Source organism: Polypterus senegalus, chromosome 10, assembly GCF_016835505.1.
Source record: "Polypterus senegalus isolate Bchr_013 chromosome 10, ASM1683550v1, whole genome shotgun sequence".
Taxonomy (NCBI): domain Eukaryota; kingdom Metazoa; phylum Chordata; class Cladistia; order Polypteriformes; family Polypteridae; genus Polypterus; species Polypterus senegalus.
In genome coordinates, this window is record NC_053163.1 from 31,569,380 (window position 1) to 31,638,531 (window position 69,152).

Here is a 69,152-nt window from a genome sequence, read left to right on the forward strand (position 1 = left end):
AGAAACCATATGTTTGTATGGTTATTTTTTTATATATTTTAAGCCCTTATAAACTCTCCCACACTGTTTATAAATATTCCCCGCACAGTTATACAGCATAAACCCTTTGTTTTCTCTTAGATATTAGGTAAAATTCATTGAAATTATGTATGTAAACACACTGTTTATATACAGTAAAAGCTAAATATTATTTTAAAGATATCGAGTGTCTCCGATATCACATATGTTACAGCCATTACGATAGACAGGCCACCAGCAATAAATACGTACAATAAAAGAAAAATTGTATACAGTAAATGTGTGTACAGTGACACTAAACGTGCGTACATGCACTAAATACTGTAAGTAGAAAATTAATTATGGTTACTCACCAACAATGACACGATAACTTGTCTGATAACAATGAGTTTAATTTTACTGCACAACAAAGGAGCGCATTACAGCTCTACTAAAGGAGCCACTTCAGGCGATTGTGTAGCACCGCCGTTGTTCTTCTGGCAGTCTTCAATGCAAATCCCTAAAGCAGATTCCATCCAGACTACTGCCTTATTACATCCACTTACAACTCATTTTGCATCCTGGTTAAAAGGACACTGCGGCCGTAATTCTTATATTCCTTTCCTACTTTTTAAATAAAAAGAATCGTAGCCTCATTGATGCCGTAATGGCGTCCTACAGTGGTGTAGCTTTTCCCTTCCTTCAACAAATCCAAAACCTTTACCCTTTCAGCAATTGTTAACATCTCTCGTTGGCGCTTGGTAATGGCCCCTGAAGCAGTAGCAGGAGCAGATCGTTTTGGAGCCATAACGAAGGGCTTGAATATGCACAAAGATAAACACAAAAGTTAACTCTTTACACAGCGAAACACGTTGATGCTGAATGAGCGAGACGAGACTTCCTGGTTAACGCTGCGGAATCAAATTCGGCGCTCTGTCGCTGAGCCATTCAGCACACAGGAACTTAACTGCGTGCTCTTGATTGGTTAGATTCTCAGCCATCTGCCAATAGCATCCCTTTTTTAAAATCAACTGGGAAAACCAACTGAGGAAGCATGTACAGGAAGTTAAAAAAAACCCATTGTCCGCAGAACCCACGAAGCAGCGAAAAATCTGCGTTATAAATTTATTTATGCTTACATGTAAAATCCGCGAAAGAGTGAAAAGTCGTGAAAGTCGAAGCGCGATATAGCAAGGGATTACTGTATAGAAATATTATAACAAATAAGAGCATCAACAACAACTCCACTCTAACCGAGATAACATTGTAGCTTTTGGATTTTAATGTTTATCACAAATCTGTTAAGTAACTTAAGCACTTTTATCCTTACCCTAAGAGTACAGGGTTATGTACAGGTATAATATAAGACATAACCTAGATTAGAAATAATGATTATGTATGATTATATACACTATATGCTTTTATTCTAGTTGTAATTTATAATCTCTTTTTCCTTCCCTCTCTCTGCCTCTCCCTCCTGGTGTTAGTAGCAGATAATATTCAAGATAGTGGAATCTCTTTTTTGTCTTCAGGTGATGTTACCTCTCCTCATGGCAGATCTAGCCACATGAAGCAAGAGACCCTACCACAGGATAAAAACATTCAAAAATCAATATCTCAGATGAATATGTTAAATTGTTTGCAAGGCAGAGTTCAGCCTCTTGTGAAACTCAGCAGAATAGATGCCGATGAAAGCATGAAGAACATCCAAGGAAGCTGTTATTCCCGTACAGACTATGGGAAAAGATTCAGAGATAAAGAGATTCAGCAGGTACACAGTAAAGAACACAAAACAAAGTCGTTGTATGTTTGTTCCCTTTGTAATAAGACATTTGACTGGAAACATCACCTTAAAAATCACATGAGGACTCACTCTGGAGAAAAACCATTTTCTTGTGATTTGTGTGGGAAAATGTTTGCACAGGCTGCTAATCTTTACCATCATTTAACAACTCATACCACAGAAAGGCCACATACGTGTACTGTGTGTGGGAAACATTTCAAACAGAAGCATTATTTGGAGCAGCACAAGAAATGTCACACTGGAGAAAAACGGTTTGCTTGTAGTGATTGTGGGAAGAGATTCACACAAAAATATTACCTTGTACAGCATCAGAAAATTCATGCTGGAGATGCACCACATTGTGATATCTGTGGGAAGAATTTTTCCAATATTAAATACTTTGCACAACACCAGAGGATTCACACTGGTGAACAGCCATTTTTTTGTCAGGAATGTGGGAAAGGTTTCTCATTGAGGCAGTCTTTTCACAGACACCTGCAGTATCATTCTAATAAGGTATTTGTCTGTACAGAATGTGGCAAAAGTTTCACCCACAAAGACAGTCTTCAAAAACATCACCTAATACACACTGGCGAGAAGCCATTTTCTTGTAGTACATGTGGGAAATGTTTTGCTCAAAAAGTAAATCTTCGAAAACACGAAAGAGTTCATGCAAAAGAAGACTACAGTGGTGATATGGATTGAAATGCTCACAGTGAACCGAATCATCCATCCATTCATTACCGAACCCGCTATAACCCCAACTACAGGGTCACGGTGGGGGGGGTCTGCCAGAGCTATCCCAGCCAACATAGGACGCAAGGCAGGAAACAAAATTCGGGCAGGGCGCCAGCCCACCGCAGTGAACCGAATCATACGTGTCCAAAATTTGATTAAAGAATCAGACTTTTTAAGTCAATAAAATGTGGAGAAATGTGAGATTATTCACTGTTAAAAATAACCCTAAAACTACATTAGACCTGCTTGCACTCTCGGGATATTTATTGTGCCTCTTACATGGGGGAAAAAGCTGAAATGTAGGATATCCACATTATTGTATCATTAGACAACAAACAAAAAAATGAATCTTACAAAAAATTTTGCACTATGTCATCCTACTAATTTAGTTGTTACATTTGTAGTAGTTGGCAATGAAGCCTTTTTACTGAATTGTTGTCTTCACCTTAAGTAACTACTAATCCTTTTTATTTGATAGTTTGTCCACCCTTCCTTTTTTCAATGTGGAATTTATCGTGGCATAATCCGGTGCATGATGGGCACCAACACAGGCTGGTAGACTGGTTCTTTTATTATTAACTAGTTGAAATGTGTGCCAGTCAGACCAAAGTGTTCCTATGTTTGTGTTTTGTAATTTGGTTGGTTGAGTAACAAAACCAAAAAGAAGAAAATGTCTCAACTTTGTATAATTATTTTAAACCATATATTGATTTCTAACACTGGTAATTTTACTTTGTGTTAGTTATCATCTTATACTTACTAGCAGGCATCGTTGGAGAAAGGTGACCTGCTTTTAACTGCATAGACTTGCATATTTAGTCATAGTAATTTTGCTTCAATGCAATAGCAGCATCTAATAGCTAATACAAAATTTTAGTTCTGTTCCTGTAATGCCTATATTTTATTTTGTTATCAAACTCTAATTATATGTTTTAAGCCACTACCGATTTAAAAATAGGCAAGGGAAGAGGCTAATTGACTTGATACGGCACTAAGTTAAACTGAAAGGCACATAGGGTACGTTTGGGAACGTGAAAGATGAAAGGCAGGGTTATCTGTATCCTTTATGCTGTTTGTAAAGTTATTAATGGCTGTTGCCACAAAGTATTAATTTGCTCAGTTACTTTTTTTATCTAGTAATTCACATCAACAACTTATCACATAACATACATCCACACATGCCTGTTGAGAGAAAGAAACTTGGCAAACTTTTAAAGAAATCACATCCTCCCACCCTTCTCGTGCTTTTTCTATTATAGTTTCTCAAGGACGCACCCAGTCATAATTGAGGCACCAGACTATCTCGGGGCACACTGACATTCACTTATGCCATGCATGATTTAAACCAGCATGCCTTAGGTATGTGGGTCATAACCAGAATACCTAGAGAAAACTCCAGAAGCCAAGGAGGGAAAGCATAAACTGGGCAGGACACCTGCAGCTTTGAAGTATGAATTGCTTGTCCACTGTTCTTGATTTTCAGTTTTTGTAACTCGTTACATTGAGCTGCTGGTTTACTTAAAAGTGTAAAGTTTGTGTTCTTTTTGCCATACATTTAGCATTAGATATTGTCACCTAATTTTTGATCTCTATGTTTTAATATGTCCTCTTTTGAATGCCTTCAGTAAAACTATTGTTGAGCAGCTCAAACTAACAGCATACCAAAACAATCCAAAACAAAACATGGGGCGCATTGCCCTGGTTTTGTTAAATTCCCTTGTTAAAATAGAAAAGGCAAGTAATTAAAAGAGAATTAATTAGCAGTCATAGTTGTAAGAATAGATCCTGCTATCATCCATTCTACAGTACTGTTTACTCTCATGACAAACATGCAGTTATTTTTTAATTTAGCAAAGCTGTGACTAGTGTGTGTACTTGTTTACATTCATTAAAAGGGAGATGTTGTGAAATTGCTCACCATGGTGTTCCTGTTGTTGGACAGGCACACAACATGCAACAGCTTCATTCTTCTTAAAACTGTTTCTATGCCCTGCAGGTCTTGCTGCACATTTTGTTGCAAATAGTTTGCTGCTCGGGATGTTGGAAATCTGTTGGTCACACTGTGTCTTGTGAGGAGCAGTTTTCCCTGTGTTTCAGGCTCCTTTTCAATTTCTTTGTGATTTAGACTTCTCAGGCCTGCCTTATTTTTTTATTTTCTCTGCTTCTGGACTAGTTTGACTCAGAGGGATGGAAGTTCCTGTCAGACTAGGCAGTGAATGTGATTGATGAAATGTGTCCATGTTCACCCATCATCCAAAGCAAAGAAAATGGAATGGATGTAAGGAATCCCCACCCAGGCATTTGTATTTGTTCTGTTTTTCACTCCCAAGAATGTCTACATCTCAGCACATTAAAGCTTGAACTGGCAGAACTGTCATATTTCTCATTTACCGAAGTGCCAACTTGTAAGTTCTTCAAGTTAAATAATTTTGATTTATTTGACTTTTATTTATTTTTATTCCAGTTAAAAGCTTGTTCATTTCTTCTTTCTTTAAGTACCCCATAAAGGGTTTAAACCAAGCTTATAAAGCCCAATTTCATTTAGGACTTTTGTTTTTGTAATAAAAATGTAAAATTGAAGAACTTCTGTGTCATTTCAATAACCGTACAACATTGGTTTTAGATTAGTGACATTTAAGAAGATATTTCATTGTTGCTCTAAAACAGTTTGAATATGGTTGGAATGAAGGATCTTACTATTTGAAGTGATTGTAGCAAGTATTTTTGTAATACTTCATTTGATTACATCTCAGATAGAGATGTGCTTCTTTCTTGCTTTAATGTTTTAAATAAATCAATTTTGTATTTTAATGCTCATATGCATTTGTTATTTTCAACACTTAAAATGCGCCACTAGTCACATGCAAAACCATTATGGTCCATACAGCTGTGCAGCACATCAGGACATTACTTAATTAGAAAATCTGCTGTTGAAATCGCTGGCCTCCTTTATCCAGGACAAGGTTCTGGCACTTCTTTCACTATGGGATGTAATTGGTATTGGCCAAGCCAAGTGTGAGGAATATGCCTGCCCAGAGCGCCTACTCCAACTTACATGTACGGGACAAATATCAGCATCTCTTTCTAGCCACATGTGGACTCTTCCATAAGCACTATCTAATGCAAAGTCTTTGGGAGCCAAATCCCATCCCAGGCAAAAGAAGGTGCCAGCATTGGATCAGAATTCCTGCTTCCAACAAAGATATGCCTTTTTTCTCTTGTGCTAAAGGATCGATAACGAAAGGGAACAGAAGAAGAGACAAATCTAGGATCATAACTGGGAATTCTAAAACCCAAGACCCGAATCAATCGAAGTCAAAGAAATTGAGTCAAAAGATGAGTAACCAGTGAAGAATATTTTAAGAAGGAATTGGTAAGCAAATGTGGAAAACAAAACACCTTTTAACTTGTTAGATCAATGACATCAGATGTTGTGATCTCAGAGAATACACTTTGGCAACTAGGAACTACATCTTAGCAGTAGGATTCCCAAACTCACCACATTCATAATCACAAAAAATGTTGACAGAAATATTGAAAATACTTAATACTCAATACTTATTGAAATCCAAAATTGAAGTCAGAATTGTAATCCTGGCATAATTTATATTAGGTAATATAAATATAACTCCTGTCCTTACAACAATTAATAATGATCCATTTCTTAATACATTACAAGACTTGGCACACAAGATAAGTCTCGCCCTAGGCAGCCTAGCCCTAAACTTAACATGGGGATAAGGCTTTCAAATATCAAAAGTACAAAAATGTCCAGAAAGGAGGAGGGGAAAACTGTGAACCTCTGATACCAAGGACAACAAAAACTAAGTTCCTTTTTATTTACAGAAATAGGAATAAAAGGAAAAGGCAGGAAAAAGCAAGCAAATCCAAATCAGAAACTAATGGAGAGTGCCTTATAGTAAGTGCAGGAGTGAAAAGCCAGAGATGAATGGAAGTCAATAATCACAAAACACAATGCTGAAGCACCAATGTAACTGCAGCAGTGTCTTAAATACCAGATGGGGCCCTGCTCATTTGACTCAACATGAAGGAGACAGGGCAGATAACTGACAAAAATAAAACATTCAAATATTACATAATCGAAAAAATAAAAAGTAAATGAACAGCTTAACATCAAATAAATAAAACCCAGATAAAAAAACAGAACTAATACCACTTTAATCAAATCTATATTTAAAAAACAACAAAATGCTTACACAAGATTTATTTTACAAAATTTCAGAACTCAAAAAAGGAATATCATAAAGTGTGTCTAAAAGGATAACTAAAGGCAACCGATATCAATCCCAACATGCAGAATTTGTAGTCTAAAAACAAAGCTACTGTAAAATTTGTAATTTAAAAATCAACAGATTGCTAAGCACTCACAACTTGCAAAATTCAAAAATCTAAAGCACAGATGGATAGTTAAGCTTAGGGCTCTAACACAACAGTGACATAAGGGTGCCCGCCTCCTTGGGCTCAACATAGACAAAAGAAGGAAAATAAAGCAAAAGTAATTGACACAATAATAATAATAACTAGGGCCGTGGAACTTACTGTGGCAATGTGTGTGATTCATCTTGAAAGGTATAGCATGTTATTTTTCTTTAATCACATTGTTTAACAACCTTTGTTACCTAAGCCAATGGTTTCCAAACTTGAGGCTTTGGGACCAGTAGGGCTGACGTTATTAAACAAAACTCCGTTACAATTTCTAAGATTCTCTTTAAATCCCCTTGTCTTTCAGTAAACACATTGGCAACTGAAAATGTTCTTCAGTTGGTACTGAAAAGTAGTTACAGTGCATCTGGAAAGCATTCACAGCGCATCACCTTTTCCATATTTTGTTATGTTACAGGCTTATTCAAAAGTGGATTAAATTCATTTTTTTCCTCAGAATTCTACACACAACACCCCATAATGACAACGTGAAAAAAGTTTACTTGAGTGACTTGAGGCTGTAATTGTATTGAGCAAAGGCTGTGAATACTTATGTACATGTGCTTTCTCAATTTTTTATTTTTAACAAATTTGGAAAAACCTCAAGTAAACTTTTTTCACATTTTCATTATGGGGTGTTGTGTGTAGAATTCTGAGGAAAAAAAATGAATTTAATCCATTCTGGAATAAGGCTGTAACATAACAAAATGTGGAAATAGTGATGCGCTGTGAATACTTTCCGGATGCACTGTACACATCAATGTCTGTATACTTGAAAGCAGCAGTCCTCAGCCTGTGTGCCCCAGGTGGTACATGAGGAAACAAAAAAATGGGTAAAAAGTGGCACTTAAAAAAACACCCAGAGGTCAAAGTTGAGTCTTCATGCTCAGCCGTGTTCCAATTTCACCACTTTGTCTCATGAGCTCCTGTTCCAAGACTGCACTTATTTCTGTCCCACCCCTGTTCTCCTCTACTAAGTGCAATGCCTGTGCCAAATCAGAGTCTTCCAATGCACACATTGGCTCTGAGAGAACATTTGTCTCTCTCTTGAATGAGCCAATCCTTGCCAGGATGGAGACTGCTCAGGAACCGCACACCAAGACTGAAGGGTTTTTGTAAAGGAGAGCATTTTAACAGGTGAGTGCTGTCTTTCTTAGCCCCTCTCTCCTTTGCATGAGCAGGTGACACAGGATCTCTCGGTCTCAGGGCCGGTCCTTCAATATTTCAATGTTATTGTTCTAATTTTGGTGACCTTATTTTTGTGCCAATGTTTGATAACCTTAATCCTTCCTTTAAAATACATCCAGGAATAGGCTAAAGTTAGAAAGCGCTTAAAATTATTAAAACTGAAACCAGATGTGGACAGTAGTGGCCATATCTTGTATATAAACATCTACATGGGGAAGTGCGTCTGTCTGTCTGTCCTGGAAGTGAGAGGTGGAGTTGGGGTAAGGACTCCACCTCCGAGGATACACAAGTGAGGCCAGCACATCAGCAAAGTGAAACCTCAGAAGAAAGAGTCACTCACTTAGTGGCTAATACAGAAGCTAGGCGACCACATTGGCAAAACGAAACCTCCGAAGAAAGACAGTCGCTTAGCTGCTAATAAACAATTGAGGCCAGCACATCAGCAAAGCGAAACCTCCAAAGAAATAGTCACTTGCGTAGCCACTAATACAGAAGCGAGGTGAGTACATCAGCAAAACGGTATCCCTTTTACTTTTCCTCCCACCGCTAATACACAAACGATGCGAGCACGCTGGCAAAAGGAAACTTCCTAGGAGAGAGATGACCAGAGAAGTTCCTTTCAATTACCTGACATCTCTACATTTCAATTTTTTTTCTGACGAATTCAATAGTTTCTAGGACCCTGGGCTTTTTACAGCAAGGGCTTACATGACTAGTAATATATAAAGACACTCAACTTTTACAACTAATTTTGAGTTATTTGCCTCTTTGTTTTTTGACCTGTAGTTACAGTGGTGTGAAAAACTATTTGCCCCCTTCCTGATTTCTTATTCTTTTGCATGTTTGTCACACAAAATGTTTCTGATCATCAAACACATTTAACCATTAGTCAAATATAACACAAGTAAACACAAAATGCAGTTTTTAAATGATGGTTTTATTATTTAGGAGAAAAAATCCAAACCTACATGGCCCTGTGTGAAAAAGTAATTGCCCCCTGAACCTAATAACTGGTTGGGCCACCCTTAGCAGCAATAAATGCAATCAAGCGTTTGCGATAACTTGCAAAGATTCTTTTACAGCGCTCTGGAGGAATTTTGGCCCACTCATCTTTGCAGAATTGTTGTAATTCAGCTTTATTTGAGGGTTTTCTAGCATGAACCGCCTTTTTAAGGTCATGCCATAGCATCTCAATTGGATTCAGGTCAGGACTTTGACTAGGCCACTCCAAAGTCTTCATTTTGTTTTTCTTCAGCCATTCAGAGGTGGATTTGCTGGTGTGTTTTGGGTCATTGTCCTGTTGCAGCACCCAAGATCGCTTCAGCTTGAGTTGACGAACAGATGGCCGGACATTCTCCTTCAGGATTTTTTGGTAGACAGTAGATTTCATGGTTCCATCTATCACAGCAAGCCTTCCAGGTCCTGAAGCAGCAAAACAACCCCAGACCATCACACTACCACCTCCATATTTTACTGTTGGTATGATGTTCTTTTTCTGAAATGCTGTGTTCCTTTTATGCCAGATGTAACGGGACATTTGCCTTCCAAAAGTTCAACTTTTGTCTCATCAGTCCACAAGGTATTTTCCCAAAAGTCTTGGCAATCATTGAGATGTTTCTTAGCAAAATTGAGACGAGCCCTAATGTTCTTTTTGCTTAACAGTGGTTTGCGTCTTGTAAATCTGCCATGCAGGCCGTTTTTGCCCAGTCTCTTTCTTATGATGGAGTTGTGAACACTGACCTTAATTGAGGCAAGTGAAGCCTGCAGTTCTTTAGACGTTGTCCTGGGGTCTTTGTGACCTCTCGGATGAGTCGTCTCTGCGCTCTTGGGGTAATTTTGGTCGGCAGGCCACTCCTGGGAAGGTTCACCACTGTTCCATGTTTTTGCCATTTGTGGATAATGGCTCTCACTGTGGTTCGCTGGAGTCCCAAAGCTTTAGAAATGGCTTTATAACCTTTACCAGACTGATAGATCTCAATTACTTCTGTTCTCATTTGTTCCTGAATTTCTTTGGATCTTGGCATGATGTCTAGCTTTTGAGGTGCTTTTGGTCTACTTCTCTGTGTCAGGGAGCTCCTATTGAAGTGATTTCTTGATTGAAACAGGTGTGGCAGTAATTAGGCCTGGGAGTGGCTACGGAAATTGAACTCAGGTGTGATACACCACAGTTAGGTTATTTTTGAACAAGGGGGCAATTACTTTTTCATGCAGGGCCATGTAGGTTTGGATTTTTTTTCTCCCTAAATAATAAAAAACATCATTTAAAAACTGCATTTTGTGTTTACTTGTGTTATATTTGACTAATGGTTAAATGTGTTTGATGATCAGAAACATTTTGTGTGACAAACATGCAAAAGAGTAAGAAATCAGGAAGGGGGCAAATAGTTTTTCACACCACTGTATATGTAACATGAGTTATTTTTCTGCTTCTTTTGATCTGGATACTTTTTGTCAATTAAAAACATTAACATTTTAGGTGTTCTAATTTTATTGCCTATTAAACAATGCTTCTGTTCTTACATTAAAAATAATTAATTAAAAAAGTATTTGATGTACATAACAAAACTAAAAGACACACAATTACAAAAAAATCTCTCTGTGAGTACTTGTTAAAATCGCCAAATGCAACGCAAGAGGGAGCGATGGGAATTAAGAAATCTCACTTTCGGGTATGCCTAGTAAGAGTTCAGTAGTTATAACATAGAACTGATAGAAAATGGGGGTACTTCAAAATATAACAATCCCTGGATTTGCTACATTAAGAAAGAATATTGAAAACCCGCTGACCTGGAGATACCACGTGATACTTAATATTTTTATCACACATGTATCCATAGTCTGCTGTAGTCAAACATTTGCTTTGATGAACAGGTCTACTGTTATACAAAATCAGGCTGCGTGGCTACGGTTAGCAGTAACTGAGACCTAAGGTCATGCTCTGTTTCATCAAGTGGGGTATATATTTATTTTTTGTTTTTTGGTGTTTCCGAATCAAATGCTGCAACATTTTGGAGGGCCTTGATTTTAAAGTTTAGAGATTCCTGATCTAAGCTAATACATTTACGATGGCCAGGAAAGACACGATGTATGATGCTTGCTTTTATAATAAAACTCGCCAAGATGGTTCAAAAGACAAAATTATTGATACCTGCAAACTTAATGTGGGCAATATATATATATATATATATATATATATATATAAACTGCTCAAAAAAATTAAAGGTACACTTTGAAAACACATCAGATCTCAATGGGAGAAAGAAATCCTCCTGGATATCTATACTGATATAGACTGGGTAATGTGTTAGGAACGAAAGGATGCCACATCGTTTGATGGAAATGAAAATGATCAACCTACAGAGCCCTGAATTCAAAGACGCCCCAAAAATCAAAGTGAAAAATTATGTGGCAGGCTAGTCCATTTTGCCAAAATTTAATTGCAGCAACTCAAAATTGTACGCAGCACTTTGTATGGCCCCTGTGTTCTTGTATACATGCCTGACAACATCGGTGCATGCTTCTAATGAGATGACAGATGGTGTTGTGGGGATCTCCTCCCAGATCTGGACCAGGGCATCACTGAGCTCCTGGACAGTCTGAGGTGCAACCTGGTGGCATTGGATGGACCAAAACATAATGTCCCAGAGGTGTTCTATTGGATTTAGATCAGGAAAGTGTGGTGGCCAGTCAATGGTATCAATTCCTTCATCCTCCAGGAACTGCCTGCATACTCTCACCACATGAGGCCAGGAATTGTCGTGCACCAGGAGCCACTGTACCAGCATAGGGTCTGACAATGGGTCCAAGGATTTCATCCTGATACCTAATGGCAGCCAAGGTGCCTTTGTCAAGCCTGTAGCGGTCTGTGTGACCCTCCATGGATATGCCTCCCCAGACAATCATTAACCCACCACCAAACTGCTCATGCTGAATGATGTTACAGGCAGCATAATGTTCTCCATGGCTTCTCCAGACCCTTTCACTTCTGTCACGTGCTCAGGGTGAACCTGCTCTCATCTGTAAAAAGCACAGGGCACCAGTGGTGCATCTGCCAATTCTGGTATTCTATGGCGAATGCCAATCGAGCTGCATGCTGCTGGGCAGTGAGCTCAGGGCCCATTAGATGACATGGGGCCCTTGGGTCACCCTCATGAAGTCTTTCTGGTTGTTTGGTCAGAGACATTCACACCAGTGGCCTGCTGGAGGTCATTTTGTAGGGCTCTGGCAGTGCTCATCCTGTTCCTCCTTGCCCAAAGGAGCAGATACTGGTCCTGCTGATGGGTTATGGATCTTCTATGGCCCTCTCCAGTTCTCCTAGAGTAACTGCTTGTCTCCTAGAATCTCCTCCATGCCCTTGAGACTGTGCAGGGAGACACAGCAAACCTTCTGGCAATGACACGTATTGATGTGCCATCCTGGAGAAGTTGGACTACCTGTGCAACCTCTGTAGGGTCCAGGTAGGTATCACCTCGTGCTACCAGTAGTGATACTGACTGTAGCCAAATGCAAAACTAGTGAAGAAACAGTCAGAAAAGATGAGGAGGGAAAATGTCAGTGGCCTCCACCTGTTAAACCATTCCTGTTTTGGGGGTCATTTCATTGTTGCCCCTCTAGTGCATCTGTTGTTAATTTCATTAACACCACAGCAGCTGAATCTGATTAACAACCCCCTCTGCTACTTAACTGACCACCTGAAATTTCATTAACTTGATGCTATTCTCTGATTAAAAAGTGTTCCTTTAATTCTTTTGAGCAGTATATATATATCACAAAAGCAGACCGTCCTTGGTTTAAGCACAAGACATGTATGATGCCGCTGTTAAAAATTCTTCATGTTGTGTAACAAAATCTGTGTTGGACTGCAATCCATTAGTACAACTTAACTTGTGTCCATGAATGAAACAAAATCTAAAGCATTAACTATAGCATTTCATGGATTACATCAGAGTGCAGACCTCTAAATATACAGTAGCTGATGATACAGGGCTGAGAGACATCATAGTCAAACATTGTAACACTAGATGGCGCTATACCAGCTCTTACCCCAACACACAGACACTGACAACACAAGGTAAAAGCATCAAGAAGTTGTTTAATTTTCTTTTGCCTTCTTATACAGTGCCCAAAGCAGCTCCACCACAATAAACAGATAATAAGAACAATAATGCACACACAATAAGCAAAATATTTTCTGCTTCACTCCTCCCAACTCCGGCTCCCTTGCTGGGTCTCCAGCAATCCTTTATATAGTCCTTGATCCGTTCTTCCTGCCACGTAACTCGCCAGCACTTCCGGGTCAAATGGAGGGCTTGAGTTTTTTTTCGGCCCGGAAGTACTTCAGAGCTTCCGTCCCCGTAACTTAAGAGTACTTCTGGGCTATACGGGAAGAAAAATCCCCCTGTCGTCCTGCAGCGTCTGCTGGCGGCACCCACAGTACCCAGCAGAGCTCTAAAGCCGAACTCCATATCCCATGGTGCACTGCGGCAATCTGGGGCACAACTATGCTGCAGGGAAGTCACCATCTAGTGTCCTGGGGGAGGCAGTGGCCCAAATTAGCTGCCTTTCCCCATCCTTCTGATCTTTGGGCGTCCTGGCAAGGTTGAGCAGCTAGCTGTCCATCACAAAATACACGTTAGATCTAATTACTATGTAGAAAGTTGACATTCAAAATTTAAATTTTAAATAAATCAAGTTATTACTGATCACTGCTTAACAACATTTGATGTCTTTTTTGCCCTTACCAGTACACTTGCAGATCGCAACAAGGACAATGAGACATCTAGAATGTAACAAAATTGAAGATATTTTGAAAAACAAAAGCATAACTGTAGAAAACAATCTAGATCAGTAAACATCAAATTATAATGTGACTTTTCTGCCTTGAAAGGCTTTGGATACAGTACCTACCATTAATATATTAGTGATTAAAGTGCTTAGAAACTCACTCTGCTTAAAATTGGAGTACTCAAGCTCGAAAGGTCGAGTAAAGGTCCATAAATATTTGGACAGAGACAACTTTTTTCTCATTTTGGTTCTGTACATTACCACAATAAATTTTAAATGAAACATCTGCGATGCAGTTGAAGTGCAGACTTTCAGCTTTAATTCAGTGGGTTGAACAAAAAGATTGCATAAAAATGTGAGACAACTAAAGCATTTTTTTAACACAATCCCTTCATTTCAGGGGCTCAAAAGTAATTGGACAATTGACTCAAAGGCTATTTCATGGGCAGGTGTGTTCAAGTCCGTCGTTATGTCATTATCAATTAAGAAGATAAAAGGCCTGGAGTTGATCTGAGGTGTGGTGCTTGCATGTGGAAGATTTTGCTTTGAACAGACAACATGCGGTCAAAGGAGCTCTCCAAGCAGGTGAAAGAAGCCATCTTTAAGCTGCAAAAACAGAAAAAAAAAATCAGAGAAATTGATACAATATTACGAGTGGCAAAAACTACAGTTTGGTACATCCTGAGAAAGAAAGCAAGCACTGGTGAACTCATCAACGCAAAAAGACCTGGACGTCCACGGAAGACAACAGTGGTGGATGATCACAGAATCATTTCCATGGTGAAGAGAAACCCCTTCAAAACAGCCAAACAAGTGAACAACACTCTCCAGGGGGTCGGCGTATCGATATCCACGTCTACCATAAAGAGAAGACTGCATGAAAGTAAATACAGAGGGTGCACTGCAAGGTGCAAGCCACTCATAAGCCTCAAGAATAGAAAGGCTAGATTGGACTTTGGTTGCTTTTCACTTGTTGAAGACTAAACTTCGGACAGAAAGGCCCACAAACAAACAGCAACTGAAAGCCGCTGCAGTTAAGGCCTGGCAGAGCATTGAAAAGGAGGAAACCCAGCATCTGGTGATGTCCATGAGGTCAAGACTTCAGGCTGTCATTGCCAGCAAAGGGTTTTCAACCAAGTATTAGAAATGAACATTTTATTTCCAGTTATTTAATTTGTTCAATTACTTTTAAACCCCTGAAATGAAGGGATTGTGTTAAAAAATACTTTAGTTGCCTCACATTTTTATGCAACCATTTTGTTCAGCCCACTGAATTAAAGCTGAAAGTCTGCACTTCAACTGCATCTGAGTTGTTTCATTTAAAATTCATTGTGGTAATGTACAGAACCAAAATTAAAAAAAAAGTTGTTTCTGTCCAAATATTTATGGACCTAACTGTAGATGAAGTGTAACAAAGCCTCATACACTGAGACAACAGACGAGGCACGCAGAGAGTGTCGTAATCTGAGTCTCATAATATGCTTACTGAAAGGAGACGATCCACCACAGCAACAGCTACTCCCTGAATATGACAGCCATCAGAGCAACTGGACCAATAAAATGCGTTCCCACCTATAGAGATCTGGCCAGTCACAGGTCTGCACACCTCAGGGAGTACCATCACTGAAATGTGGAGTTTTCAAAGCTCCTCCAACAACAGAGGAAAATGAACTTCATGGCAGAGAGACAAGATGTTCCATGCGCCTACTTGGATGGACTGCCTCAAATTGGGACCCGAGTACTGCTGTGCAGTGGGCGACAATTCAGCACCACACCAGTTTCAATCCCCAGTAGGTCTGACCGCTTTGGCTTTCCAGCAGTTTTGACTCTTCTGGGGATGAGGCTTCCGAGGATATCTGTGATATCTGGAGTGAACTTCTCCAAGCTGTTAGTAAGGCTGTCCTTCTTGCATTGCAAGCAATCTTTGCTTCCATTTGGGGGATAGGCATCTCCTCAACTGACTGGAAAAGGGGACTTGTCGTCCCTAACTGGAAAGGGAATGGGTATCACCTGGACTGTGGCAACTACAGGGCTATAACATTATTCTCGGTGTTGGGTAAGCTCCTTGCTAGGGTCATCCTCAATAGGATCTGTGATCACTTGCTCACCAGCGACAGGAGCAGTCTGGTTTTACACCTAAGAAGTCTATCATCGACCACATCTTGGCACTGAGGGTTCTCATGGAGCACAAACACGAATATCGGCAGAGTTTCTCTGCAGCTTTTGTCGATTTTCAGAAAGTGTTCAACTTAGTTGATCGAGCTGACCTGTGGGACACCCTGAGGCTTTGTCTCTTCAAAGAATCCTTGGGTATCGCTGGTTTGACTTTGTGTCACACAAGTGGTTGCTCACAGTGTCCCGATTGAGGCATATTACCTGCATTGTGAATGAGCGTCAGTTATGGCACTAGAGCCATGTGGCACGGTTCCCCGAGGGTGATCCAGCTTGCAGATTCTTTATTGTTGAGGACCCAAGCTGCTGGGCCAGGCCAAGGGGATGCCCATGTAAGACCTGGCTGCTGCAGACAGACGATTACTTCCAAGGGGTCGGACTGGACCTTGTGTCTGCCTAGGGGGTTGCCAGTGAAGATTGCGAGGTGTTTCGTCATGTGTGGGTGTGGCAACGTGCTGTAAAAGTGCATACTCCCCAACCTGACCTGACCTGACCTTTCTTTACTGGTATGCTACTGACTGCTTATAGTAAGGTGACCAGAATTTTTTTGGGCCAATTCCGGGGAAATGTGGGGTTGGGGGCTATTCACTAAAGAGTACAAAGCGAAAGCTTATCACGTGATTTCTCGCCAAAGTTGCAGAATGTGGTAAAGCATAACCGCCGTCAAAACACCGCACACGCGCGGCGAGTTCAAATTATCGTGGTGATGAGATATATTCAAAAAAGTGAACCAGCTGAAACCGGGGACAAAACAGGGACATGTTTCTGAGTAAGGACAGTTGTCCGAAAAAGGGGACTGTCCCCGGAAAACGGGGACGGATGGTCACCTTACTTATAGTGACAATCAAACAAAAATGGAATGTCCTTTACCTGTTTGAAATGTAGAATTTTTATATTTTAAATGAGGATTTGAACCCAGGATGCTGAAATTTTGGGGCAACATAACTAATGACTGTCATTTTTAGGTGCAATATAAAATAATTGCTTGAACATTTTTAAAGTATAATTTTTGGTAGGTAGTTTAAGTGATTTGCTGAGTGCCATTCAGTCAATAAGTAGTGTGCTTAAAGCTTACACCTTAAACAGTTCGTGCACTGAGCTGTCCGTGAAGATTGACTGACTGCCCAGGTAAGTATTTGATCGCCACTTTTACTTTCTTAACATTCATTCATATAACGTATATAATATACACCTATGTATGAATGTGTGTATATATACATACATACATGTACAAAGTTGGTTTATATGCGTTTTTAGTTCTTATATTTCGTTAATCGGTATTTTTCGGATACCTGTACATTGCAGATCCTACGGAAGCGTATTAGGGCCACGGTGAAAAAAAAAATACGGACACAGCGAAGAAAAAAAAAATCTAAATGTCGAGATTAAAGTCGACATGCTAACTTTATTCTCGACATTTCCACTTTATTCTCGACATTTACGTCGAGATTAAAGTCGACATGCTGACTTTATTCTCGACACTTCCATTTAGATTTTTTTCCTTCCCTGTGTCCGTATTTTTTTTTTCACCGTGGCCCTAATACGCTTCCGTACTGATCACATCAATAAAGATTTTTAAAAAGTGCTCGAACAAAGTTTTAAAAAGTCACGCGATACAAGAATCGGAAGTAGTTGTTCGTCACTTCCTGGTGTTACACTTCTCCATCTTCCCCTTTGCTGCCCGTCAAGCGGCTGGAAGGAGACGCGAGGCAGCTGTCGCGGTTTTAACTGACAAAAGATGGCCTGCGAAGTGTTTTCTTCCGCGTTTAAGAAGCAAATCGCGACCACGATCGAGCGCGAGGTACGAAGTGCATCGCGGGCCGTATTCACAAAATGTTGCGACTACTTGGATGGCGGATTGCCTCCGCAAGCTGCGAAACTTCAGGAGAGTCTGGTGAAGACGGAATCCGAGATGGAAAGCCACTTCGCGTTTGTCATCGAGGAGGAAATGCTGGCAGCGGTGGAGGTGATCGTGACCGAGTTTACGGATCACGTCGAGGAAAAACTCGCGTTTCTTCAGTTCAACATGTCGGAGAGAAATAAAGAGATTGCGGATTTGAAACGGCAGCTGAGCGACATTCAGGGCGACGTGAGCGCGGAGCGGAAAACTCCGTACCCTGCAGAAGCGGTGGCCACACGGACAGGTAAAAGGGGGTTTACTACAAAAACGGATGGATGGGTGATTTTACATTTCAGGTCCATTTTCTTTATATCTACATTTTACCAGACAGTGTTGTATGCGTGAGCCGTTAACGTAAAAGTTTTGTGTTTATTGCCGTATTCCTGCACCTAATTTCCTCAGGTGTCTTTCAGTCGGTTCTTGCCTTAAATTCAGGGAAAAACAAATATACTGGAATAGTCAGGTGATATGGGTTATTTTTGTTATATATCCATACAATGTGTATTTAGGGTGAATAGATGAATATGATGCTAAAATACAGAATGTCAGCCTTCATTTTGCAGTGTTTTACATGCCACATGAACAATATTGGGGGAAAAATGTCAATTGATGTGTTTATTCCCCCATTTCCAGCTGAGTAAAACTATTTGGACAAAAGAACCTGAAGCAAAATAAAGTTTAGTTAAAGTAGGTATTTGATCAAATGCCCCTTACACACAATAACTTCCCAAATTTGTGACATATTGTCATCACCAGACGGTTTATAATTTTATTTGGCATGTTTTGCTAGGTGTTTACGGCAGCCTCTTTAAGTTGGTGCCTGTTTTTAAGGCTTTTTTTTGATTTTAGCTTCCTCTTCAACATGTGCAATGCATTCTCTGTAGGATTTAAATCAGAAGACTGTTTTGGTCAGTCCATAATTTTACTTTTTCTGTCTGGTGAATGCCTTCATTAGATGGGCAGTATGTTCCAACAACGTTTATTTCTATAGCACCTTTTCCTGCAAAGGATGTCGCTCAAAGTGCTTTACAGGATGTTAAAGAAAAAGTATAAAAATAGATACAAATTAGAATGAATAAGCAACATATCAAAAATATTAGGTATAAATAAATGAATATATAATTGTATAAAGTAAGCATATAAATACAGAAAAAGTCTTGTTCAAATATATATTTTAATTTTAAGTCTTTAAAGATGAGTCCAGTACTATTGTTAGAGGCTGGAGAGGACAAAAAGAAAAACAAACACTTAGGGGAATAATGCTGGTCAAAAAACAAAATCTGCAGGGGTCCCAAGGCCAAAATACCACCCAGAATCCACTGGATAGTCCATGTAACATACAGTGCATCCGGAAAGTGTTCAAAGCACATCACCTTTTCCACATTTTGTTATGTTACAGCCTTATTCCAAAATGGATTAAATTCATTTTTTCCTCAGAATTCTACACACAACACCCCATAATGACAACATGAAAAAAAGTTTACTTGAGATTTTTGCCAATTTATTAAAAATAAAAAAATTGAGAAAGCACATGTACATACGTATTCACAGCCTTTGCTGTGAAGCTGCAAATTGAGCTCAGGTGCATCCTGTTTCCCCTGATCATCCTTGAGATGTTTCTGCAGCTTCATTGGAGTCCACCTGCGGTAAATTCAGTTGATTGGACATGATTTGGAAAGGCACACACCTGTCTATTTAAGGTCCCACAGTTGACAGTTCATGTCAGAGCACAAACCAAGCATGAAGTCAAAGGAATTGTCTGTAGACGTCCGAGACAGGATTGTCTCGAGGCACAAATCTGGGGAAGGTTACAGAAAATTTTCTGTTGCTTTGAAGGTCCCAATGAGCACAGTGGCCTCCATCATCCATAAGTGGAAGAAGTTCGAAACCACCAGGATTCTTTCTAGAGCTGGCCGGCCATCTAAACTGAGTGATCGGGGGAGAAGGGCCTTAGTCAGGGAGGTGACCAAGAACCCAATGGTCACTCTGTCAGAGCTCCTCTGTGGAAAGAAAAGAACCATTCAGAAGGACAACCATCTCTGCAGCAATCCACCAGTCAGACCTGTATGGTAGAGTGGCCAGACGGAAGCCACTCCTTAGTAAAAGGCACATGGCAGCCCGCCTGGAGTTTGCCAAAAGGCACCTGAAGGACTCTCAGACCATGAGAAAGAAAATTCTCTGGTCTGATGAGACAAAGATTGAACTCTTTGGTGTGAATGCCAGGCGTCACGTTTAGAGGAAACCAGGCACCATCCCTACAGTGAAGAATGGTAGTGGCAGCATCATGCTGTGGGGATGTTTTTCAGAGGCAGGAACTGGGAGACTAGTCAGGATAAAAGGAAAGACAACTGCAGCGATGTACAGAGACATCCTGGATGAAAACCTGCTCCAGAGCGCTCTTGACCTCAGACTGGGGGACGGTTCATCTATCAGCAGGACAACAACCCTAAGCACACAGCCAAGATATCAAAGGAGTGGCTTCAGGACAACTCTGTGAATGTCCTTGAGTGGCCCAGCCAGAGACCAGATTTGAATCCGATTGAACATCTCTGGAGAGATCTTAAAATGGCTGTGCACCGACGCTTCCTATCCAACCTGATGGAGCTTGAGAGGTGCTGCAAAGAGGAATGGGCAAAACTGGCCAAGGATAGGTGTGCCAAGCTTGTGGCATCATATTCAAAAAGACTTGAGGCTGTAATTGCTGCCAAAGGTGCATCGACAAAGTATTGAGCAAAGGCTGTGAATACTTATTACATGTGATTTCTCAGTTTTTTTATTTTTAATAAATTTGCAAAAAACACAAACTTTTTTCACATTGTGATTATGTGGTGTTGTGTGTAGAATTCTTAGGAAAAAAATGAATTGAATCCATTTTGAAATAAGGCTGTAACATAACAAAATGTGGAAAAAGTGTTGCGCTGTGAATACTTTCCGGATGCACTGTAGATGTAATTAACACTAGAATTACCAGAGTCTACGAAAAAAACTCATAGATCCAGTCCACCTTAAAACCATTTGCACCTCTCCGCCAGCGTCTTTTGTCCTGTAAATGTGCCAATTAAGACAAGCAGCAAGCAGCCGGTTATTCCATCCCCCACCATCGCAGAATATTCACTAAGTTTTCCCAGCTCATGCCTTGTTTGATTATCTGGGAATGACTGAACTGCTGGAGTTTTAGAGTGGAAATAATAGATCGTTATTTGGAACCATTTCTACAGTAATCTGTGTAAACACAATTTGTTAAAACAGAAACATTTTCATATTTTAGTAATAAATGTTACAAAATGTAGGCATAAACTATTGAATGTGTGAAGCCTGATTTCCAAAGATCAAATAAACACTTCCACAAAAGGTTCAAGAACGATACAACAGCTCCCTTGGCGTATCGCTAAGATTTGCTGTTTCAGAGCGCAGCAGGCTTGCCGTGCCTCAGAGACCCGAGTTTGATTCCCCGCTGAGGAGAAAGTGTTATTTTTTTTTCTTTTTAACCTTCGCCGCTCTGCCTGCCTGCCAGCATCTGCTTTCTGCGCGCTGGGGCATTTTTCTTTTTCTTTTTTTCTTAAGTAAATCGTTAAGTTTAAAATGTCAGTCGCGGTTATTTCTGTTGATTAATTCATGCTTTCATTCATTATAGCTAATACTGTTATGTAGTGCCTTCTCTGTCTACCAATTATATAAGTGTCTTCCCTATCTATCCATGTATTTAGTGCCTTTCACATGTGAATGTACACTCACTGCCTGCTTGCCTTTCTGCAGCACTTGTCATATAGTGCCTTATCTATCTATCTATCTATCTATCTATCTATCTATCTATCTATCTATCTATCTTATAGTGCCTTTCATATCTATCTATCTATCTATCTATCTATCTATCTATCTATCTATCTATCTATCTATCTATCTATCTATCTATATATCTATCTATCTATCTATCTATCTATCTATCTATCTATCTATCTATCTATCTATCTATCTATCTAATCTACGTCTGCGCAGCTACAACATTCAATGCTGCCAACCACCAATATCCCATTGAATCTGTTTTAAGAGTTTTGTAAATGTGTCGATTAACACAAGCAGCATGCTATACCATCCCGCCACCGCTGCAGGAAGGGCAAAAAGTTCTTCCAGCTGATGCCTTGTTTAACTGGGAATGAGGTGTTTGGAGAGCTGTATTGGGTAAATGTACCGTTATTTGGAACACATACATTTCATGAATTTCTATGTATGTGTAGGATGATGGGAAATGCAAGAAATGTTGAACGCATGCCTAAAAGACAAATGTTTTTCATATTTCAGTAGTAAAGACAAAATTTTGATATGAAGTGTATAATGTGTGAAGTCCAACTATCAAATAAGCACTTTCACAAAAGTGTCGCTTCAGGATGCTTTTGCATTAGGGGTACCTTCTCAAGTCTTGGAGAGGTGAGATGTTTGATATCCAATCCAAAGTATTTTCAAACTTTTTATCACCCGTTTTTGTCTCCTGGGATGATTTGTGACAGTCACCCAGCTGCATTCACTGCTGAAAGGGTGGGATGTGATGAACCAACGTGTGTGTGTTTTTTAAACTCTCCTGTCATTTTTTTCCTTTGCATGTAAATGAGTGTGTATTTCTTTTTTCCCTTGTACATAATTTTACAGCCATATCATTATAGTAGTGTTGGCTGTGTATACCATTTTGCTATGTTAGCCTCCAGCTACTGTCAATGTGCGAATGCACTAGAAGTTTACAGCGTAGAAAGAATTTTTCCATTTATGTCAGTGTGACTTTGTTTTTTTTTTTTAAATAATTTAAATGAATTTGATTGTTAATGTCTGCATTTTGTGTTTGGAAAGTTTATTTTTTTAATTTAAATGCTAATCTATTTTTGAGCTATGTCTCGATGAACTGCATATGTCTACCAAGTGATACTCCATGTATTTGCAGTCTCATATATTTGTTTTTTGATTACAGTATTATTGTTTATACTGTGTTTTATCTCTGCTCTGTTAGCATTGATGTTGTTTTTTTCTATTTTTACATGTCAATGATGGAGCGTAAGGATGGGCTGCCATCCAAAGTGTTAGGCTAGATTATACCAAAGTGTTTGGTTTCTCCTTGTGTATGTTACTGATAGGACAGAGTCAGGCTTCTCCTGACCCACTAGTATATGAAGTATGGTAGGTTCAGAAGATGATGGGTGGATGAATATGTTTTCTGAGTATACTATTGTGCTGACTTGTATAGTATCATCTTCAACTGAAAAGCTTTCAAGATTTATGTGACTGAATCCTTTTTGTTTCACACAGAAAAAGAGGAGGATGAGTTTCTCTATGCAGGCCCCCACAGTGCATTGGATCACTTGGAAGATGATTTCTGCAAAGTTATCCAGGAGTCTTCAGGGCTAGTCATATCTAGAGTTGAAGGCGGATTTTGTGGGCCAACTACAGAGCCTATTGAAGAAAAGAGTGTGCAGCCAGGTACCTCTTATCAAGGAGATTATCTTCAGGATGTCAAATCTGTCTATATTAGTAAAAGTTCTTGTAGCCAAGCCCATGTCCACTCTGAAATACCTGATTCTACTGTGCCAGAGAGCAATCAAAAGCCAGAGGTGACTGAATTTGATTGTGAACACTCCCGTCTTGTTTTGGATCAGACACAGATTCTGTGTAGGTCTCCGGTTTCAGTTTGTGACCCTCTACTGCCAACATTAGATAAAGAACACAGCACATCTTTGTCTGCCCACTGTGTGAGCGAGATTCCAGAAGAAGGCTTTGCTGTAGAAGAGGAGAGACAAGACACCATGCTTACAGATAACCAGCCTCAATCAGGTAACCTTCACTGAAGTTAAAGAATTAACAATGTTATTATTGTGAGCAGTGTGTTGGTACATTGGTTAGTGTGGCTGTTTCAGAGCTCCAGATGACCTCTTTGTCTGATTATCCAGAAGGAGAAACAGTAAGTCATTGTAGTTAGTTATTTAGTAGTAAAGAGGTGCAAGTAATTAAAAATATAGTAAATTTAAAATCGTCCAAACATTTGATGATTCACAGAGTAGACTGTTTTACTAGCATAGATTTTTATTGGAATAAAAAGAATATTGGCCCATTTCCCTGACTGTATGGATATTGGAATTTCTGTGTGCAGTTCTTCTTCACATGTTCTGGTTTTGCTCCCTTCTCTTGCCTGTTTTGTATGTACTGTACATTTTTTTTTGGAATTGGGACAGTATTTCACATTACTTGCATGTTGATTTTTATTTGTCATTACAACCGTGCTTCAGAAAATTTTTTCAGTGGCGGAATGTGTAATTGTTGTCAAATTCAGCTTCCCTAAATTTTTTTTAGGCTTCGTAATGTGGTGCTAGAAAGTGAATCATTTAGATTTTTTTCTCATTCCTAAAACTCAATAAAGAGAACCAAATTAAACAAATGACACACACATTATATTAGTTTGTTTATTTATTGATAAAAATGATCCAGTGTTACTTTTCTTACTCGCAAATATGTATCTAAATCTTTGCTTTCAGTAACTAGTTTGATCCTAGAACTAAATGTTTTTGTCAACTATTGATCAGCACTGCACAAAAGCTCGGAAGAATTTAACCCCATTCCTCCTTGCAGAACTGCTTTAACTATGGGATGTTTGTGGACTTCCCAATAATTACATATATTTTTTTTAATGTTACCCCATTTAGTTTGTAGTGGTGGCTGAGAAAAATGCTTAATGTCATCTCAATAGAGAAATTAAATATCAACTCAATAGGTTTGATAGGTGACCAACACTATACAATGCCAAACAAGTCCATGGAAAAAAGAAAAGACTTATGTTGCATAATCCACATGTCTGATATCCATTTGTATGGTTAAAATGTGTATATTTTTGGTAAAATATTACTACTTCCTGAAAATCCGACATTAAATGTAAACAGGGAAGACATCATTCCTCTAATGCTGTGCGTTTCAATTAAAGGCAGATTTCTACACCAATGAATGAGGGAGCGAGACAGATCTTCAGCTTAGTTCAGCTTGTACAGTGTTCTGATGATGGACTCTTGAACAATGGCATTAGTCAATGCAAGAGAGGCTTTTAGATTCTCAGATGTTATGAAAGGTTCTTTATGACCTTCTGGAATATTACACACTTTGCTCTTGGAGTCTCATTTGTTGGTTGACCACCTCTGGAAAGTGTAATAATGTACTGAATTTCCATCATTTGAACACAATTTGCCAGGCGGTGGACTCCAAACATGAGGTCTTCAACAATTTCCTTTAATTGGGGAATGACACACTTTCACAAATGAAGATATTAATTTAAATTCTTTGAACATTTCAGGGCCTCCCACACTCATATGTGAATGTCATCCTGTTGTTTGAAACACCTGATGGTAATTTCCCCTTCAGATGAATGTATTATCGTAAATGTTCTCACACGAGGGATAACTCGCAGCAGTTTCCTTCACTGTCAAAATACTCCCCTTGAGATGCAATACACTTGTCTCAGTGCTTCTTCCATTCTAGGACACAGTTCCTATTCTCATTTTTTGTAAACTTGTCTAGAGCCTCCTGCAAATTGATTTATTTTTATTTTTCCCTGGTAGCAAATAGTCTTCCCTTTAGTCTCAGTTTTAATTTCACTAACAAAAAGAAGTGACAAGGAGCAAAACTTGGTGAATGCAAGAGGTGTAAAGCAATAACTGACTGCCAATGCAGTGTGTGCAGGTGGGCTGTCATGGTGTAAAATGCACTTTTTCCTCCTCATTTTTTCTTGACCTGTAATATTAATTTAGCCTTTTAATTTATTTCTGCCAAATATAATAAAAATAAATTCAGGGAAAAGACTTTTTAGCCTGAGACGATATGTGACTTTTTCAGAGAGATACTTTCACCTCCTCCGAGACAAGACATTGTGCCAAGAGATTTAACCACAGACAAAGAATAGATAAGAAAGTAGAATGTCGTAAAGAATTAAAAAATGTCAGCGAGATACACATGCAGAGCAGGTTAGAGATAATGAAAGTACAGTGGAACCTTGGTTTGCGAGCATAATTCGTTCCGGAAACGTGCTCACAGTCCAAAGCTCTTGTATATCAAAGTAAATTTCCTCATAAGAAATAATGGAAACTCAGATGATTCGTTCCACAACCCAAAACTATTCATATAAAAATGATTAATCTGTACTAATAAAAGGCAAAGCCCTCACTCACTCACTCACTCACTCACTCACTCACTCACTCACTCACTGACTCATCACTAATTCTCCAACTTCCCGTGTAGGTAGAAGGCTGGAATTTGGCAGGCTTATTCCTCACAGCTTACTTACAAAAGTTGGGCAGGTTTCATTTCGAAATTCTACGCGTAAGGGTCATAACTGGAACCTATTTTTCTACATATAATGTAATGGAGTTGAGTTGGAGATGGCCGTGGGGGCGGAGTTTCGTGTGACATCATCACGCCTCCTACGTAAGTACGTAGAGAACAAGGAAGAACTCCAAACAGCGATGAGCACAAAACGCCATTTCACAATTGAGAAGGCAGAAAAACATTATGAAGCAAATGATGCATACAAGCATATTCATAAGTACAGCTACTGCGGAAACAAAGCACGGCGTGAACCGTAAGTTTATATTAAATTAAGTTCATAGACAGGCTGCCACTAGCGTTTGTAATTTAGTGCCTGCCCATATAAGGCCGCCCATCAGCGCAATCCAATACAAACACTGCCGGTAAATATTCACGTGTGAAGGACTGTGCTTATGCAGAGGAAGATGAGATGGTCAGGGTGGTGTTTGGCACAAACTCATTGAAACTGCGAGAGAAACTTTTAAGTGCCGGGTCTTAGCTGACATTACACGAGATGGCACCAGCACAGCTGGGAACCTTCGATGCAAGAACACCAAGCAGCTCACGTGAACTGACGCAGTGCACAGACAAAAGCAACAGTTCCAAAGAGTGCTGAACAAAACCGAATTACACAATTGAGAAGGCAGCAAAAAAATATGAAGCGTCTGATACATAGAATCATATTCATAAGTGCAGCTACTGCGGAAACAAAGCACACGGTGGAAAAAGTGAATGTCCGCTAAAGGAAGACAGTGTAAAAAAACCGTGCATGCAGTTTGTCACATCTCAGATAAAGAGGAAGACGAGCTGTTTATTGATGCAGTAAGAAACTAATCGATGAATGAAACCTCTTATCTTTACAACGATTGACAAACACGGAATGTAACTTGAACACAACACATCTACAAATACGACCTGATTGAAACAAATAATGATAATCAAATCCTTGATGACAGCAACATTCAATAACACTCACAAAACAATTACTGTATATTGACAATCATGTTACGTTATTTTTAAAATGTTCCCTTTTTCATAACTTCTACTTCTCCACTGCGATACGCGGGTATATATATAAATGTATATATATACCCCGATCTACAGTACATACTCTCGCATAGACAAGCCACACGCTGTGGCAATTGTAGAGTCTTAAGCCTCTAAACCGACATTCGAGGTTCGATTCCCGAGAGGGGATGCACTGAGTATGTACGCGCTACCGATTCATTTTACCTTCGATCTCCTTGGTTTGGGACGTATGAAAAATATTAGGTTAACGCAGAATCATGTTACGCTATTTTTAAAATGTTTCCCTTTATTAGCACAAGCACAGCTGAGAAGCTTCGATGCATGTACTCCATAACGCGCTAAAAATAACGCATTTAATCACACTTTCAATTCCAAGCAAACGGAACTTTTGTCAATGCATGATTTCCTGGTACATCCATTACACTGATGCACACATCACAGCTACAAAAATGTTAGAGTCGGAATAAAGCGCGTTCCTACGACTGATCATTTCGACTACCCGAGCGAAGCCTTGATAAAAGCATGGTTTTGTGCACACTGAAAAGCAAGCAAAATTAGATGCATTACAGAAAGCGGACTTTGTGGCTCTTACTGGGGATCATTGGACTTCCGTGACCGTTAGTAATTCTAATTACATCTAATTACAAAATGTTCAATGATCACACTGTTTTAGCCTAATGTACAAAATAATTTTGGCTAATGTTACTCAGAGTTTAAAGATTAAGTTGGTCAAATTACCTTTTATGTTTCTGACTTATTTTTTTAAGAAGAAAACTGCACTTTATGTTGAAATTTTGGTTATTATTATTTAAAGACAATACTATTCTGAAAATCTACTTAAAGTACTTAAACTACCACTTTATTTTTAAGTCTGCCCAATTTTAACCAGGGATGATATTTTTGTTTCTGTTTTGAATTCAAATGCAGTTTAAAGGCTTTTTTTCAGAAATTAAAACAGCTTCAGTTTACAATATTCATGTCCATGTCTATTATTTGATTCTGTCGCCCACTAAAACACTTTTAAATTAAAAAAAAACATTTGCGATTTGGGGCAAATTTACGTGTCGATTACATACGATTAATCAAGATTAATTCTTACACAGCCTCTAATTAATTGGATTAATTTTTTAATCGAGTCCACCCTAATATATATATATATGGATATATATATGTAGATTTGTATATATATATATGTGTATATACAGTATATATGTAGATATGTATATGTGTATATACAGTGTGTATATATATATATGTGTATAGATGTGTATATATATATATATATATATATATGTTTATATATGTGTCTGTGTGTGTATATATATATACATATATATATATATATATATTTATATATGCCAGCAACACTCATGACAATGACAAAACAATTACATTGTCAATCATGTTACGCTATTATTAAAATCTTTCCTTTTTTTTCTTCTCGCTGCCAATCTAGGTATTTTTATATATATATATATATATATATATATATATATATATATATATATATATATATATATATATATATATATATATATACATATATATATATATACAGATATATATACAGATATATATAAATATATAAATAGATAGATATGACAACAACACTCATATCAATAACAAAACAATTACATTAACAATCATCTTACGTTATTTTTAAAATGTTTGCTTTTCTTTTTCATAACTTCGAAGCGCGGGTATTTTGCTAGTACAAAATATAAAGGAAAAATACATAAAACAAATTAACCTGCACTTTACCTTTGAAAAGAATCCTGGCTGGTGTGAGTGAGTTTCTAAAGTCTTGTGGGATTCCACCCAACGGGAAGACACGCGGAAGAGCGTCCCAAAGGAATCGCAGTCTCCCAGCGCTGTAGCAGAGACACACACACACACACACACACACACACACACTCACACACGTGCGCAAGCGAGACACACAAACACACGCGTGCGTGCATGAGACTCACACACACGCACGCAAGACACACACACACACACACACAGAGAGAGACACACACACCCGCGCATGCGAGAAGAACCATCAGCTCAGTTGTGATCACATGATGCTCAGCAGACAAAGTGTATCCATACTACTCGTATTGCAAGACCTCTCTCGTTTATCAAATCAAAATTTATTAAAATTTGTAGCTTGTCTTGCAAAACACTCATAAACCAAGTTACTTGCAACCCGAGGTTCCACTGTACTAAAATTCAAAGGTCTCAAACAAATGATAGTAAAGATCGTATTTGTGCAAACAAATGGAAATTATTACTCAGTCAGATAATGGAACAGTGAAAAGTGATTGAATATATTGTTCGGATTTAAAATTTAAGGCGGAGACTTCTAGATCGTCTAATTCATGTTGCCATCAGGCAAAGGAAGTGTTTCTTCCCAATGAACAGGCATATCCATGAGAGTTAAAAGATTTGTTGTTTGGTGAAAGTGAAATCCACATATGCGAGCAGCAAAGGTGCGAAATGGCTGGCGCGTAGTACAGGCCGGGGGGGTTGGCAAGCGAAGCGAGCATGGGGCAAATCCCCCTAGTCTTTTATTAATTTTGTTGTTTCATTTAGATTTTTTTTTAACATTTTAATTTCTTTGTAAAGCACTTGGAAACAGCCTTGTGCCTGTTTTTTGCTCTATAAATAAACTTGTCTTGCCTTTTGTGTCAGCTGTATTTATCTACTTTTAGGACTTCTGTAAAAATCTGATCATGTCTAAGGTCATATGTTTGCAGAAACTGAGAAAATTCTAAGTTGATCCATATGCTTTATAGCACCAGTGTATTTCTTTTTATATAATGCCCAATGAATTTGTGTTACAAGTTGAATGAAATGCATGAATCAGTGTTTGACCCTGCAATGAATTAGTGTTCCACCCAGTCTTGCTTCTGATTCAGCTGGAATAGGCTTTGTCCTACTGTGAACCTGTTCTACGAGAATCCTGGGAAATCAGGCTGATAAAAGTAACAAATTGTTTTAATCATTTAACTGTGAAGGAATCCTGGGCTATCTAAAGAATAAGATTCATTAAATGTCATTAAAGTAAATGATTGCATGTTAGCCTCTTCTTTGAAAATAGCCTCCATGTATGAAGCAAATTCTTCAATAAATAACAATGTTGTGGACATTATTAAAATATTCTCATTCTAAATTTCATTTTTTGTCAATGTTTTTAAACTTTTTTTGTATTACAGTAGATCTTCTTGAAGACTTGTCCGATTTGGATGATTATCCTGAAGGAGGTATATCAGTCTAGTCTGAAATATTTCATTTTAAAGTGCTATAATTAAACAGTATTGTACAGTACATTTAAAGTTGTATGAAGATTTACACATCCACATGGTAGAACGTTTGAGAGCAAAATTTGCTAGCACAGGTTTTATCTTCATTGAGGGAAAAATATTTCATAAGGTGAGTAATGTGAACTGTCCTAGAATTTACAAATATAAAGAAACCTACTGTTGGTTAAGTTTCCAGAGGGAGATCCTGTCACTCAGTGCCTACCCTTTTAAGAGTATTATCAGAGTGTTGTGCAGTTCAACCTAATTGATGAATTGATGCAGTCAGGAAGATAGGACAGGAAAAAGTCATGCCTTGTGCTGTCTTTGCTTGGCGGTGGTGCAAGTTAGTGAGAGAGAAAAGAGCTGAAATTCTGCTAGATTGAGAGAGACGAATACCTGTTATTTCATCTATTTGAGTAGCAGAACATTAACAGATGTTTCAGTGGATAACATTTGAATCTGTGTGCACAAATGATCAATAGACTGTGTATGTGTTATTTTTTTTTTTTTAAGAATGTTTTCAGTCTGAAAAAAATATGTAAGTTCATTCATTATCTACCAAAACCATCAACATTTTTAATTTTACTCTGATATTGAATTTTTGCCCCAAACTGCCCACTCCATAATGGCATGACAGGCAGCTGGAGAAATTCACACTTTAAATGTACCCTGTCCAGATCTAATTATGCAATTTTCATTACGCTATAACTTATTTCTTTTATTACATAGAGAATTCACAAAAAATTCATTTTGTTGCCGATATATGGCAGCACCTGCCCTGCTTTTGTTTATTACATGATATTTTGAACAATTCTTTTGTCTTGCATTGTTTTCCTGCATTGCATTAAAAGTTGCATAATTAGATCTGGACCACCTTATACACTTAATTCTCTTAAGCCAGAGTATCACATTCCAGCTAGAATTCCTGACACCTGATGTATTGTGGATCATTTTACTGAGAAGATAACAGGAGCTGAAAACCCAGCTAGCCACATCAAAGCTCATACTTGAAACCAAATGTGCTACTGACAAATCATTATGAACTACTATACAGATGAAAACTGTCAGGCAAAATCAGTACTCTGTCATATGGTGCAAAACAATAACCATCAGAGTAGTTGACAGCTGCTGTGAAGACAAGGAGACCTGCTGGTAAACAAATGGTATTAATGATAATACCCAAAACATTATGGCTCCCAGTTCTGCCACCCTTATAAACTGGGCCTCTACCTTAGTTGTACACTGCAAGTCGCAGTCAAGATGGATTTAGCATGCATCTTAGCCATGTTGAAAGGCTACATGAGTATCCCTGGAGCTTTAGGACTATTTGAGCATCAGTTCTTCTGACAATATTTCACAGTCTGCCATCTTTTATGATCCTTGACAAGCATCCTTGCATTTGCCTGCAGCCTAATAATCTCTTTTTATGAAATTGATTTGTGTAATTGTAATTATTTTTGCTTGTTACTGTGACAAATTTCTAATTACTTTTTTCATTTAAAGTGTTGTTACATGTTTTATGCAATTTATCTGCTTAGTTTTAATAATGTACACTGAAATGCGAATGATAATGCATATGTGCTTAAACTGTGATCAGGTTTAGAAGATCAGGAAGATGAATCCCTTGCTTTGGAACATCAGGGTCAAACTGGTAAGTTACATTGATTTATGATTTAGTCGTAAATGGACAAACAATTAGGGTTTTAAGAATACTGAAAAAATAATATAAAATAATTTATTGTAGAATAAAAATGAAAACATCTGAAATTAGTATACAAATCTGATAACATGAAGAAATTGCCTGCTTTAGACTCGTGCCCACAAAATTAGTTAAAATAGTAAAAGAGAGGATTGACGCCTAAACCATAATTGATTTTGAAATATTTCAAATTAAAAAATATACATTTGCATATATTCAAATGAAGTTTAAAATCCTTCAGACGACCTTTACAGTTGAGTACAAAGGACACACAACAAGCAATAATACCTTTAACATGTTGTTTTCACAAAGAAGTATTTTTGTTTTATCCGTTATTTTGCTGAGTTGTAGGATGGATGTTAAGCGAGCAGAAAATACATATTTACACAATTCTTACTTGCACATTTCACTAAAAGGCAACATGTTGCCACCCTTTGGCGTTGTGATAAATAGGAAGGTATTAAAGTACATTTATAATGACATAGAAAAGGTAATGCCTAAATTCTTGAAAATGCTAATCATGGGAATATTAAATTGGTGTTCTGTATTAAGAAAACAAATGTTGCATGTGTTTATTAAAAATAAAGTACATGATAAAGTATTAGCATAATATTAATAAATATTGACTAATAAAAAATGTGTTTGCTAATTTTTTATTTTTCTGTAACGTCACCAAATTTCAATCCAATACGTAAGACATTTTTATATTTTTTGTGGCATTTAGTTTATCTGCTGTAGGGGGATAGTATTTATTGATATATCGAAATGTTTATTTCTTAGTGAATACCTACTGACTTAATTGTACCATCCTGCCAAATTTCTAAACATGTAGTAGTCTTTTGGTGATGAGTGAATGATTCAGTCAACTTTGCATTATATACAGTATGTATGGATTACAATAATTTATAATTATTAGGGGAGCACAGTACCAATATTTGCATTATATATGTATGGGTTATAATAACTTATAATTATTAGGGGAGCACAGTACCAATATTATTTGTCGTCTTGTGTTAACAAAGTATTTGAAATTCACCTTTACATGAAGTACAGATTGGGCTTCCATGACCTGTCTAGTTGAATTAATATAGAGCGAGGTGCCAGCCAGTTCTTTCAGTTGAAATGCAGAAATGTGCTAAACTGTTGTTAAGTTTACATTTGTAAAGGAAAAGGCTGCCTGCCATTTCTTTGACACACCAACAGTGTGGCCATTCTTAGAAATGATATGTGAATATAATGTTATGTAGCGATGCTCAGAGTAATAAGATGTTGATTGGAGTCTTAGGAAATTTCAGTTCAGGTTTAAGTGTTCAAATTGCAATACACATTGGGAGTGTTCAGAATATGAATGTGACTGCACTGGTATGATATGCAAGTTTAAATTAGTATATCTGAGATACAGGGGGTCCTTGGGTTACGACACAGTTCCGTTCCTACAACAGTGATGTAACCCAAATTTTAGTGTAAGTTGAAACATACTCTAGCCTAAGTCACTTACCTATCTTAACACATTTGCAAAATAATAATCTAGAACATAAAACACAAAATCTAAGCCTGAGAAAAAAGAAAAGGACATAAATGTACTGTACTGTGGTAACAGAAAAAAATGAGTGTAAAAAAAAAAATCCTAACCTTTTATTCCTTCTCATGTCTCAATTTTTTAAAAGTTTTTATGGGAGTGAGCGTTGTAAACTCGAAACATTGTAGGTCGAAATGTTGTAACCAGAGGACCCCCTGTATATATCACAAGCTACTGGCTCATGTGCAGCAAAACTGTATACTTTTTTCCCTACTTTAGGAGAATATAAAGAGGGGTTGGCCTCACCTGAAAAAGGTACATAAATGTCATTTTGAATAAAAATACTAAGATTTTAAAATATTCACTGAGAATATAGTGATATATAATTATACAGTAATCCCTTGCTATATCGCGCTTTGACTTTCGTGGCTTCACTCCATCGCGGATTTTAAATGTAAGCATATCTAAATATATATCACGGATTTTCCGCTGGTTCGCGGATTTCTGCAGACAATGTGTCTTTTAATTTATGGTACATGCTTCCTCAGTTTGTTTGCCCAGTTGATTTCATACAAGGGACGCTATTGGCGGATGGCTGAGAAGCTACCCAATCAGAGCACGTATTACATATTAAATAAAACTCCTCAATGATATACGATATGCTTCTCGCCCGGTGCTTCGCATACTTGAAAGACCGAACAGCACGCATTGATTTTTGATTGTTTGCTTTTCTCTGTCTCTCTCACTCTCTCTGACATTCTTTGCTTCTTACGGAGGGGGTGTGAGCAGAGGGGCTGTTTGCCTAGAGGTTACGGATGCTCCTCTAAAAAATGCTGAAAGACTATCTTCACATTGCTCCCTTCCTTGCAGCTGCTTTGTCTGGCGGTGCTTCGCATACTTAAAAGCCCGAACGGCCCTATTGATTTTTGATTGTTTCCTTTTCTCTCTCTCTCTGACATTCTATGCTGCTGATGCACACTCCTTTGAAGAGGAAGATATGTTTGCATTCTTTTAATTGTGGGACGAAACTGTCATCTCTGTCTTGTCATGGAGCACAGTTTAAATTTTTGACTAAATGGTGATATTTCACATCTAGAGTGCTCTAATAATGTTAAAAAATATATTTAGAAGTTCGTAAACAGGTTTTCTATGCTCTAACTGCGAAAATATTCGATTTATAACTAAAGAATCCTACTTTGCGGAAATTCATTTATTGCGGTAGAGTCTGGAACGGATAAACTGTGATAAACGAGGGTTTACTGTATTTTGGAACTGTGTCTGTGTTGGTTTCAGTTGCTTTTTCAATCATTTTCATTTTTTAGCCCAAATCAATGTCATCTTCGGCTTCTGTGAAAACTTTTATTTTAGGGCAAGTTATTTAATTTTGTTCTCATTTTTAAGTGTTTATTTTTTCAGTCCATATTTAATTTAATCCACTAAAGGAAATGAAACACGCATACTGTATAGGGGAGGATCACACCAAGCAGTTCACTTATGCTTTACTGACAAATTAAGTTTTAAACTGTAGGCTAGTCTGTTTTGTTTTTTCACATAGCATACTCAGTCTGTCAGACCAGGAATTCAGATGTTCCTATTTCATAGAAACCTGCGCCACAGTAGAACATGTTGCTAATTTCTTATAAATGTATGTAATACTTTGTTCTAACCAAATGTCATCTGGAAGATTGGTATTTTCACACAAATGGTCAACCTGTATAATAATAATAATAATAATTCCTTACATTTATAGAGCACTTTTTTCATAGTGAGTGAAGAGCCGATTCAGCCACCACTAATGTGCAGAATCCACCTTGATGATGTTACAGCAGTCATTTTTGTGGCAATACACTCAATACACATGAGCTATGAGATGGTGAAGTGGTGTGAGAGAGAGAAAAATTTAGAGACAAAGGATGATTAGGTGGCCAGAATGATTAGGCCATGGAAGGCAATTTAGCTTGGAGATGGGGATACAGCCTACTCTTGACAAAGGATGCCCAGAGATCTCTTATGACTGCAGAGAGTCAGGTCCTCGGTTTTACATCTCATCCAAGGGACCGCACCTTTTTTATAGCACAGTATGTCTGTCACTGCACTGGGGCATTAGGATCCACATTCAGACCACAGGGTTAGTGCCCCCTGCTTGCTTCACCAACACTTCTTCCAACAGAAACCCAAGCTTTTACTAGATGATCTGTTCCAAATACTGGCTGGGCCCGAACATGCTTAGTTTCACGTGGATGACCTGTACTGAAGTTAATGTGGTATGGCTGCTGGAATAAACCTTGGTTGTAGTCCTTAAGCTTGGATTTGAAGCCTCCAATCCTCAGACTCTACTGTGCATGCTGTCATTGTCTTAGTGTTTCCATTGCTTCATACATACTGGCTTTAAAGTTATTGTCTCTCACCATACATGAACCGTGATGAACCGATGACTGATTTTAAATACCAGGAAAATACTGTTAGACAGTGGAGAGGAATAGCAATGAATTAATCCATTTTCTTCACTTTCTTAAAGGTGCTGGAAAATGAAAATGTTTTGAAAAATGAAATACCACTAGATCAAAATCTTGTATACATTAGGAAAATAATGTTTCCAAAGGTAGCTTTTTAATGTTATAGCGAAGATATACCATATTCTCAGAATCACAATTATCTGTGGCACAGATATATATACAGAATAAAAATGTGGCAGGTATCATGAGCAAGGATAATATTTAAAAAGTCCTTTTTAGTTTACAGTTGATTTAATTGAAAATACTGATTTAATGCAATTTTCCAGCACGCATATAAAAAATTGCCTGAAAGTCTCCGTGGGTTAGTGGAAGAAGTGCAAAAATCAGCAAATTTTATCAGTGATGTTCCAATCAGTTGGCTGCTGATCTAAACTGGCAATTTTTTTCACTCCAGATAAGTCAATCCTCAAAAAATTATTATTTTATGGTATCTTTTTAGGAAATTGAGTTGTACTACTTCTTTGCTCAAAGTTTATGGTATTTAAAGAATTGCATATGTAGTTTTTCTGCTGGGACTTTCTGTAAACAGTGAGCAGCCTGGCAGAATTTAGAAGAGGGAGAAGATGAGAATGTTTGTTTTTACATTAAAGAAAGCTGCTTAATAAAATCTGAGGGATTGTTCCATGCACGGAGAAGAACATTAGATGTATATCGTGTCCAGTTGAACTTTGAGTTTAAGAAAAATGCGTCTTTGGCAGAAATTAAAAGAGAAGCTGCTTTAATGAGTTTAATAGCTTTTAATTCTGTTTTTATTACAATAGGAACTGCTTCTCTGAATGTGGGTAGTGAGCAAATGTCTGTTTAGTACACCATCTCTCATTTTTATTTAGAAAAATAATCAAATTAGGAGCTCAAATGAAAAGATGCCTTTGAATGTCATTGCAGTGAATGGTTTACAACTTCTACCTTTCTACCTTTTTGGTTTTACTTTATTTTCATGTGTGTTTTTGCATTTCTTGCATATTACCTTGTCTTTTCTAATAACAGATGCTCACAAGCATGGTCGCCATTCTTTATCATTGCCTGGAGAAGCATGTGCTGAGGACACACCAAATCGGAAGAAACAGAGGGAAGCAGCAATAGAAAATGAAAGCGAGGACAAATCATGTAGTGTGCAGGAAGCCGAGTCATCTCTGCACTGCAGCCCTCAGCCTATAGTGAAGCTGACAAGAATCGACGCTTCTCAGAAAGTTGAGGCTAATGTGGTCCTGTATCTCTGCAGAATATGTGGGAGACAATTCAAGAATAAAATCATTCTTCAAATGCACCTGTTGATTCATGGTAAGAAGAGGCAATATGGTTGTTCCGATTGTGAAAAAAAATTTGTGTATAAAACATCACTTGAAGTACATAAAAGGACTCACACTGGGAAGCATTTAAATGTCTGTAATGAGTGTGGAATGAAATTCATCAAGATTAGTCATTTACAGAGGCATCAGAAAATTCACACTGGTGAGAAACCTTTTATTTGTGATGAATGTGGGAAGCATTTCAGGGCCAAAGACAACCTAGTGCAGCACCAGAGGACTCATATCGTCAAGGTCACCAAACCATACAGTTGTTCTGAATGCGGGAAGAAGTTCAGTAGGGGAGATAACCTTTTCCTTCACCAAAGAATTCACACTGGAGACAAGCCGTTTGTTTGTGCTCTGTGTGATAAAAGGTTCTTGTCGAGCACTCATCTTTATTCGCACATAAGAAGTCACACTGGTGAAAAACCATACCGCTGTCCAGAATGTGGGAAAACCTTTTCAGGTGTAAGCAACCTGTATAGACACCAGATAACTCACAGAGATGAAAGAGCAAAGCGCTTCACTTGTGGCGTATGTGGGAAAGGCTTCAACAGGACTGATTACCTACGCAGACACGAAAGGATTCACTCTGGAGAGAAATTATTTCCTTGCCCCGAATGTGGCAAGACATTTGCTCAGAAAAGTAATCTTGAATCTCACAAAAGAACTCACACTGGAGAGAAGCCCTTTGCTTGCCCTCAGTGCGGCAGGAGATTTTCACAGAAAACAAACCTGAAAACGCACTATAAAGTTCACACTGGCGAAAGATTTAAGAAATATAAATAAGAAAACCAAGAAGAACCCAAACATATGAAACAGAGCAAGAAGGAACACAAACTGATTTGAGAAAAGATTCAAAGATCGGAACCCACTACTGCTAATAGTACTTCAGTGTTAAAATCCATTAACTGTTTTAGTGATGAGCAGAAGCATGTTATAAGAGCTCATTGCTCAGTAAAATAATGTGCGATGCAGTACCATCGAGAATGATTCTGGACTTCCTCACTTGGAAGATATTGTGGGGAAAACCCGTAAATAACAATTTGTCTTCAAGTATTCTGTGACATGTAATTTGAATATATTGTCTTGGCTAAACTAGCTTCTGTGCTCAGACTGATTAAACTAAAAAGCTTGTGCTGTCAGCAGGACAGAATTCTTATTATAAGGTAAACACTGCCTGATAAAGCCATGCCGAGAAATCAGCTCAATAATACACATCCTTCAAAGACTTTGTGCTCCTGCGTCTTGGAACTGCCTTGATTTCTGTTGCCTTGTTCACAGTTTTAAAAAGGAAGGAAAACTTTGGAGGTGAGCCCCCCACTGCGGGACTTGAGGTCTGTTTCTTTCAAAGTATCTTTTAAAACTGATGGACTTTAGGGATGCATCCAGAATCCTCCAAAATAACACAGTATTGCCAGCATGAGCAGCATCACAGAACTTTAAGTTGCCAAACTGGAATGCAGTAGTCCACGACTAATATTGGGGTGGACACATGAAAGTAGTATGACACAAAACCGATGGCTTAATGGTTGAGCACTCAAGAAATAAAGTGCTTAAAGTGCACTTTTAAAACAGGTTGTTGTTTATATAGAGGCAGTATTTGGCTGGCCGGATGTAAATATGATTGTGCATCAAAGCCCCCTACACAAAGAAATGCTTTTGTTACTTTGTTGAAATTTTGATTTTTTGGCTAAATACATAACAAGAAGTTCATAAAAGAATAGTTTAGAATTTTAAATAATAAAATATGTTAATGTGACTTAACATTTGTTACTTTGTTTTTTCCTGGAGAATACAGTGGGGATTTAAGGCTGCAAAAGATCTCCACCCAAATTTTACATTTACATGTATTTGTTAATCAGACACTTTTATCCAAAGCAACTTACAAAAGATGTCAACATAATTGGGTAAACATCAGTCTGGGTGACTGTCAGGGAACAAGTCTGACAGGGCGAGGTAACAAAAATCATCATCACCAGTGAAGCGCTCAGAACAATAATACCAGCAAGTTACACTTCCAAGGTTACAGAACATAAGAGCTAATATCAGTTAGACAGAAATTTGCCAAATGAGGCATATTACGGGAGTCAGAATTTCAAATGGATGTGAGCAGCTCCTTCCACCACCTAGCAGTTACCTGTGAAAAGAGCCTGGATTGAGATTTGATACCACTCAGAGGTGGCATCAACACCCAGACAGACCTGAGTGGGCTAGAAGCGTAGGACCTTACAAGAGTCTCCGTTAGTTGGAAACATGCACAACCAGTAGACAACTGTAGGTCATTTTGTAGATAGCTGGCAGTGCTCTTCCTTTTCCTCCTCACACACAGGAGCAGATAATCGGTCCTGCTGCTGTGTTGATGCCCTTCTACAGGCCTGTCCAGCTCTCTTCATGTAATGGCTCATCTCCTGGTATCTCCTCCATGCTGTTCAGACTGTGCTGGGAGAGACAGCAAACCTAGTGGTGGCACATATGCATGTGCCATTCTGGAGGAAATGGACTACCTGAATTGGCTGCTGGTACAGCCTCATGCTACCAGTAGTGACGAGGACACTAACAAAATGCAAAGCTAGAGAAGAATGAGTCAGGAAGGATAAGGATAGAACGACTGTCTGTGACCACCTCTTGCAAAACCATTTCCTGTTGGGAGTTCTCTTGCTTTTGCCTCTCCAGTACACCAGTTTCATTTGTACCAAAGCAGGTGAAGCTAATTGACAATCACGTATGCTTCCTAACTGGACAGATCGATATCCGCGAGGCTTAATTGACTTGGTGTTAAACTATGATGATTAAGTGTTCCCTTAATTTTTTTGTGCAAACTGAATATTTGATAAAAAATTTTAATTGCAATTAATTCAACAATTAAGTTTTCATCAAAATTAACTTCATATTAATTGCAATTTATCATACTTCCTTCAAGCATTTTAATATTTTTCTATAAGGCAGAAATAGCTCATTCATTTCTAATACAAAAAGTATTAATAATCACTTGCCTATGCATATTAAATTATTTTATTAATTTATTGAACAATTTTGTGTAACATAAACAACGACCACCAAAGACCACCAAACACCACCGTGGGGTTTACGAAAACCAATGCATATGCTTTGGACTATTGTGTTGCAAGACGACATACCAAAACACTAATAACAATTACACAATTACATTTTATAAAACAAACATTAAATCCTGGTTCAGCTTTTGTGCACAACCTGCACTGTTAGAGCTCAGTTTGTGCTTCACTGCTGTTACTGGAGAAAAAAATGATTAATTAGATCAGTTAGTCTTTTAAATCGTGTGAACGAGCCCCGGACACAGACAGGCAGACCTGTTGCAATTCCACCACCACACGTTTATTTACAATATTCACAGTTACTAAAGTGCACACAAACCCCTTCAAGTCCCCCAAAGTCCAGGCCTCACTCACTCACTCACTCACTCACTCACTCACTCACTCACTCACTCACTCTCTGCCTTTCTTCGGCCCGCCTCCACTCTTGCTTCTCCTGCTTCATCCTACTTCCACCCGACTCTCACCTCGAATGAAGGGAGGCGGCCCCTTTTATTCACACCCGGATGTGCTCCAGGTGTTTCCCGGTAATCTCCCACCGACACGCCCCTGTGTGGAGGAAGTGCCGGCTGTATCCCCAGAAGCACTCCGGGTATCCCTGCTCCTCTTCCCCAGCACTTCCTGGTGTGGCGGAAGTGCTGAGGTCCAGGGCTCCAAAGGCATGGGGGTGACCATGGGCCCCTACAGGGTGGAGCTTTAAAGCTCTTTACCCGTGGCCCCCAAAGGAACCAGGGTGCTCGCCCCCAGATGGTCTGGAGAAGGCACAAGCCCTCCTCCTGGGAGTCCTGACCGGGTCACCACCCCAGCCACCTCTGACAATAGCAAAGAATAGACTGTGAAAAACTTCTAAATATTTTATCTGACAAGATCATTTATATATTAAATTGCATATTGTCATAGAATACATCATTTTTGAATTTGAAAGCAAGTCTATCTTGACTTTTAGTCTAATTGGATGTAAATATTAGCATGATTAATGTGGACTGCTCATTGGCTACAGGCTAAAGTAGGTCATAATGTAGGCTGCTGAAGGTAACAGACACTTAATTCAACATTAACTACATACCATGTCTGATTTGAGGGAAGTGTGAGTAAGATGTAAGAAATCGAGCGAATCTACACTGTGTCATCTGCTCTTTAGCTGCACCGTGCTGTTTCAGGTCAGATATCCCTCCATGGAAAATGCATTTGTCACAAGGGATAGGGCTGATCCACTGAAGTACCTCATCAACAGGTTACAATGTAAAGGGTGAACTTTCATTAGCAGACATCCTTTGTGTCGCGTCTTGATCTAGATTGGGATTGGCAATATCAGTCCTGGAGAGCCGCAGTGGCTACGGGTTTTCATTCCAATCCAGTTGCTTAATTAGAAACTAATCCTTGCCAGTCTCAGACCTTATTTATTTTTATGGCTTGTTAGTCTGTGCAATGTAAGGCTTTTATGTCATAGTTTTTTTTTTTTTTCCCCCAAATGATTTGAAGCCTAAAACAGATAATTTTCAGTCTGTCACGTTTTTCTATTAAGAGTATTATTAGATCAAACAGTGCATGATGAACATACACAGATGCAACTGGAAAAAAAGCTAGCTGGAGAACTGCTGGCTGCTTTGTCTTTTACATCGTATAATAAGGAGCCATTAAAACACTGAATGCAGCTTTTTAAGATTGAAATAAGCAGTTAAGGGTGGAGAACCTTAAAAAGCGAGACCACTAAAATGAAGTATCAAAGTGTGACTTATGCAATAAGTGCTTCGTCAGCAGTAATTGACTTCTCATTAAGAAACTGCGCTGAAACAAACACCTGCAGCCTGTGCGGCTCTCCAGGGCCGACATTGCCCACCCCGATCTAGATGTTACAATATACTAAGCCATGTGACTTTTTTTTTTTAATTTGTCAATTCAGCCTAATTGCAATTATCTTGTCAATCTCACCAAGCGAGCATTGCTTGTCCTTCTGCACTGTTAGCACATCACAAAAATGAAATGTGTTCACCTCTCATGAATAATTTATTTGATTTTAGTTGTTCCCATGTTTTGCCCTGCACTTTGAAGAGCTAGTGTATATATAGAACAATGTGTAGAAAAATTTGGACCAAATCATATCCCTTAGTGATTCAATGCAATATGCCGTCTTTTATGTTACAAGAAATGAGTAGTAATGACTCTAGTGGTGTGTGCAAGTGAAGGCCGACTGCAGGGATTTCAATGTAATATGTGCAGTTACAGGAAATGAATATAGTAACCTGGAAAGAGGAGTGACGTGTGCAGGCCGTGGCTGGTTAAACACCACACATGCCACTGCATTTTCCATCATCTGCAGCTGCTTTTTGACACGCACGAGAGTTGCTGTGGACCAAAACCAAAGCCTTAACCAAAAGTTGTAATGCATACTCCATCAAATACAGTCTAATCTTGTGGATGTTGGAAAGAGGGAACCCGGAAGGCTGAGAGACTTTGTCAGAGAAGGACGGCTCGTCATAGACCATCCCTCTAAGGTTGCCATGCATACTTGGCAGCTCTTAGTGGTAGTGAGCTGAGCTCAACAGAGATGGGGTGCTGAATAGAAAATTGAGCTGGGAAAACAAAAAGGTCCATCTTTCCCAGGCTGAACTGGAGATGGTGTTTGTTCCTTCATCCAGGTTGCAATATCAGACTTGAGTGATTATAGCTGACTAGCTAACCCGCGGCATACTACAGGGAGTGCAGAATTATTAGGCAAGTTGTATTTTTGAGGATTAATTTTAATATGGAACAAACACAGTGCTATCAGTCAATCCAAAATGTTAATAAACCTGAAACCTGAATGTTTCACAACGGAAATGTGAGTGTGAACATCATCAGGGGAATACATATGTGCACACAATTATTAGGCAACTATTAGTGTGCAGATTTATTATGCAACTAAAGGAAAAATGAAAATTTTCCCATCTCACTTGTTTATTTTCATCTGTTATAGTGAGAATAATAAACAAACACCTCAAAATTTACAAATAAACATCTCTGACATTTCAAAAAAAATCAATCAATCAATCAATGACCAATATAGCCACCCTTCTTTCCAATAACAGTCATAAGCCTTTCCATTCATGGAGTCTGTCAGTTTCTTGATCTGTTGACGATCAGCTTTTTGTGGAGCAGTGACTACAGCCTGCCAGACACTTTTCAGAGAGGTGTATTGTTTTTCTCCCCCGTAAATCTAGCGTTTAAGAAGTGCCCACAAGTTCTCGATAGGGTTTAGGTCAGATGAGGAAGGGGGGCCATGTCATTATTCCTTCATCTTTAAGGCCTTTACTGGCTGGCCACGCAGTGGAGAACTTCAATGCAAGCGATAGAGCATAAAAATCATGGTCTTTTTCCTGTATCACTGTTTGAAGAAAGTGTCTTCGAAAAACTGGCAGTAGGTTTGGGAGTTGATTTTGAGTTCATCTTCAATGCAAAAAGGTCCAACTAGCTCATCTTTAAAAATACCAGCTCATACCAGTACCCCACCTCCACGTTGGAGTGGAGCTCTGTGCCCATTACTGATCCACAGGTCCATCCATCTGGTCCATCAAGAGTCACTCTCATCTCATCGGTCCATAAAACCTTTGAAAAAAATCTGTCTTCAGATATTTCTTGGCCCAGTTTTGACGTTTCAACTTATGTTTCTTGTTCAGTGGTGGTTGGGTTTCAGCCCTCCTTACCTTGGCCATGTCTTTGAGCACTGAACACCTTGTACTTCTGGGCACTCCAGGTAGGTTGCAGCTCTGGAATATGAAAGTACTGGAGGATAATGGGTTCCTGGTAGCTTCACGTTTGATTCTTCTCAAATCTTTGGCAGCTAATTTGCGTCTTTTGTTCTCAACATGTTTCTTGCGACCCTGTTGATTATTTGCAACAAAATGTTTGATGGTTCTGTGATCACACACCAATATCTTAGCAATTCCAAAAGTGCTGCATCCCTCTGAAAGACTTTTTACAATTTTTGACTTTTCAGAGTCAGTTAAATCTCTTTTTTGGCCCATTTTGCCCGAGGAAAACTAGCTGCCTAATAATTCTGCACACCTTGATATAGGGTGTTGATCTCCTTAGGCCACACCCTCCCTCATTACACAAATACACATCACCTGACGCGCTTAAATCCAATAAGCATTCAAGTTAATACAGCTTGGAGTTGGAATATACGCATAAAAATGATGATATGCTCAAAATACTCACTTGCCTAATAATTGTGCACACAGTGTATACGCCGCATAATCAGGCCGTTATTTGAATGATTTTTAAGAACATTTGAAAAATCGGTAATGTAATAAATCAGCAAGAAAATCAACATTGTAACAATGCACGGAACGAACCAACACACTATCGTCCGTGACTGAAAACTGGCGGACCGCCATCACTCATGTGCCCACCTCCAACTCGTCACTTGAGTCGTTGTCATCTTTGCACAGTCCAGATGCACCTGTGACTCACGTAGACTTTCCGTGTTCCTGCAGGAGCATCTAAGAAGACGCATGTTTGTCGCGGATGCGAATTGCTGTATGCAGCGTGTAAAACAGTTTGCTATGGTGCACGCGTCGCAAGGTCGTAACAAAACTCGTTTTTTAAAGACTGCTTACTTCATTGTGTTTTAACCTCAGTTGTAAAGGATTGTTTTAAGGATCCCATGGGATACCCCTCGCAAACCGTTTTACACGCTACATATGGCGATTCACCTCCAGAGTGGCTCCTTCCTGCGTGCGCCATAGGTGTCTTACTTGTCGGTGGCTTAGTGAATCCACGCCCCTTCCGGCGTTCTTTCCATGGGTGTCTTCCCTTAGTGAATTATATATATAGATACTGTGTGATCCTGTTAGTATTTGGATGATACCTTTATTCAAAGTGGCTTAAAACATTTAAGATACTATTGGTTACATGTGTTCTGTTTTTTTTAATTGCAGCGCAGGCCTCAGGGTCCAAAGCCTTAACCACCACAGCCTTCCTAGAAGCCTTCCCTTAAAATAACTTGGACAGCACTTGCGTTGACCAAGTGCACAATCATGACAGTGTGGGCTGAAAGGAGTCTAAACCAGTCGTGTCACACTGTAATATGAGTGTTAAAAAGAGCAAGACAAGACCAGCAACACTGTTTCCATTGGACCCTGTGTATCCAGCAGGGGGCGTTAGCTCTCTTGTTGGAATGAGTTCTTTCGTAATTGCAGCGTGTTACATAAACCAAATCTATACAGATATGATATTAAAAGGGGATACCCCTCCCTTAGTGATACGGCGGTAAGAAATCACATACAGTGCATCCAGAAAGTACTCACAGCACATCACTTTTTCCACGTTTTGTTATGTTACGGCCTTATTCCAAAATGGATTCAATTCATTTTTTTTCCTCAGAATTCTACACACAACACCCCATAATGGCAACGTGAAAAAAGTTTACTTGAGGTTTTTGCAAATTTATTCAAAATAAAAAAAACTGGTTTGCCACTGCCATTAGGACGTGTACTCTGGTACCCTGTGACAGACACAAAAAAAAAATGGATGTAAATGCTGCCATTTTTGCTTGATATTTATTGGGGAGAAAAGTCTTGGGAAAGAAGACAACTTCGTGTGTCTTTGCTCCACCAAGGTAAAAAGTGGCAAGCCAAAAGGCAAATGTCTAAAAGGATCAGGGGCCTCGCGTATAAATGGTGTGTATGTATAAAAATGTTGCTTGAGCTGGTTTCCAAGCTCACATCGAGATGTAGAAAAACTAAATTTGTCATAAAACTATGCACATTTTCACGGTAACCTCAGCACGTTTCTGCTCGATTTGGTAAATGGGTGACACCCAGAGTCACCTCGTGACACGCTCACTAATGTCAGCACCTGTAAATCTGCCAGTTGGCCTACAGTGGCATGAAGGCACATGCGAATAACCACACCTATGGATAAATTTGCCTTAAAATATGGCCTGATCTTCATGTAGGTAACGACAAATAACAAGCACAGTTGTCTTTAACCCTTATAGACGTGGAACTTTCAACATAACTAAAGATAGAGGTCTTTAGGGACCTGGGATATATTTATATTTGAATCAAGCCACACTTAAATGTAATTTATTGTAAACTTTTCCCTAAACACTTCTTTTTAAACTAACTTTTAATACTTACATTTATTTTTTTATATTTATATATAATTACTAGAGATGCTCCAATCAATCGGCCGCCAATGTAAATCTGCTAATTTTCAGTAAAAATCGGTAAAAAGACCAATCACAAAAACCTGCTTTTCTAAGTGTTATTGTAATTTATATGCAGTGCTCCTTTATGCAAGTTATTACGGTAATTGAGCAGCGAGCAGGGAACTTCCTGTAGTGTAGACAAAGCAAGTCAAGGTTTGTTTTACAAGGGACAGAGAGACGACTGGAACATCAGTGATTAGGCTACATTAAGGAAAATGGAGTCATTAACTGAAGAAAAGGAATCAGAGAAGTCATCCTGTGCAATTAGACAAACGGTGAGAAACGCCACTTTAATGAATTCAGACCTTTATTTTGTCCTTTAAGTTACCATTTGAGTTTGGACCACCAGTCTGTGCAGCAGTTTACATATTTATTTGGAAAAAGAAAAGATAAAGATGAACTTGAATTTACTGCTTAGTAAACAACAGGCTTATTAGCTTTACAGAAAAAATGTCTTTTACTTATTTACTTGTTAATGCATATTAGTTGTGTATGTTCTTGATAAACAACTTATGAACATCGGATACGGTTGTAGCTTTTTAAAGATTTGTACTGTGTTTATTATTTTTGCTGTGTGTCATACAGCTTTGGGAAAAAACAAGTACTGCTTTATTAAAATTGTAATCCATATTTATAATTACATCTCAAGAATTATGAATGTCTAGCTGATGCACTATAGAAAAAAACACTATATATAGTAAACGTATACTTTAACATTAGAACATTAGAACACTCTATACGAGAACAGGCCATTCAGCCCAACAAAGCTTGCCAGTCCTGTCCACGTATTCCAAAAAAACATCAAGTCGAGTTTTGAAAGTCCCTAACGTCTTACTGTCTACCACACTACTTGGTAGCTTATTCCAAGTGTCTATCGTTCTTTGTGTAAAGAAAAACTTCCTAATGTTTGTGCAAAATTTACTCTTAACAAGTTTCCAACTGTGTCCCCGTGTTCTCGATGAACTCATTTTAAAATTACAGTCTCGATCCACTGTACTAATTCCCTTCATAATTTTAAACACTTCAATCATGTCACCTCTTAATCTTCTTTTGCTTAAACTGTAAAGGCTCAGCTCTTTTAATCTTTCCTCATAACTCAACCCCTGTAGCCCTGGAATCAGCCTAGTCACAAGACCTTTTCTTGTGCTGTTATGTCCTTTTTGTAGCCTGGAGACCAAAACTGCACACAGTACTCCAGATGAGGCCTCACCAGTGTGTTATAAAGGTTGAGCAGAACCGTCTCAGACTTGTACTCCACAGATCGCGCTATATAACATGACATTCTGTTAGCCTTCTTAATGGCTTCTGAACACTGTCGGGAAGTCGATAGCTTAGAGTCCACTATGACTCCTAAATCCTTCTCATAAGGTGTACTCTCGATTTTCCGACCTCCCATTGTGTATTCAAACCTAACATTTTTACTTCCTATGTGTAATACTTTACATTTACTGACATTAATTTTCATCTTCCACAAATCTGCCCAAGCCTGTATGCTATCCAAGTCCTTCTGTAATGATATAACGGATTCCAAATAATCTGCTAATCCACCTTTCTTGGTATCATCTGCAAACTTAACCAGCTTGTTACTTATATTCCTATCTAAATCATTTATATATATTAAAAATAGCAGCGGCCCTAGCACTGACCCCTGCTGGACACCACTCTTAACATCGGCCAGTTCTGATGAGGTTCCTCGCACCATCACCCTCTGCTTCCTGTGTCTGAGCCAATTCTGCACTCATCTAAAAACATCACCCTGAACTCCCACTTCTTTTAGTTTGATACCCAACTTCTCATGTGGCACCTTTCAAATTAGAAAAGCTGTAGTGCAATTCATGATTAAAACATATAACCTATATATATATATATATACTTATGTACTTTATACAGTTAGGTCCATAAATATTTATACAGAGACAGCTTTTTTTCTAATGTTGGTTCTGTACATTACCACAATGAATTTTAAATGAAACAACTCAGATGCAGTTGAAGTGCAGACTTTCAGCTTTAATTCAGTGGGTTGAACAAAAAGATTGCATAAAAATGTGAGGCAACTAAAGTATTTTTTAACACAATCCCTTCATTTCAGGGGCTCAAAAGTAATTGGACAAATTAAATAACTGGAAATAAAATGTTCATTTCTAATACTTGGTTGAAAACCCTTTGCTGGCAATGACAGCCTGAAGTCTTGAACTCATGGACATCACCAGATGCTGGGTTTCCTCCTTTTCAATGCTCTGCCAGGCCTTTACTGCAGCGGCTTTCAGTTGCTGTTTGTTTGTGGGCCTTTCTGTCCGAAGTTTAGTCTTCAACAAGTGAAATGCCTGCTCAATTGGGTTAAGATCAGGTGACTGACTTGGCCATTCAAGAATTTTCCACTTCTTTGCTTTAATAAACTCCTAGGTTGCTTTGGCTGTATGTTTTGGGTCATTGTCCATCTGTATCATGAAACGCTGCCCAATCAATTTGACGTCATTTAGCTGGATTTGAGCAGACAGTATGTCTCTGAACACCTCAGAATTCATTCAGCTGCTTCTGTCCTGTGTCACATCATCAATAAACACTAGTGTCCCAGTGCCACTGGCAGCCATGCACGCCCAAGTCATCACACTGCCTGACTCCACCGTTTTACAGATGATGTGATATGCTTTGGATAATGAGCTGTTCCACGCCTCCTCCATAATTTTCTCTTGCCATCATTCTGGTAGAGGTTGATCTTGGTTTCATCTGTCCAAAGAATGTTTTTCCAGAACTGTGCTGGCTTTTTTAGATGTTCTTTAGCAAAGTCCAATCTAGCCTTTCTATTCTTGAGGCTTATGAGTGGCTTGAACCTTGCAGTGCACCCTCTGTATTTACTTTCATGCAGTCTTCTCTTTATAGTAGACTTGGATATCAATACACCGACCCCCTGGAGAGTGTTGTTCACTTGGCTGGCTGTGTGAAGGGGTTTCTCTTCACCATTAAAATGATTCTGTGATCATCCACCACTGTTGTCTTCCGTGGACGTCCAGGTCTTTTTGCGTTGATGAGTTCACCAGTGCTTGCTTTCTTTCTCAGGATGTACCAAACTGTAGATTTTGCCACTCGTAATATTGTAGCAATTTCTCAGATGGGTTTTTTCTGTTTTCGCAGCTTAAGGATGGCTTCTTTCACCTGCATGGAGAGCTCCTTTGACCGCATGTTGTCTGTTCACAGCAAAATCTTCCACATGCAAGCACCACACCTCAAATCAACTGCAGGCCTTTTATCTGCTTAATTGATAAGACAGAACGACGGACTTGAACACACCTGCCCATGAAATAGCCTTTGAGTCAATTGTCCAATTACTTTTGAGCACCTGAAATGAAGGGATTGTCTTAGAAAATACTTTAGTTGCCACACAATTTTATGCAATCTTTTTGTTCAACCCACTGAATTAAAGCTGAATGTCTGCACTTCAACTGTATCTGAGTTGTTTCATTTAATATTCACTGTGGTAATGTACAGAACCAAAATTAGAAAAAGGTTGTCTCTGCCCAAATATTTATGGACCTAACTGTATATATACTGTGTATAATTTTTTGTTTGTTAGAGAAATTGTGAAAACTACTTTTTTAATAAGCCTTATTTCAGTTAGGCGCATTGCAGGAAAAAAAAATCAGCATTTTATTTTCTTTAATGCCATATGTATTATGGATAAATATTTTTGTACATATTTTATTAGTATGTATTTTAAGGAAATTTTATTTCTTTTAGTATTTTTATGGTCACTGAGCAAGAAGCCTACAGGATTTCATTTTGTTAATAAAAATGAACAGTAAACACCTGTTGGTCTATAGGTTAATTATAAAAATACACTTTTATTTTAGGACATAAGACTTCTATACATCTGGTTATGTAGGAGCTTCGTCTAAAGTTTTTAAAGAGCTAAAGAAAAAAAATAGGAATCAGTATTGGATTCGGATGATCAAGTAACTTGGAATTGGTGACTCGTATCGGCCTTGGAAAAAAAAATCTGATTGGAGCATCCCTAATAATTACACAATTATAGTCTGCTATAGTTACATTTTTGTGATCATCACAGTATGGCTCCTGTCACATACGTTTTGTGGTCTAATGATACTGGACATTTGTCTCACTGTTTGTGTTTTTTGCCCACTTTTGCTTCTGTAAGAAGCTGTCTCAGGTGATGAGACTTGTGGGGTTTCATTCTGTGCAGCTGCTATGGCTGCCTGCTTCCTTCACTTTCACCCTTCTCATTTTTTGATCTTTTTCTCCTTGGGGATTAATACAGTGTGTATATACAGTATATATATATATATATATATATATATATATATATATATATATATTTATTGCTATATATTGCCTTTGATTCTTGTAACTCTAAGCATTATCCTCTGAAGAAGACCCCTGGTAGGGGCTGAAAGCTCAGGAATAAAAACTACTTTATGATACGTGATTCATTTTCTCCCTTTGTGGATCTCCAGCTGCAAATATGCAAACCGTATCACAGACCTTCTCTTCCATATATATATTATATAAAACTCTGCCACTCTACAGTTTCCTGCCCCAACATTCATGATCTATTGGCATCAGAAGTGTCACTCTGCTTTCCTTTATTCTGTTGTTCATCATTGGTCTCCCTGCTGCTGACTCATCATCTACCATCAACAACAGGGACTCTTTCAAGGGTTTTCTATGCTGACAAGCATCACATGCATTTCTTTTCTTGTCTCTCCAAACTCAAAAATGCCTAAATAATGAGCACCATGATAGAAACACAGCTGCAATAACACATTCTGTGTGTTTTTTTTTTTTGGCCCACTTTTGTTTCTGTAAAAAGTTGTTTCTGTGATGCCACTTGAGCTGTTTTACTCTGCACTGTTGTTTAACCCCTCATTTGTGATCTGCACCTCATCAATTTCCACCCTACAACATTCATGATCGGATGGCATCATTCATATCCCTCTGTGTTGCGTTTCTCAGACGTGTTGTTCACTATCAACAACATGGCTTGTTGTGCTGATAAGCACTCTGCGTTTCCTTTCTTCTATCATACTAGTCTAAACTTGTAAATGCCTGTGTAAAAAATAAGAAGATAGAAATGCACCTGTAATGTCTATATAGAGATACAAAGAAATCCTGAAAAAAAAAAGAGTTTTTATTCTAAATATCTATACTAATAAAAGGCAAAGCCCTCACTCACTCACTCACTCACTGACTCACTCACTCACTGACTCACTCACTCACTCACTCACTCACTCACTGACTCATCACTAATTCTCCAACTTCCCATGTAGGTAGAAGGCTGAAATTTGGCAGGCTCGTTCCTTACAGCTTACTTACAAAGGTTGGGCAGGTTTCATTTCGAAATTCTACGTGTAATGGTCATAACTGGAACCTACTAACGTACATATATACAGCCATAGCCTGCAGCTCGGTCGCCGTGTGAGGCGAAGTTGCGTCCCCCATCACCACACCTCCCACCGTAGTTGGCCGACTGCCTATATTGTGTCCCCCATACCCACGCCTCCCATGTAATTGAGTGCCTGCCCATATAAGGCCGTCCGTCAGCAGCTATCCAATAGACACGCTGCCGCTACGAGGCGTTTGTCATGCCTAAGACGAATACAATATTCGCGCGATACAAGTTTAATGAGAGGACACGGGGTATAAACGAGACTTTCGATCACTTTGTACCGGAGTTAAAATTGCTGGTGAAGGACTGTGCTTATGCAAACGAAGATGAGATGGTCAGGGATAGAATAGTGTTTGGCACAAACTCAGCGAAAGTGCGAGAGAAACTTTTAAGTGCCGGGTCTGAGATAACATAAATAAAGCCATGGACATCGCAAGATCGCATGAGATAGCACAAGCACAGCTGAGAACCTTCGATGAATGTACTCCGAGCGTCTCACATGAACTGACTGTGAACGCAGTACACAGAGAACAAGCAAGAGCGCTGAACTTAAAATGCATTACACAATTGAGAAGGCAGCAAAAGAATATGAAGCGAGTGACGTATACAAACATATTCATAGGTGTAGCTACTGCGGAAACAAAGGACACGGTGGAAAAAGTCAATGTCCAGCTAAAGGAAGACAGTGTAAAAAATGTGGTAAATTGAACCACTTCGCTAAAGTTTGCAGGACTGGGAAAGGTAAGCCCATGCATGCAGTGTGTGATGTCTCAGATAAAGAGGAAGACAAGCTGTTTATTGATGCAGTAATAAAGGAACAACCCTCTGAAGCTGAACAAGCCTTTGTAGACATATCAATAGGAAAGCAAGGTGTAAAGCTTAAGTTTAAATTAAGTTCATAGACACGCTGCCGCTAAATATTCGCAGGCAAATCCACAACTTAATACCGGGAATGCCTGTTAAACATCTTAGATTCACGAGTACCGATTTGGGTAGTCAACACTTCGATGAATGAAACCTGTTGTCTTTATAACGGTTGACAAACACGGAATGTAACTTCAACACAACACATCCTCCAAATACGAACCTGATTGAAAGAAATAATGATAATCAAATCCTTGATGACAGCAACACTCATAACAGTCACAAAACAATTACTTTGACAATCATGTTACGTTATTTTTAAAATGTTTTCTTTTCTTTTACATAACTTCTTTAACACACTACTTCTCTGTTGTGAAGTGTGGGTATTTTGCTAGTATTTATATAAAATAATTATAAATAATTTAATGCACTGTTAACATCTATGACAGAAATTACATTTTTTTATTAAAACTCGTGTAAAATAAACTGACACTTCAACGCATCTAGGGTTGTTAGCAACCCTTTACATTTTCAGCAAAGTGGTAATCATAATAAAATAATTTTAAACTACTAAAGGTATATATTTCGTAGTACAAGAGTTAGATAAAAATACATGTTATTGCATTGTTCTTATTCATTTTAAGTATATCATTCAAACAGTCAAAAGTGTAGGTAGGAAAAAATAAGTGAATCCCTAAGTGGTGGAACCTAAATTTCTGGGACTCTGAAGCTTGAAGTATAATGGGGGCACATTCACAACCAGCAATGATGTCTGGGTAATCACTGTTCTCTCCTTCAATGGGGATTTTCCATGACAGATCACCACATTTTCTTTTTCTTTCAAGTACAATTACAATTGCTGTTCTCATACTGCTGTACATTTCCTACATGTCAGAGTCACTGATGTGAATACAAATCTCCTATGCCTTATAGATTTCAAATTAAATAGGGAGATGTTATATACATGCATGATGTATTATAGGATGATGCTTTCATGATAACCACATGTAATTTAACACACTTTCACCCTTTTATTACTGTTTCATAAATGCTTGTAATACAGTACGAGGCCATGGCTATGTAATTGTAGCCTACCTTATGTTCACCTCTTCATAAAAACAATAGGCTTAGGCTAACCTAACACTATTTCTCCTTTATTGCACACCTTACTTTTTAAATATATCATTTATTTTTGATTAGGGGTAGTTAAAATATTGTATACTTATGAACACTTAATGGAAAAACATACTTGTCTAGTTCACCATCATGTGTGTCATCACTTTGAAAAGGCCATCAGAAAGCTGTTGTGATTCAACTTAGCATTGTGATGGCCTTTTCTATGACTCCCCTGGTTTGTTACTCGTTTTCTGCTTTTTGTATCAAAGACAATATTTTTATTACCCTTTAATTTTTACTGTATTTTAATTGTACATAGGTAAAGTTATGACTATTGTAATAGTATCACAGTATATACTTACTATATTTTAAGGTATTATTACATTATTTGTATAAACAAAAGTTACCAAAATGTCCTTTACAATAACCGCAAGCAATGAAATATGCTTTCATTTTTTTCAATTATGGCTAGCTTAAGATAAACAGTCTCTCCATTATAAAAAACAAATCCTGGGAGAGAAAGACTATGGAGACGAGACGTGATCTTCATGTGAAGATCACGGAAGACACTTAAAAGACCCATGAGACTAAGGAGAATGGCCATGGAGCGTCTCGCTGGGACCTTAAACATGACTTGGTGCCAAGAGATTGACCCCAGACCGTCTTGCGGGGATGTACAACATGAGATTCTTGCAAGACACGCCCTACTTACAAGCAAATAAGAGCACGGGCAGCAACACACTCAGTCGTGTAAAGGATTTGAGCACACACAGATCCAGGGCTCTCAGCGCATATAAAGCGTATAAGGACAATACGTTATAAATGAAACGTAGACGACTAAGCGAAGAAGAAAGAGCAGCGCAGAGAAAAGAGACTCAAAAACGTTGGAGAATAAAAAATGCAAAAAAGAAAAACAATAATCTAGGTGCAAATTCAGAAAATAAGGAAAGTATTAATCAGCCCGGAACAAGTGGAATTGAAAAAAAAAAAAAGGCACATCCAATCGGGCTCAGAATTAAAAGTCAAAGTAGAACTTCATAAAGACGTTCAAAAACGTTGCCGCTATACACATGCAGAGCAGGTTAGAGATTATGAAAGCAGAGGAATTTGAAAGGCTCAATAAAGTTGGTGCGATACAAATGCAGAGAAAGTTAAAGAATATGAAAACAGGAAATTAGAAAGTATCAAAAAAAGAAAATAAAGATTGCAGTAGCGCAAACAAACGGAAATTATTACTCGAAAAAAAGGGAAAATAATCACCACGGATCAGGTGTCATTGAAAAAAAGCAGGACAAAGGGAGGTCAGAAATAAAAGACAAAAAGTACAAAAAAAGTAAAACATCACAAAGAGGTTAAAAAACAAGAGGGCCAAACACATGCAGAGCAGGTTAGAGAAAATAAAAACTGGAATTCAAAAGCCTCAAAAAAAAACGTAGGCGGGAAACACATGCAGAGCAAGATACAGAATATGAGAGCAGAAAAAAAACAACAGTGTCAAAAAAAAGAAAGTAAAGATCGCATTAGCGCAAACAAAGAGAAATTATTACTCAGAATAGAGATTGAATATATGGACATAGGTGATATGTCAGAAGTATGTAAATATTGTAAGGCTTTGAAGTTTAAGTCAAGAGAATTTCAAAAACGGAGTTTACCTCACATGCATTTATTGGTTACTTTGCAAAAAAAAAAAACAATGAACTGCTGATGATGAAGATCGCTTTGTCTGTGCTGAACTTCCAAACAGAGACACCTATCCTGAATTATGGTACAAAGTCATTAAACACAAGTCTCACTGACCTCGTTAAAAAGATTCAACACATTGGGACTTCAAAGATTCCAAATATTGTTTTTAACGAAGTTTTGAAATAAAAAGTGAAACTAATGAAATAGCAAGAATTCAAAGAAAAAAAAATCTTAAAAGTGTGTATCCGGAAAACCAAACACGGGGGGCTGGTGAGCGAAGCCCCCTAGTTGTCTTATTTTATTTTTCTTACTGTGTCTTTTATTTTTCTTTTCTTCATTATGTAAAGCACTTTGAGCTACTTTTTGTATGAAAATGTGCTATATAAATAGATGTTGTTGTTGTAGTTTTAATAAAAAAATGTAATTTCTGTCATAGATTACTAATAGTGCATTAAATTATTTATAATTATTTTATATAAATATATTTAGAATAAAAAAATCTTTATTTTTCATGGTTTTTAATTTACAGCTAGCCTACATGATACTTTAATAATCTTTTAATTTTTATTTTAACTATTATTTTGTAATGAATTACACTATATGAGTAACACTATTAGACAGGAGTCCCCGTGGACTGTGATGTTTGCTGATGACATTGTGATCTGTAGCGATAGTAGAGAGCAGGTTGAGGAGACCCTGGAGAGGTGGAGATATGCTCTAGAGAGGAGAGGAGTGAAGGTCAGTAGGAACAAGACAGAATACACGTGTGTGAATGAGAGGGAGGTCAGTGGAATGGTGAGGATGAAGGGAGTAGAGTTGGTGAAGGTGGATGAGTTTAAATACTTGGGATCAACAGTACAGAGTAATGGGGATTATGGAAGAGAGATAAAAAAGAGAGTACAGGCAGGGTGGAATGGGTGGAGAAGAGTGTCAGGAGTGATTTGTGACTCAGCAAGAGTGAAAGGGAAGGTCTACAGGACGGTAGTGAGACCAGCTATGTTATATGGGATGGAAACTGTGGCACAGGAGGCCGAACTGGAGGTGGCAGAGTTAAAGATGCTAAGGTTTGCTTTGGGTGTGATGAGGATGGACAGGATTAGAAATGAGGACATTAGAGGGTCAGCTCAAGTTGGACATTTGGGAGACAAAGTCAGAGAGGAGAGATTGCGTTGGTTTGGACATGTGCAGAGGAGAGATGCTGAGTATATTGGGAGAAGGATGCTAAGGATAGAGCTGCCAGGCCAGAGAAAAAGAGGAAGGCCTAAGAGAAGGTTTATTGATGTGGTGAGAGATCAAGATGTAGAGGACAGGAAAATATAGAAAAAGATTATCCGCCGTGACGACCCCCAACGGGAGCAGCTGAAGGAAGAAGAAATGTGGTTATAATTATGAGTTGGACCTTCAACAATCTGAAAGCATCCTACTGAATTTAACAAATAAGTAAAACATTTGCTAAAAGTGTCAGTTTCTACAGCAATGCGCATACTAAAATCCCCCATCATCACTACACGATCATAATTTATAGCCAAATCAGGTAAATGATTGCCAAATAAAGTTATGAACAATGAATATGGTCCTGATGGTCTGTAGGTTGGCATTACAATTATGGTAAAATCTATTTTAGTATTTAAAATGAGTGCCTCAAAGGATGTGAAGTCACCTCATTTTTGGAAGTGATTTGCATTTTATCACAATGAATTATTCCAGGGCCACCAAATCAACATGTATATCTAGATTTATGAAGGGATGTGTATCCACCTCAGCTAGGAGAACAGTGTCTCAGTTACTAAGCCAGGTTTCAGTGAGAAGACACAAATCAAATTTTGTACTTAATATATCATTTACCAAAGCAGTTTTACTTCCAAGAAAGTGGATGTTTAATAAGCAGCATTTAAAACTACATAGTTCTTTCTGAACTGGTGATATATTTTAGTTTTAATTTGAACTAAGTTACAATGCAGGTGCCCCGGTGGATGATCTGGTTTTATCTCTTGCTCTAATTATACATCTTATTTTTTAGTTATGAAGTAACTTAAGTTTTGCATCATGACTACATTTATAAGATGCCCCTTAACATGTATTATGGGTAACAGCTACAGGATTGTAACAGGTGGGATAAACAACAGCCTGTGATGGATGGTAGTCTAATCAGTCAGCCACACAGTTTTACTGCCATATTTTTGGATAATACAAAAGATCCCTTCCAGTTCAGATGAAGACCATCTCTCTTGAAAAATCCAGGCTTTTCCCCAAAACCATCCCAGTTGTTCACAAAGGCTGTGCTTTTATTTGACTGCCAGGTTTCTAGTCAGCAGTGAAGGGGTTGCAATCTGCTATAAATCACATCCCTTCTATATAATCTCGGTAAAGTGCCAGGTACAATTCAATTCCGATATTTTCTTTTTGCTATGGTGCAAATGGAGATTAAGTTCCCCTTTAACACCCCAGATTGCTGTAAATAAATACCATTAGTGCCAAAATGTAGCAATAAGGCAGATACTTCATCATGAGCCAGAGAATCCAATTTAGCCTGAATGTCAGACACCTTCACCCCTAGAAGGCATGTAACATTAACTGCTGGTTTAACATAGTTTGGAATTCTAACATTCTGCATATGGAATGATCAATTATGACGCCTTTATTCTTCTCAGAATCCAGAGGCGTGCTGCAGAGTGCCCAGAATAGTGCCACCAAACTGGTTATCTGGGTGCAGAAGAACTAAATTTTGGCTTCTTAGACCGCCATCTCAGTGTTCTGTTACTCGCCTTGTGACTGAATTGGTGCTGCTGATTTCAGCCTCACACTGACTGCAGTGACACCTGGAAAGAGACGGAAATCAAGTCAGAAGTAGCTGAATTGTATAAATTGAGTCATTTCAATTTTCTGTTTGCCTAATCGCTATCAAGTTCCTAATGTGGAACTCCAATTCATGTACAGTGGTGTGAAAAACTATTTGCCCCCTTCCTGATTTCTTCTTCTTTTGCATGTTTGTCACACAAAATGTTTCTGATCATCAAACACATTTAACCATTAGTCAAATATAACACAAGTAAACACAAAATGCAGTTTTTAAATGATGGTTTTTATTATTTAGGAGAAAAACAAATTTCTGACCAATTCTAAATTAACTAAGCATTTTTGGCAGGTGAAGCTGTCTGCACTATCAGCCTGAAAACCTGAATTGTATATGATGCAGGACACACAACATATAAACTCTCCCTCAACGGGTAGAGAGCAGATGCAATTTACATTCAGCACCGAGTTCATCTTCATCCCTTTCTGTTCCCTTTTGACTTTCTGAATACAGCTGAATCATTAGGAGACTATTGGCTTTAAACTTACGTTACCCGCTGGGCGATCAGCTCATGTTGTTTGTTACTTCTTCTTATCGGATGCCGGCATTACTCCAACTGAACTTTACTGACTGATTTGATTAGTTATCAGCTGCTCTTTTCAGACATTGTAAAACTCTATGTGCGTGTGTGAGATGCCACTTTCATTCTTCTGCTCACTGCTCAACCCAACCAGATATTGTGTAAAGTAAGGAATAAGCTTATTATTAAAATGTTTCTAACATCCCCAAGCTGTCTTCCTGGACATTTGTTTTTTACAATTTTCTATTATAGGTTCAATGTGTTTATTTGTCTAGAGAATCTTGCTCTATGTAGTTTTTTGAATTGTCTTCATGTCACATGCTGCCAGCCTGTTTCTGGCTGAGGTGTGCAGTAATTGGCCCTGCAGTGTTCTCTATATCCTTTGCTGAGAGTACTTTTAAGTTGCTGAGCAGCACAAGCAGAATGAATATTTTGGACCTGGAAATGAATCAGTCAAAAGTCAAAACACCAAAGAAAGGGTCATTACCAAACAATACTGACCAAGATGCTGAGCACCAAAAACAACAACGTAAAGCAAATTTGGTGACAAAACAGGAAAAGCTTCAAGACCAGAACAAGATGAGAAACACATAAAGTAAGGGTTTTGTTTTTAGTGTTTATTCAAATCATGGCTAGTAAGAAGAGTATTGTGTCTTTATTTAAACCAGAATATTGATGGTCAATGTGTCTTAGTGACACGCATCATGTGCTTAACAGTAACGGAGCAGCATAGCCATCAAAAGTTCCAAAATTGTGGTGCCCATAGAAGGAAACGCACAAAATGGTGGTGCCCATGAGAAACAAAATGTTAACAAGATGAAAATTAGCCAAATAATGATAACATTTAAATGTTCATTAATAAATATTAATGTGGTTTGAAAATACATTTTAGGTAAATATGATTTTTGTTCCACCATTTGAAAACAAGACATTTAGAAGATCGGATGTTTACCTTACAATGTTTTAATGGGTTCTTTGATGATCATCTTTATTAACTGGAGACATTTTCCTAGGTACAGGGTATCTTCGGTCCATCAGCGGGTTAGCTTCAAATTACATCATTTTTATGCTAGTATTGTCACCATTTTCTTTGATCTCATCACAGTTGTCGTTTTTTTTGTGTCAGAGAATTTCTGATATTTATTTTGATTATCCAACTAACTTTGTGTTGTATAGTTTTTTTTTTTTTGATTATTATTTTGGCTACCATTTGGGTTTGTTACTGCTGCCGACATTTTGTTAGCTCATCATTAGGTTTGTGTCCTCAGATGTTGTGGCTTGTGGTAACCGATGCTATAGGATTAAAGGGTGGCTGAAAGTTCACTTCTTATGTAAGAACTGAGGATTCAAAACTCAAATAATTTTTTTCTAAAATTTACTGTTGCCTCACATCTCCACTCACTGGCGCCTCAGCCACTGCCTGTGTGCTCTTTGCATGTTCTCCTCATGTCCATCTCCAAGTTCTCTTCAGCTTCTTCTCAAAGACCTTCAGCTCCAACCTGACCCCTGACCAGTGAGTGATGTCCCCTTGTGATGGGTTGCCATCCTGGGTTTATATTTTCCTGCTCTGAGCCCACTGCTGCTGGTAGAGACTGCAATATCTTGAAAATATGAAATTTGAAAAAGAAAGTCCAGTAAATGAATGGATAAATGAAGAGCAAACTAAAATAAATAAAAATGTATAAAGAGATAAGTGGGTTAGGAAATTGATGGACAGGTGGAGACGTGAGTCAATACAATAAACCGATTTAAAATAAAACTCTAAGGCCACCAGGGGCCTCATGTATAACGCCGTGCGTAGAACTCGCACTATAACATGGCGTAAGCACAAAAGCCGAAATGTGTTTACGCACAGAAAAATCCAGATGCAGGAATCTGTGCGTACTCCAACTTCCACGTTCTTCCGCTACATAAATCCCGATCAGCGTGAAAACTAACGCTCGTGCACGCGCATTATGTAACGCCCCAAATCCTCCCAGAATTAAACCTATTTGAATAGCTCAGCCTTCTGTGAAAAGACAATGGGAAAAGCACTGGGAAAATATAAGAATTTTAGTGAATACCAAGTGAAGGTAAAGGAAAGCATACTATTTGTTCAAATAAACCGTGGTATAATCAACAAAAGGAAGTTGATCGAGTGACATAGCGTGTTGGAGAAACTTGAAAGCTCACGTTCACAAAATCGCACAGTGCCGGAAATAAAAAAGAAGTCACATATCAAAGTTGCCGTGAAAAGAAGAGTTGTAAGCCCACTGTCTGAGTGTCATATGAAAGCTTATTAGGGTACAGAGAAAAAAGGCACACGGTGGGGAAAAAGCACGAAATGTCAACTTTAATCTCGAATTTTCTACTTTAATCACGTAGTTTATTTTGTCATTAAAGTAGAACATCATAAACTTCATCTTAAAATCGTTTAATTAACCAGTTTCTCAAAATTATATCGTAATTAAAGCAGCTCGTTAAATGCTTTGTTTTGTATTTGATCTTCTACTCGTATGTGATCTATGTGTGTGAATCACTACTTGCTTTTTAAACCGGCTCTCTTCCTCCAACTGGACACAGAATCCATTACATTTGTGATATTACAGCTCTCTGAATAACTAAAATACTGAGATGTATACGTGATGTCATTTTCATGATGATAGGAGTTAAAGCACGTTATTAAACATGTGTTTCACTTCGATGAAATAATTTATTGCAGCAGTACTCAGGGGCGGCTCTAGGCTTGTGGTGGCACTGGGCAGAGGAAGAATCGGTGGCTCCTTCACCCACCAATGTCAGTAAGGCAGCTTATGCACGTTGGATGGCCACGTCCGTTGCGGACACTGCATAGCCGCCTCGTGCTCATGACACAAGCATTTAACTTTTGCTGACATTTGTCGCTGCGTTTTTAGCTGTGTCGTTATTTTCTCTTTCTGTGTTATATTCAATATATATTGGCGTAGCCGTCACTGCAGTCAGTGCTTTTCTTTCCCCAAGTAACCGATTGCCACACAATCAGCTCTGTAATAGACATTAAGCCATCTGTAAGCTTAGCGCCGATTCTTCAAAACGTTTAAGGAACATTGAAATATCTTCGTAGTACATGTTTAATTATTCTATCCTTCACGACACTCCCAGTGAAGAATATAGATTATTTAAATGAAGTTAAAGTTTTATCTGTATAATATAATAAACATATTTTGCTGCATTTCACCTTAAAAATGATATCGTCATCATATGTAAATACGCACTTTATAAAGTGGCTCAGGTTGTGCGATATTATAACTGTAGTGCAGGTTTACAGTGGGGTGATTGTACTTATAAGTACAGACAGTTCTACAAGGTGCAATTGATTGAGTGCATTTAAAGTTCTTGGGATGAAACTGTTTCTGAACCGCGAGGTCTGTACAGGAAAGGCTTTAAAACGTTTTGCCGTGGCTGAGACAGAGTGTCCTTGAAGCTGTATACCGATAATTCTCTTTCCGATCAGCTGCTGCTGTGATTCACACTCAGATACAGTGATATAAATACTCCGAGTGGTGCAGTGAGAGTAATATGGAAAAAGATGATCAGCTGTGGCAACTCCTAACGGGAGGAGCTGAAAGAAGAAGAAGAAGAAGGAGAAGTGAGAGTAACAACGCTAAAGCAGTTATGGTATTTGGAATACTATGGCTGTTCCCTGGACCATTATATTGTTACGAGTTAATTACAATCAGATGCGTTACACTAATAAACAATATGCGGTTAGTTTCAGTGTATTTATAAAGCCACGTCAGGAAAATAAGGTGTAATCACACAAGAACAGTACCATTGCTTTGACGGTGGGTGCCGCCAGTCTGCAAAACCGAACGGAGAACTTGCCTACGACAAGGCATGAGGTACCGTGGAAAAGTGCGTGGCTTTACGCCAAGTGTAGGTTTTATACATCGCGATTTGAACGTGGAAATGTTCTTACGCAACATTTCTGTGCGTACGCACTGTTTAAACAGGGAGGATTTGATTCCGTTTCATTTGTCGATCAAGTGGTGATGTTTGACTTATTCAGTAAGATGATTATATTAAGAAGAGCAAAAATATAAAGAAAATACTGCAGAGTTAATGGAGAATAATAATACCATTAAAGGGAAAGAATTTCTGTGTTATATCGTGCCTTTTGTGTTGACAATACAAACTACAGTTACTAATAGAAACTCACACTGTAGTTTCTCATGTAGGTATGATTCTCTCAGGGTCAAACGACAAGGCTGACATTGAAAATGAACCTGCGTTCTTATGGCAAAGCAATAAGGTGATGGCAAGTTGAATTTGAGTGAATAAGAAACCCAATGTTGGCTTGTAAACCTCTGTAAAGAAAACCGAAGTGACCATTCAGATAATCCCCTCAGAGTGTCACTGTGTATCTGTACAGGAGTCACTTCACTGCGGAGAGCTCAGGGCTTCAGCTCGGGTCTCCACTTTCTACTCCATCATCCTGGACATCGAGTTAGAACCTGCAGGCAGTGACCATCCAGCACACAAAAGTCATCCAGATCTGCACTGATATCTAAAATAATATTTATATCTCAATCTAAAAATATTTATACAAATGTTAAGAAAAAGGAAAGTCAATATGAAAATAAAAAATCTCCAACACTGGATATGTGTAAATGCTGCCCTCTTGTGGTCTCATAGACAATTTAAATAAAAAACTTTTCTTACATTTTGTAATCTTTTTCCAGTCTTTTTAAACATTAAGGGTGCGTTGAACCTTTGGTACATTTAATTTCAGGCCAATCGTAAAATCTGCTGCTTGCACTTCCATATGCTGATTTTCTATTAGAGAGCTTTACTGGGTTTTCACTTGAAGAGATTTGACTGGCTGGTGAGGGGCCACCAGGATGGTATGGGACATGAGAAGAACCTGTTGTGAGGCGTGGAGAGGTCGGTGGTGACATACCTGGCAATGAGAGGTTATTGTCATACACCAGTCTGAACAGACAGTGACCAGTAGGGGGCGGTAGATCCGGTTTATTCTCTAAAGCACCACAGAGGAGTCCATTTTCTGTTAGTTATTTTCAGGAAGGTGTACCCAAAGTTTAACAAGAAGATATAGGTATTATTATAGGATTTCGTAATAATGTATTGCTTTTTATTAACTTGTGGCTCCATTTAGTATGTAATATCAGTTGGTTTAATTTCTAAGTATATCACAATTTTGAAAACAAACCCTTCAATTATTATCCCAATATGAGCACGTTGTACAATTGAAAAACAGTTTAGGTTATTTATGCAGCTAATGTTTTAGTTAGGGTGGCGCAGTGGTAGCGCTGCTACATCGCAGCTAGGAGACCCGGGTCCTGCCTGTGTGGAGTTTGCATGTTCTCCCCGTGTCTGCATGGGTGTGCTCCGGGTGCTCCGGTTTCCTCCCACGGTCCAAAGACTTGCCGGTTAGGTGGATTGGCGATTCTAAATTGACTCGCGGATGTGTTTGTGTGTGGCCGGCGGTGAGTTGGCACCCTGTCCAGGATTGGCTCCTGCCCTGTGTTGGCTGGGATTGGCTCCAGCCGATCCCCATGACCCTGTGTTCGGATTCAGCGGGTTGGAAAATGGATGGATGGTTTAGTTAATTAGTTTCTTTATTATTCTGATCTCTCTGCCAGACCACAGTTACTTATTTACGGATGCCAGCCCTCCATTCAAGTTTCCTTCTTAAAGTTTGTTGCACATGTTTTAGCCTCTTAATTAACGTCGTGCTGTGACTGAGGTGCTTTGGGATAAAATCCTTCATCCGCCTTCTTCTTGAGAGAGTAGCTGGTTTATACTCACCACGTGACGCCTCCGCACGGTCGCACCGCAAAGCGCGTGCGCCGAGCTATCACAACGCACTTCTATTTGTTGCAGCCCGTTCGATCGGCGCGTTGATATTTTCCTAGTCAGTAAGTGACAGGTGGTCAGTGTCACAGCAGAGAAAGCGAGACTGAGGTACTGTCTCCCACGGAGGAGTATAAATATCTCGGGGTCTTGCTCACGAGTGAGAGAAGAAGGGGTTGACTGGCGGATCGGAGCAGACTGCGGACGCGGACGTTATACCAGTCAGTCGTGGAAGAGGGTGCTGAGCCGGTAGGCAGAGCTGTCCATTTATCGATCGATCTAAGGCCCTACCGTCACCTATGGCCATGAACTGTGCATATAGACCGAAGCACTAGATCGCATATAAGATCGTCGGAAATGAGTTTCAGGGTATCAGGGCTCAGCCTTCCAGAAGGGACGAGAGGAGCGCAGACGAGACGTTGCAGATATCTGATAGGATGCCTTCTGGAAGCCAGACTTGGAAGATGTTTCAGTTACAGGGCCCCTAAACTGTGGAATGGTCTGTCTGCTACTATAAGAGATGCCCCTTCGGTCTCAGCTTTTAAATCCCGGCTGAAGACTCGCTACTTCAGTTTAGCATATCCTGACTAGAGCTGCTGATTAAGTGTACAGACCGCATCTCTGTTGTTATTCATTAGCACTAAAACATATGTAACATGATAGTTATCACTTGATACTAACCCTCACCTATTGTTTCTCTTCTTGGTACTCAAATGTGGCACTCGGTGCTACGGCCCACCTGCCAAGTTGTTTTGCCTGCCTAAGGTAAAGTCATCCCTGATGGAGGATCGCAGGAATCGTGGGGTAGAGGGTCCTTCCATCAGATTGGCTGGCCCAGCGCTGACTCAACTGTGGAATGGCCAAATGGGGGAGGCAGCTTGATGGCTGAGGTCTTCAGGACTCTAAACAAATCCAAATCATATTATGGGATATCATCTACTGTTAAATTCTACTCCATACTTGTAATTTGTTTTATTTTTTATACTGTATTGAGGATTTGTTCTGTTCTGTGTATTGTATTGTATTGACTCCCTTCTTTTTGACACCCACTGCACACCCAACCTACCTGGAAGGTGTTCTCTTTTTGAACTGGCTTTCCCATGGTTTCTTCCATTTTTTTCCCTACAAAGGTTTTTTGGGAGTTTTTTCTTGTCTTCTTAGAGAGTCTAGGCGGAGGGCTGTCAAGAGGCAGGGCCTGTTAAAGCCCATTGTGGCACTTCTTGTGTGATTTTGGGCTATATAAAAATAAACTGTATTATATTGTATGTTTCAGGCATGTCCAACCTGGAGGGGACCTCGGGGAAGACCAAGGCTGGGTGGAAATGAGTCGGTGCCCCCCTGAGGGATTTGGAGCAGGTGGCAGGAAAAAGAGAAGTATGGGTGTCATTGCTTAGACTGCTACCACAGTGACCAGACCAGATTCACTGCAGAAAATCAAAGAGTGGGTGGATAATTTTACCACGGAACATTTTAAGGATTTTTTCAGTCTGCAGTGATCAGATCAGATAGGCTGACGTAGTGTATTAACCACTGACATACGACATGGATTGCTGTGCTCTGGCTAATACACACACATACACACGTCAAACACACACTGGAGCTAACGTAGAGTCGGCAGTTCACCTAACCTGTATGTCTTTGGACATTGGGAGGAAACGGGAGCCACCGGAGCAAACACACGCAGGCACGGCAAGAACAGGCCAATCCCTTAGTGTGAGGCAGCAGCGCAACCACTGCGCCAGTGTGCTGTCTTGTCAGCCCGGATGTCACATTTTAAAATGCTGCTATCAGAATTAGGAAACTTAACATCAATTTTTAAAACGCTGATATGTTATCATTATCAAATTTCAAAGACATACAATATCAGAATTTTGATTTAAAGAAAGACGATTCAATTTTGAAAAGGCTTTCCATCCCGTTGACAACACCAGCGGCAGATGACAGGCAGCCTTCTTCACCTCCTCTAAATCCTATTGGATAGTCTTAGCGGCCTATCAGGTTGTACTGCTGGGCGTTGTAGTCCTGCCCTCTCTTCGCCCATTGACTCGGTTGAAAATTAGTGGAAAACGGGCTCACCTGTGCGGGGTGCGTCGCCTTTGTCATTTCACGCTGATCTGTTAGATGAAACGCTAGGAGTTCTTTAATGTTTTTTGCTATGAACTTTACTGGTTTTATAAAATTATTAATGTTTAGTTGAGGAGAGGCGACCGGGACCTGCTTACTTTCCTAATTTTTAAACCTATGCCAGAAGCAAGAAGAATTCGGGTCACGTCTGCAACGCGAAACAGGTAATCGCTGTTATTATTATTATTTGTATTATTTTGTACTGTTACAGTAAGTGAGCCAGATGGAATTCTGCATTATCGCCTGTGCTACTGTGGATGTTGAAGCTAAAAGAAGGGGCCATCAGCCCGGAAGGTCAGGTGACAGGTGACAGACCATGCAGAGATGCAACTGAGCATAAAAATGTAAAACTGGAACAAGTGGACAAATGTCGAGTCTTCTGACTGACACGCATTGTTCCAGTTACTTGGACGTGTGTGTAGTGCATGACAAGCATGTCGTTTAGTTTTGAAGTGAGGTATCTGCGTACCCATTGTGTTGGTAAGGAATTAGGCTTATTTTGGTAACGAAGCCGAGGTCTTAAATTCTGAGTTATAATCGTGATGGCGCCGTCCAAAAGACAGGTGTGTGTCAGTGGACAGGTCGAGCTGTTAGATCTCGAGTTGTGTTTTTGAAGTGATCTTTCCAGATTCCAGTAACCCTGCTCTATTGTACGAGACACTTAAGATGGGTTTCTACCCACAATTCCCAATTTGGCATACGAGGACAGAGGCCGAGGTCACTAACTGCCTTAAAAACTGTAGCGTTACAAGGTAGTAATCCGATCGACATGCGACATCTCCCGTTTTGAGATCCCACACCGAAGGGGAGGTCAGTCACCACGAAATGGGACTTCTCAATTGAGCTCATCGCGCATCTTTAGACTCGTGAAGCACACCACGAAGTTATAGGAGAACATGCGGACTGCACTCGGATCACACAGTGTGTTCGAGTCAAGACCCCATGAGCTCTACCTCCTTCGAGATGCCCTGGACTTGTCTCTGTTCAAGTTGCTTCGCCAAGTTAGGATCCTTAAATTACGGGATTGTTTAGAATGTTAATATGTCTAAGTGACTGTTTCATTTGAATGGGTCTCATGGATGGGAAACAATGTTTGTAATGCCGCACGTTCATGATCAAATACGATTTTATAGCCCCTTTTCAAGTTTTAGTGCCTTTGTTGTCCTGTACCAGAGCATATTAAATATGATTTACCTGATTTTGCAGTTAGAACATTAATTGTGCCAGTGGCGCGCACGGAACAGTGTCTCATGACAGTAGCGCGCGCGCACGGAACAGTGTCTCATGACAGTAGCGCGGGCGCGCGCTCACACGTAGGTGTGTTGGTTCTGCAAGCCAATGCCTCGCCTTGCATTACAGGCCACCGAGGTGTCTTCTCGCACTCCATAGCACTCCGGGCTGAGGTGCAGTAGAGACCCCCTAATGGCACAGGACGCTCATTACAATATTCAGGGGGTATTAATGCGCCAGTGCAGTTGCCGTTGTTAACACGTAACCTTTTTTCTCGTTCTTCTGAAACCGGACACAAGACGAAAGTAAAAAAAATAAAGGGGGTTATAGAAGCCCTCTGTACGGTTTCATTTCCTAGACCAATACTCATCTAAAACGTTTTTGCTGTTACTTAGTTTTTTACGCCCGTATCATGAAAAGGGAATTGGGTTCAAATTTCTCAGAAGGGCGACAGCGGTAAGAGACTTCAGAACAGCAAGAAAATAGCTAAGGAATAATAAGAAGAGGAATGTTTTGTTATTGAGGGGGGAATTAATGTGTGCAAATAATTGATTTTTAAATATCTCTTGTTAATTGATTTTATTTCAATAAG

The 69,152-nt window shown here is 38.9% G+C and overlaps 2 protein-coding genes across 6 annotated transcripts in view; both read left to right on the forward strand.

Annotated features, from left to right (window-relative positions):
* Positions 1-4,787, forward strand: part of LOC120537029 (zinc finger protein 2 homolog) — an 8,762-nt gene extending 3,975 nt beyond the window's left edge. The window contains exon 3 of one of the 3 annotated variants that reach the window (XM_039765628.1): positions 1,485-4,787. In XM_039765628.1, coding sequence (XP_039621562.1) covers positions 1,485-2,485 — 1,001 coding nt within the window. In that variant the 3' untranslated portion in view covers positions 2,486-4,787. The remainder of the gene's footprint in view (positions 1-1,484) is intronic. The other 2 variants (XM_039765629.1, XM_039765630.1) reach the window with 2 other exon arrangements.
* Positions 4,788-17,753: 12,966 nt separating this feature from the next.
* Positions 17,754-50,117, forward strand: LOC120537030 (endothelial zinc finger protein induced by tumor necrosis factor alpha-like). Of its 3 annotated transcripts, XM_039765633.1 has the most exons (7): positions 17,754-18,249; positions 23,298-23,819; positions 30,560-30,607; positions 32,244-32,297; positions 34,144-34,179; positions 37,368-37,661; positions 50,069-50,117. In XM_039765633.1, exons 1-7 carry the CDS (start codon positions 17,844-17,846, stop codon positions 50,071-50,073), a joined length of 1,365 nt encoding a protein of 454 aa, XP_039621567.1. In that variant the 5' UTR covers positions 17,754-17,843; the 3' UTR covers positions 50,074-50,117. The 3 variants fall into 3 exon arrangements, with proteins under 3 accessions (XP_039621567.1, XP_039621565.1, XP_039621566.1); XM_039765631.1 differs by lacking the exon at positions 50,069-50,117 and having other exon boundaries at positions 17,756-18,249; positions 37,368-38,770; XM_039765632.1 differs by lacking the exons at positions 34,144-34,179; positions 50,069-50,117 and having other exon boundaries at positions 17,756-18,249; positions 37,368-38,770.
* Positions 50,118-69,152: the final 19,035 nt, after the last annotated feature.

Excerpts from the sequence above, each read along its gene's own strand:
- LOC120537030 (XM_039765631.1), top strand. The coding sequence starts at position 17,844 with ATGGCCTGCGAAGTGTTTTCTTCCGCGTTTAAGAAGCAAATCGCGACC. Across the intron at positions 23,820-30,559 it reads AGATAACCAGCCTCAATCAG|TAGATCTTCTTGAAGACTTG; the intron begins GTAACCTTCACT and ends TTTGTATTACAG. Across the intron at positions 30,608-32,243 it reads GGATGATTATCCTGAAGGAG|GTTTAGAAGATCAGGAAGAT; the intron begins GTATATCAGTCT and ends AACTGTGATCAG.